Below are 72,089 nucleotides of genomic sequence, written 5' to 3'. Positions count from 1 at the left end.
CAATTCTGAAGTGTTCAAATAGTGGGTTGTGATGGGCCACATGGAGATAAATCAACAAGCATGCCATATAAAAAAATAATAAAAATGAAAAGTCAAGTTGTCTTCAAGCTGGGCTTGGCTCCCGGTGACTTAAAGGTAAAGATAAATACTCCCCCTGTCTAGTCACATCCAATTCTAGGGGGTGGTGCTCATCTCTGTTTCCTAGCTGAAGGAGCCAGCATTGTCCAAAGACACCTCCATGGTTAGGTGCACAGAACATTGTAAATTTCCCACCAGTAGTGGGAATCAAATTTTTTTACTACCGGTTCTGTGGGCATGGCTTGGTGGGCATGGCATGGCTTGGTGGCGTGGCAGGGGAAGGATATTGCAAAATCTCCATTCCCTCCCCACCCCACTAACCTGCTTTCCAGCTCTGTTCTCCTGTGCAGGGCAACAAAAAAAGACCCAGCCGATCAGGTGGGACTCAGGAGGCAGAGAATAGATGGGGGCAGAGCCAGTCAGAGGTGGTATTTGCCAGTTCTCTGAACTACTCAAAATTTCCACTATCAGTTCTCCAGAACTGGTCAGAACCTGCTGAATACCACCTCTGCTTCCCACCAAAGTGGTACCTATTTATCTACTTGCATCGGCATGCCTTCAAATTGTTAGGTGGACAGGACTTGGAGCAAGTAATGGAAGCTCACCCCATCATGCGGTGCTTGGCTCTCGAACCCAAGCTGTCAGCTTTCTAGTTGATAAGCTCAGTGTCTTTAACCATAGAGCCATCATGCCCTCCCCCTTCCTGGTGACTTACATCCATGCATTCATGCAGTTGCTTTGCATAATAGGGAAGTTGTTTGTTGTCACCTTCTAATAGGATGTTTTCAACTGAGATTTCCAGGTGAATCCCCTTACAAATATTTACCAGGGTTGACCCTGATTAACTTCCTAAATTACCCAAGGGCAGCTAGGTGCTGCAATCTGGGGAGGCAAATATAAATACATTTGTTTTTTTTAAAAAAAAAGCTTATAGCAAAACCAGACTATTTGTTTCTGTAAACTTCAATGCATATGGACAGAATTAAACAATAAAGAAGAATCTATCCAGGAATACTCCATTCATTTCCTAGAGGTGCCTTAAAAGGCCCATTCACCTACTTTCTCTGTTTCTCTAGACCTGGAAGGAAGATCGAGACGCTTCCTAGCAATGGCCTTACTAAGTCCCAAGCATGGTAAAAGAAATTATTTACACGGTGCTTGGAGAACTCATGAAGTTAAAGCATCTGTCTTTGTCTTTTGAGAAGACCAAGCTGGATTTATACTTCCTTTAAAAAAAATCAATATCCTTTGCTGTTTGCTGACAGCGGTTTTCACTTGTTTTTATGAGATGCAGCTGTTGTCTGCTCTTCAGGTGCTAGTCCTTTCCCTTTTTCCTAGCCAGTTCCAATCCCAGTTTGTGTTCTCTCACCTTTTGGAGAATAAATGATAAGCAAGAGGCCGATTTCTGTGGCTTCAGCAGATGGGGACAACAACCCCTTTCTTCCGTTCCCCTCCCTACCTTGCAGCTGAAAACCAAGCTGCATTTCTTTTTCGGGTGACAAAGGGAGCAGTTTCAAATGAAAAAGTGAGATGAGGAGGAGGATGAAGAGGACAATTTCCCCACTCTATGGTCCTGTTCACACAACACACTGAAATGGGTTGGGGGAGGAAATGGGAAACACAGGACTGTAAGTACATCTTACATTTCTAAAAAGGGCAAACTAATTAACCCAGAATTAAATAGACTTAGTCCAAACAGCCACGAGCTTGTTTGTGAATTAAATTAATTCCTCCTGTGCTGTGCAAATGACTTGTTGACAAATAAATAGTCTCTTTCAAGGTCCAGGAGCGAGATGAAATCCTAGAGCGGCCACACATACGTCTTTGTGGGCAGTAAAAAAAACAACAGTGGGGCAGAAAAGGGCAGTCAGTTTAGGCTACTGATTATTATGATGGGCTAGAAAGCAGGAATCTGAGAGTTTTTCCCCTTAGGAGAGAACTAGCAGGCTGGGCAATTTGGGGCCAGTCACTTTCTTTCAGCCCAACCCACCTCAGGGCTTGTTGGTAGGGAGGAAAATAGGAGGCAGGAAGATTTGTCATGTACGGACCCTGGAACTGACCAAAAATAGAAGTGGGGTGATAATGTAATCAATATGGATATGTATTCTGTCCCACCCATCATGCCTGTAGCTGTAGCTTTCTTCTCAGATTACTATAGATCAGGGATCTTCAAACTTGACAGCTTTAAGACTTGTGGACTTCAACTCCCAGAATTCCTCCTCCAATCATATTAGCTCAGGAATTCTAGGAGTTGAAGTTGACAAGTCTTAAACTTGCCAAGTTTGAAGACCCTTGCTATATATTGTTTACATCCCCCCGTCCCCCGGTAGGTGGGAGGATATAGGAAACTGGGATGTGGGAGAGAATAGGATGCTGGGGAAAAATTATAGTCTCCCAGCCTCCTTTCTAACAGCTGGGAAGACTATTAACCTCTATGGATGATCTTATCACCTGGAGTGATCGATTGATACAATATAAGTGAATTAATTGTCTAAGAGATGGGATGGTTGGCCTGAACAAAGTCAAGTCTGTTGGCACAATAAATATAACCTAGTTACAGAATTTTCTGGTTCCATGCTAGGTCTAACAATAAACTAACAGGCTGGATCCATCCTTTATGTTAAAATACACACTAGCCAAGATTAGAGCAAACCAAATTGAGTATGTTGTGTCTTGGAAGATAAAAGCCTTTGTGTTTTTGTACGTGACTGACTAACTGAACAATGTCACGTTGAGATTTTAATCAGTGTAACTGGCCAGGCCTACATATCTTGTAAGCATAATTTACCTATTATAGGTATATCTTCCTTCTAACAACCTAATGGGGAAGTTACCGCACAGATTTTTTTTACACATAAGTTCCCTCTAGGATAAATATTTGTTTTTCTCTTAAATGGTATCATGTTTTTATCTCTGTGTGCCACCCAGAATTCCACTGGTTAGATGGGTGGCTATATAAATTGTTAAATGGATAAATCAAATTATTATTTTTATGGCTTAGTGCAAAGTCAAACTTGCTTTTTCTTCAGTCTTAATATATCATGCTAATCACTTCATCACATTGGAGCCTGTGACCCATGAAGATCAACTCAGCAGCCCACACAGTTACATACAATGTATTTCCTGGTATTATAGTCAAAAGGAGGAGAGTTGTTGTTTGGCAAGCTGTGAATCACAGCCCCGTGTTTTCCTGGATCACACCAATTATAATGCAACCACTGTGTCAAGTTGTTGACATTTGCACTGACTACCAATCCATTTCTGGATTCAGTCCCATGAATTGACTTTAAAGTCTAAAGCCCAGTGTGATCTGAAGGTGACCCAAAGATGCGCTTATTCCCATTTTTACCTTCCTGAAACTTAAAACCCTTATTTTATATATCTCTCTCTCTTCTTTTGGGGGGTAAGTGTCAAATGTGGTGAAGACAACTTTTTTTCCATTGTACAACTCTTGCTCAACATCTACATCCTGACTCTTTCAGCACCAAGATTATGATTTTTTTTAAAAAAAAAACCTGTTTAGAATGCTTTCATATTTTTGCACTGCTTTATTTTTGTAGTAGGTTTTGTGTTTTTTATGTCCCTTGGTGTTTTCACTGCATGATGCCAGTGTTTTCTAATGTGTTCTTGGATATTCATTGTTTATTTTGACCTTTTCAGTTACTAATTTAACTCTATGCTACACGGCTATTGGTTGATTCAAAAAGGGAGAAGTATTTATTAATTTATTTATTAAATTTAAACTCCTCCCAGGTCACCTTTTACATATTTGAATGCATTAAAATAGAATGAGTGATTTCCCTTCCCCTTTTATTTGTTATTTATTAAATTTATATGGTGCCCATGTCACTATCAAGAAACTGTGGACACCATATGGCAGTTCTAATCAAATGGAAAAATATCCAAAGTTTACCAGCAGAATGGGACTGGTTTATAAACGACTGGAGAGACTCTTCCAGATTGTCTTGACTTGAAAGCTGGATTCAGATGCAGGAGTGTTCATATTTAACTCCTGTCTGAAAACAGCCACCTATCATTTGCCTAGTCCTTAGATATACTGCATGCATTTTCAGAGAGGAGACAAAGTCAATAGTAAAGGCCACTTGTTTTGCATTGAGACAGCCCTAGGCTCTACCTTTAGGTTTGACTTCTATCTAAAGCACTGGAGACCAGTGGAAAATTGGTTGGGGAACCCATAAACTGGAGATCTAAGCACCAGATCTACAAAGATGCCGGATAAAAGAGAAATTTGCAGGATCTCTCTGTTACTTCTCCATCTCTTTCAAATTCATTTGCTGTCTCCTAGGCATTCAGATAACAGAAAAGAGATAGTAGATAATTAGAGTTGGAAGGGAGTTTGTAGGTCATCTAGTCCACCACCACCCCACCCAAGCAAGAGACCCTACACCATTTCTGATAAATGGCAGTCCAATCTTTTCTTGAAAGTCTCAAGCGATGGCACTCCCACAACTTCTGAGGGCAAGCTGTTCCATTGGTTGATTGCTCTCACTGTCAGAAAACTTCTCCTTATTTCCAGGTTAAATCTCTTCTTGTTCAATTTCCATCCATTATTATTACTTATCTGGTCTACAGGTGCTTTAGAAAATAGCTTGACCCCTTTCTCTCTGTGGAAGCCCCACAACCATTCAAATCAGTCAGAACACTAAACTTCTATACTAGGTCAAGAAGAAAACATACTTCCTTCCAACCTAGCAATAAGTAATAAGTAGCCAGCAAAATTAGAACAGAGGAAGAATATTTGGTGAATGATGGCTTTGGCACTTGGTGCGGGCCACGTTGGAGAACCCAAAGTGATACAGAGAGCCAGCAAATTATATGCGTGATATATGCATGATATACAGACAATATTTGGCTGCGTAGTACTGGGCTGACAAATGATTTGTTGTGGAATAAAGCAACTTAGATATACACAGTTTAATTTTACCCATGATTTTACTCTAAGAAACTTTCCCTGGCAAAGAGGAAAGTGATAAGCAGATCTTACACGGATATTGTGGCCATATTTTTCCATCTTCTGTTCCAAGGTGATGGATTTCAAAGGGTGGCCTGCAGACACTGGTCTCAGTCTTCCCATGTTCACAGGCCTTAGATCATTCCCTCCTCAACTCCACCACCCTTGCACCCTAAAAGCTAATTCATAGCGGTAACTCAAAATTGTTTCACTGAAGCACACTAACGATAATGCAGGTAGCAATGGGGAAAATAAATTCAAAAGACTGGTCACAGTGAACTGGCTCAAGTGCAAGTAATTAATAGGAAGACTACATGTGCTGTGCTAAGTAGCACCGGGATCTTGCTCAAGCAACTCCAAATGAAATGAGTGAATAAAAAATACAATGACAAGTACCTAAGAAACATTTTTTTAAAAAAAATTAGGCTGAAGGACTACTTGCCCTTGATATTCAAGAGATTTCTACTGGCAAACATCTCGATCATCAGGTTTGTGCTAAGAGAGCTTGTTCTTATAGCATGGGGCATATAAAATGATTGAAGTGGTAAATAAGCACTTAATTTGGGATTTAAAATTTTTGTACAAAAATTAGTTTTAAAAGGCCTTTTCAAAATCGAGGGGAGAGGAAGCCATACACAGATGCAACCCTAGTCATTATCTTATTTGCCAAAAAATGTGAACTCACATGCATTTATTTAAAGATAGAAACTTAGGGAGGGGAGCATTTGTTTGAAACTGGATGGTCCTTACTTTATTTTATTTATTTATTTTTATTTGTTAATTGCTTACAAGATAGTAGGTATAAGTAAAAACATAGTTATGAATACATGGATACATATAGGAAAAATAAATATATATATATATATATATATAAAAGAAACAATAGGATAATAGGGATGGTAGGCACGTTGGTGCGCTTATGCACGCCTCCTAACATTTTTCCAATTGTTTATTTAGTGATTCATGATTGCAGAAACTTAGAGAAACATGCTTCTAAAAGGGTAGAGGAACAGTGATAGGAGAAAATAAGAAACAAAATCATAACCCAATTGTTTGTTTGTTTTGAATTGTCATTGAGGTTATCTACTTTTTATTATAACAATGCATTTGATCTTAGGGAATGTCAGCACTCTTGGCCAACTACCTGAGAAATTAATTCATTGACCAAAGTCCTTCACCAGTAGTCAGTATTTCCTGAGGGACCCTTGAGTAGCACAGACAATGTTGCTGTCATCACCGTTTGCTGTACTTGCTTAGATCCATAGCAGAATGCGAGGAGGAGGAGGAGGAGGAGGAAGAGATTGTGTGAGGCAGGATGTGAACTGATTTCCAGCTACAGCAGATGTGAATCCGGATGCCCCCTAGCCCTGACCATGATGATTGCAACAAACACAGACAAAAGTCCTAGTCATGCTGCTTTATTGAAAAGGGAACCCTTGTATCATGCAACACATTCTTGCTTTGTTCCAGGCATTTGGGGGAGGGGGGGGAATACATTAGCACAATAAAATATAATGCTTCCCCCCCATCAAGCGTTAATAGGTTTAATGGATACAATAGAGACTTTTAAAATTATGTCCAAATTCTGAATATTTGGAAGATAATGTGTGTCTGTGTAAGGATTAAGTTATCTAATTCATGGATTTGTTTTTCCTCACATATTTAAGGAGGGTTTTAAAATCTCTTACGATCTGAAGATATTTTCCCACCCCAAAATAAATGAAGGTTATGTTAATCATTGCTGCAGATTCCATTCACACACAAAATCCTGGGTTTGAAGTTCGAGACAAATAGAAACTTCCAACATTTGATTTATGCCAGATAAAATCTAGGAATGAATGTAGAGAGCTGCAGCTCCTATCAAGACATGGCAGGAATAAGCGGGATGTTGTTGGAGGCCCATGCCCTTCAGTATATCTCAGGTACGCAGCCCTCCACACACTGGCAGGCAAAGTGGGAAACCATTGCAATCCTATCAGCTCCACATGCAATTCTGATCCTTACAGATCAAGATTCTAAGAGGTTTTTATACTGGATGGCTGGGAGAACAAGGAAACCTCTTTTCTCTCACACAGTTCCAATCTTCTGCTCAGACTAGCTGGTGCATCTATAGTATATGGTCTATTAGAGTTTGTATAATGCTATATGGGACGTGGTGGCTCAGTGGCTAAGACACTGAAGTTGTCGATCAGGAAGGTTGGCAGTTCGGCAGTCCGAATCCCTAGCGCTGGGTAAGAGTGAGCTCCCGTTATTTGTCCCAGCTTCTGCCAACCTAGCAGTTCGAAAGCATGTAAAAAATCCAAGTAGAAAAATAGGGATCACTTTGGTGGGAAGGTAACAGCGTTCCATGTGCCTTCGGCATTTAGTCATGCTGGCCACATGATCATGGAGATGTCTTTGGACAGCACTGGCTCTTCAGCTTTGCAACAGAGATGAGCACCTCCCCCTAGAGCCGGAAACAACTAGCATGTATTTGTGAGGGGAATATTTAACATAGGTTTTAAGCAGGGGTAGGATTCAATTTTTTAACAACCAGTTCTGTGGGCGTGGCTTAGGTGGTGGGAATGGCTTGATGGTCATGTGACTGGGTGGATATAGCTTGGTGGTCATATTATTGGCTGGGTGTGGCCAACTCAATATCACTCACATCGAGGCATGCATCTCCTTGCCTGGCCTCTCATGACTGTGGGGATGCTACAACAGTCGTAAGTGTGAAAAATGGTCATAAGTCACTTTTTTCAGTGCCATTGTAACTTTAAATGGTTACTCCACACAAGCAAAGTACCAGCAAAGGAGGGGGGGAAAACTCCAGAGAAGTTCCTGAGACAGGAAGTCTAGTCCTGCCAAGAATGTAATAAGGGTTAATGGAGAGGCAGTTTCTGTAAGCCACACCAGAATGTTTCCTTCCTGCCTTCCTTACAGGATTAGGCCAGTAATTTCTTGTAACAACCGGTTCTCTGAACTGCTTAGAATGTTAACAACCAGTTCTAGTGAATAGGTGCGAACTGGTAGAATCCCACCCCTGGTTTTAAGGCCTTCTAGGCCAGACTACCTTTCCAACTGAGAGCCAGTTTGGTGCAATGGTAAAGCATTAGGTTAAAAATCAGGAAGCTTGTGAATTCTAGTCCTACCTTAGGCACAAAGCCAACTGGTTGACCTTGAACTACAGTAGTGACCTTGGGCCATCCACTCATTCTCAGTCCTGAAAACCTTGCTTTAAAAAACCTGCAGGGACTTGTTCAACCATCCCTTTCCATTGCACCAGTGTCATTCAGAACTGTATTTGAGAATTTCAATTCCTCCATCAGCTCTAATACGCTGCTATTGGCAGAATTATCACCTCCCCACATTATAGACATTTTTTGTCTAAAAACCTGGAGGCAGCACTGAAGAGCATTCATTGCCAACAGTGTGTGTGTGTGTGTGTGTGTGTGTGTGTGTGTGTGTGTTCTTAAGTTTTCATGCGTATTTATATGTATGGTATTCAGCTTTGTTTGGGTATTTGCCCACATCATTATAGTTGTGCTTTTAAAGTTGTAGCAACGTTTCGGCAGAATTTCATCTGCCATCATCAGGCTTGTGTATTGTGTTCGTCTGTTCCATTATAGCTTCTAGTCAAACCAGATTGACAGGTTTTCAGAGTGCTTCCAGCTTTAAATTGAAAGATCCATATTCACTTTCTCCACCAACCCCGCTCCCCCCAAAATGGAAAATGCTCATTCCGGTGGGACAGTTGCAGGATGTAATGCTCATATCAGAGCTGAGGATGCTTCCTATAAATCATTGTCAGAATACAGGATTAGATTAGATTAGATTATTAGATATGAGAGAGAGAGAGAGAGAGAGAGAGAGAGAGAGAGATGATAGCTGGAGGGAGAGAGGGAGATGTTGTGTTCTTTATTTCTTGAAAATAGTGGTTACTTTTACCTGGTTCCCTTTAAAGATGATTATGTCTTTTAATGCATCTCATTTTGAACGTATTGATTGACTCAGTGCATTCAATGCAATCCTTTCATTGGCCTCTTTGGTAAACAAGGCAGATGGCCAGTTTCTAAAACATCTTAGTCAGTTTTGTATTCATGCAGCATCTATCCAGCCCCCATGCCAGCAGCATTAACCCTCCCAGGTATTGTATGTGATACTTAGGAGGGGGTCACATTGTGTATGCTTCGTGATATTTTGGCTGGTGATTGTTGTTAAGAAAAATCCTTCCTAGTACGAATGATGAGAGGAAATACATTTAAAGTAGTTGAAAAACTAGACTACATTTTAATGAACTGGAGACTATGGCAGAATCCAGCAATGGCCAATTCCCACCATTTCTGCCTTTAGGCCTTTCTAACATGGGTGTTTTCTGATGTTGGGAAGAAATAAGGGAGGCTGCAGGGGATTTTAAATGCATAATGTCAGATTTCTCCCAGAAGGAAGATAGGATTGGATTTCAATTTCTGAGGTTGGTACTTTGTCTTTGACCTTGAAAAGTGAGATCTTAGGACCACACTGACTGAAAACAAATAAACAAATGCCAATCTGTTTGAATTTGGTTAGCCAATAAAATCTTATTTGTTTTCTCCTATCATCATCTCATTTCATTCTCACTTGTTGGCATTGTCTCCTGATATTTCAGAAGAGGGATATGTAAGTTTTTAAGAAACATCATCCTTGCTCTTTTTTTTTTTTAAAAAAGGCATGATTAGTCTTTCTTAGGTGTGTAAAATTTTATTTAGCATAGTTTTTTTTTAAGTTATTGTTTCTTTACTTCTACTTATAAAGGTATCCTTGTAACACACACACACACACACACACACACACACACACACACCTCTTTCAGAAAAAGTCAATTCTTATCCTTGAGTCACCTATCTTTCTTCATGGCCCTTGATATGTCTGATGTAACAAGAAACCAGAATACACATCAATTCAAACTTTCTGGAAAATAAATTCAGTGTCTCTTCATCTGAATTCACAAAACTAAAACTTTTATTTGCTACCCTACAAAAAGGTTACAAACCCTGAACTCCAGTTATGTATTCAGAAGCAACAATAAGGAACAAAGTCTATAGAGACCCATCCACCTTGATGGATCATGTAATGCACACAGAACACTAAATTCAGTCCTATATTCCAGAGAGCAAGTATCTGTCCTCAGTGAGTGGTGAAGAAAAATAAATGGTGAAACTTGTTCCCCAGTTTCCAACTAGAAATAGATCAGGACAAAAGTTCTTCGCCAAAAAGTCCAGCTTTCACTTCTGTATTTCTTAAGTCTGTAGATCAAGGGTGTCAAACCAAGGCCCGCAGGCTGGATTTGGCCCAAAGGGTACTTAGATCCGGCCGGCAGGGCCACCCTGGAAACAGTGAAGGACTAGCCCACAGTGCCTCTGCCAGCAAAAACGGAGCTCAGGAGGGCCACTTGCAGTCTTCCCACGCTCCATTTTCGCTGGTAGAGCACTCGGGCCACCATAGGCAAACCGACACGAGTGAGGTCAAGCTGGCCACACCCACTCAGCCCCCAAGGTCAAACACAACCCTGATGCACTCAATGAAATTGAGTTTGATATCCCTGCTGTAGATTAACTGAGGCATATGCATTGGTGCATAGGATTTACTGTACATCTAGTCACCTGTATAAGCAGAAGCATTTGCTCTTAAAGTAAGATCAACCTGAAATAAAAATGTAAAACCTTTTTTTAATGGGTTTCTTGGTTATTAATTCTACAAGGTACTTTTTGGTGAAAATAAATATTTAAATGTTTTAAAATTAGAACAACTTCACTCTTGAAACTAATAGTGGATATTTTAAAAATTCAGTTTAAAAAGCTTGAAACACTGACTGTGGCTTTCTGAGATGCCAAAAAAGCTTTTGATATGGAACAGCTTCAATTTGAGGATCATGTTATGAAAAAAATACAACTTTTTATTTCTTGGACCAAAATTGATTGTATTGGTGCATCTGTTTGAGTTCTGACAAATGGAATCTCCTCCCCAATTGAAATATAGGATGGGGCTCCCATCAAGAAAGTTCTTTTATTTCCAGTCGGTAAGAAGGTTTTCCTGAAAATGTGTCAATATAATGGCGTTAATGACTTCCTAACAGTGCAATCCTACACATTCAGAAGTAAATTCTAATGAATTCAAAAGGCCTTTCTCCAAATGAGAATCACCAGCAACTTCATAAGTTCCAACAATACAAAAGGCTGTGTCATATGCCAAAAGAAGAGTATGAGTCTTCTTTGGAAGAAAAAAAAACCCAATATGTCCTCCAGAACATTAGGAAAATCCTGAATTCCTGGCCCCTTCATTTTGAGGGACCTAATATTGCAAAAAGATATTGGACTACACATTTTTCACTTTTGTTATATTTCTACTATAGCTTTAAAAAGAAGGAGATTGAGACCAGATTGAACTCGCCACACTTTGACAATACCCTGCCTGAGGTGAAAAAATCCTGGGTTCTGAATCTTCTTCAAAACCATCCCATCCCATCTTTTGGCTTCTGGAAGTGTAGCCTGGTTGATAGAGGTAAGAATCCAACACATGCAGAGGTATTAAGCCAATGAAGGACATAGCAATTTATCCTGGAAATTACCCCTGCATGCAGAACACGGGCAGATTTGATACTGATTGGCAAATACTCCAACCAAAATTGATAAAGGCACATAGATTCATGGATGCCATTCCGAAATTTCAGAACTCCCCTCTCCTCTAAGCTGCCATATGATTCTACAGATGTAGTGGGATTCCTAACATCCATCTTTGCCACTAAATATGTTCAGTTGAAAAAGACCATGGGAAATGAAGACAAGCATCTGGGAAGCTACCTATTTCCAATGTCTGCTTTAAAAAAACACAGGCTTCATCTAAGGCAGATCAAAAAGTATTATTAACCACAGAGCGATGGCCAATTTGCCATTCAGTATTCGCCGGCAGCACATGCAGATGGCTAAGGTCTCAGAGAGTGAGGACTCGGATGAGTGGCCTGCGTGTGATGCAGGGATGGGGCCAGGACTATCAGAGAGTGGAGTGCTGCCTTTGGAGCTTGTGGAGGCTGGCAGCAGCAATGAAGAGGTCCCCGAGGAGCCTATGCCAAGTGCGTGTGCACGCAGGGCTGCTCGAAGAAAAGAGCAGCTGCAGCAGCACGGGCGGACTCGGGAGTTTGGCTGCAAGGTGATGGCCCCTCCCATAAGGGATAAAAGTCAGCGCTCAGAGGTGGGATTCTTTGCAGGAAGCAAAGAAGTTCTTGCACTTCAAGTCTTGTGGAAGTTCAGACTATCCTGGTTTGTGTTTGGAGACTTTTAGTTTTGATTCTTTCCATGCAATTTAATCTAGTGTTCTTGGCAGCCTTGCACAATCTTGGCAAGGCTTGTTCTTATCTGGGACAATTAGTTTTTAATAGCGTTTTACTGTGAATGAACGGAATTCAAAGAGAAGTATTAACAAGCTTTTGCTTTTATCTCTGTTTGGTGTATGTTTGCTTTGAACGAGGCTTGGGTCAGAACACTCAGCATCAAAACCAGGTTGACAGTAGGATCAGCCAATGCAGGAGGCAGCTACACCTTCTCTGCCTCAAGGAATGATTTAAAAATGCTTATCTTTCTTCTGAGAAAAGCATCAGCATTAGATTTCTGTTGATAAAGTAGACCAAGATCTTCTTGGTCATTTGGCAAGTAAGATGGGTAAGAAAAGTATAAGATAGACCCAGAGCTCTGTTTATTCAGAAGTCCTTTTCCTTGGTGTGAAAAAAAGAAATAACTCTTGCCCATCAGGCCTGTTGGAAGACATATCCTCTGGGTTCCTTTCCAAGCAGGGGTGGGATTCAAAAGTCCCAGCAACTGGTTTGCTGCCCAGTTGCTGGGTAGGCATGGCCGTGGTGGGCGTGGCCTACCGGAAATTCCTGTTTCTCGTTTCCAGTGGGTCTCCAGAACTTGGGGGAGCCCATTTTCACCCTCCCAAGGGTCCGGAGGCCTCCCCCGGCCTCTGGAAGGGCGAAAACACCTTCCCCTGGGCTCAGGAGGCCCTCCAGAAGCTGGAAACAGGCCGGTTTCTGGACTTCCAGAAGGCCCATTTTCCCCCTCCCAGAGCCTCCACGTGGACCCTGCACTTACCTCTATCGAAAATGGGCTGTGTGAAGACTCCTGGGAGTGGGGTGGGTGGGGCGGGGCCAGCCAGTCAGTGGAAATACTGGTTTGGTGAACCAGATGTAAATTTAACATCTGGTTCGCCTGAACCGGTCTGAACCAATAGAATCCCACCCCTGGTTCCAAGTGGAGAAAAATACATTGGATTCACGGAAGTTGCTTGGAAAGAAGGTTTATTGATGAACAGGATCACATGACTTGGAGCTCTTGGGCGAAGAAAAGGGAAGAGATGCTGAGAGCACCCGAGTTTTATGCCCTCTCTGGGCTCTGAACTTCCTGGGGCACAGAAAGAACATCCAGATTGGTTGCTGTCAGAGGTCATAGCTAGCTTCGTAGGTTGTCCGTGTGCTAAGTTTGGTTGAAACTTGGTGGGTGGTACAATGAAGGGCAATTAAATGGCTCTGCCTGAAGGAGGTAGATCTTTGTTATGTAGAATAGATGGGCCTAGGCCTTAATGGCCCATTAACAAAGGTGGGGGTGGGTGAGTTTCTGCCTCTCTAAGTTTCTACTTCTCTTTTAGGGGAAATATTCTGCCTTTTTAATATATCCTAAAATATTTCATTTTTCTAGGGGAAGGGTGTGTTTTAACTTCCAACAGGCCACCAATGCTTGGAATATGAACTGTCTTCCTGGATTTAGCTAGGAGGGACTCAGAAGCAAAACTCTTTGTGATGAGGAGATACTTATCAAATGCCCATCAGTGGTGGAAAGTGCCCAGGGAACAAGACAAGGTGTTGTACATGTGGGATGGGCATGTACCCACCATGGAGGATCAGTAAACTCATCTTCAGAAGCAACACAGTTGCTTCCATGTTCTTTTCTCCCGCTTGGAACTGCAACATTGCATAGGCTTGCATCCGTTGAGTTTCTGCCTGTCGCATGGCATTTCAAGACAGAGCCTCTATCAGAGAAAACAGTGCCACACCTCATGAATCATCAAAGGGGCTAGTATTCCATTAGTTTCTGGAGATTTGCCAGAATCCACATAGAGAAAGAAACTGACCGCTATTTGGGCAACTCGCTCTCCTCCATGCCCCCCCCCTCCCCAATTGCTTCATTAATTTTTGAGGGCTATAATCACATATAAGTGGGGGAGAGAATTTGAGGCAATCCTCAAGCAGCAAGTTTAAAAAGGATTTCAGTACAGTCAAGTTAGCAGAAAAGTATTAAAATACATTTTGCAGAGAGGCTCAAGGACTTATCATAGATTAGGGTGCATTCTAGTGGCAGAAATAAGGTAATGCAGGCACAGGTCTGTCCAGGCTGCAAGAGAGCTGGCATCTTATCCAGCTTGAAGGAGGAAGAGTGGAGAAATCTGCTTGTGATCTCAAACAAACAAAAATCAATCTCAATCACACAGATGCCCATTAAAAGATTCATGTCCCTCTTCCAGAATTTAGGCAAAAGGCAAAACTACAGCAGGGTTGGGCTATACTGCATGTGGTTAAGAGAGGAAAAGGTTGAAAAGAAAGAAAGGGGACTGTAGTTTTTTTTTTTTTCCTAAAGTGTTACTGAATTTTAGGGTCCTGGGAAGGTAATTAATACTCCTCGTCCTGTCTGTGAGTAAGAAGAGAGCAGAGTATTGTTCTGTCATAGCTCAAGCGATCATCTGATCATTTAGAATCAAAAACTTTTCCAAGTTGTGGGATGCTTTGGAATGGTTTTGCGAGGAGAAAGGTGGAAGAAGAAAAAACCGTTTGTAGCATGTGCCTTACCAGTCAACCCTCCCCCCCACCCCCCTTGTTATATACTGTAACCTATTCCCCTCCCCACAGGGTTCACTTCCATGGATTCTTCTTCCCCCACTCCTCTCTGTCCCCAGTTCCTGCTTTCAATTTAAGTCTGTTGTGGTGAAGGGGGAGGAGGCTATCATGTATCTATCTCCGTCTATCTCATACATCCAAACACAGAATGGCAACAAAAGCCTCAGGGGCTCAGCCTTAGAGGACAGATTGCCCATTAAGTGAAATCCACCACACAGGCCTTAGTCTTGCAAGACCATATCATGCCATATATAGCCACGCCCATCACCTGAAAACCCATGAAGTCAGAGTTGATTCCAAGATGAGGTGTAAACTTCATCCTGCAAGGAACCCCCCTTAGTTTACAGCCTAGCTGCAATGCATCCCTGCCTGACAGCAAGAGTCTGCACAATGTTGCCCTTGGGCATGTGTTTTTTGGGCATGGAGCATGTAGTGATGGCAAGGTAATGGTAACTGGATCAAAGTTACACTTTCATAGTAAACATTGCTAGCTAACTACATGCAATTATGATTGGTTTGCTTCTATGCTTTCAGAAACACGGCTGATACAGCTTTTCACAGCATAGAGATAAGCACTATCAAACTCCTGCACATTATGGCTATTATAGAAATAAATTTGTCCTCAACCAAAAAGAAAAAAGAAAAAGTTGGCTATCTGATATGTTCCTCCATTCCCGCATAAACCTACTCGGAATAAAATCCCAACGAGTTGAATGAAATTTGCTCCAAAGTGTACCCACACGTGTTTACAATTTGGGGCACTGAGAATAAACATGACACCAGTTGAGCCTGAACTTCTGAACGTTTTGAGAAAAAGAAAGAAAAAAAAAATTCCCTGCAGTTTAAAGAGGGGAAAACACACACACACACACACACACACACACACACACACACACACACACACACTGGTTTTGTTTTTTTTCTTGCACAGTGTAAAGGTAGCAATTGGATGCCTTTGGGTGGTGTGCGTTAGAAGCCTAGAAGTCAAAAGCTGCACAGTCACCCCACCCCACTCCCTCCCCTCCACACACACACACACACACACACACACACAAACACGCACACACTTGGAGTGTGCACTGAGCTTGCCCTGGTTCCTGGCACCAATTCAGGCTGAGGTGTCATTGGGATCTCAGATTGCAGCAAGGGTCTGGCAGGCAGCCAGGGGCAGTCTATTTAAAAGACATGCCTGCTCGGCACTATTCAGTCTCTTTAGAAACTTCTCCAGGGGGAAAGTGTTGGGAGATCTACAAAGTGGAATTCTTTTCTTTTTCCTCTTCCTCCTTTGCTCTCTTTGTCAAAGAGACTTTGTAAAAAAAAAAAAAACCTTCAACAGAAAACCTCTTTGTTGTTTTTAACCCAATCTAGGAAAAGGAGGGGTCTTTTTTTTTTTTTAACCAAAAAAAAAATATCAGCCAGTCCCAAATCTCTTCTTTGACAAAGCTCAGCTTTACCTGCTTTAGTGCAACTCCAGACATTTTTTTTTTAAAAAAAATTGCTGCAGATCATATCAGGACAGTCGAAAAGAAGCTTGTTCAATTCTTTGCTTCCTCCCCAGCCTCTTGCAGACTTTGCTTTTTAGTGGGGCGTGTGGATTATTTTATACTTCTTTGTGCAGCCGCGCCAAAGCTACTCTTGCTCTTTAAATTTTTTTTAACCCCTTTTCTGGTGACTTTTTTTTTCTTTTTTGAAATTACCAACCTGTTGCATCTGTAGTTCTTTGCAACTGTCAGCTGCAGACAAACCTGTGATAGCCTTTCTTTTATAGCAGTCTAGGTGTTCTTTTTCCAACATTCTGATTAAGCCTCTCTTGGATTCTTAAAGGAGAAGAGGCTTTTTATTTTTATTTTTTTTGGTCTCCAAAAAAAAAGAACTTTGTTTTTCTTTTCACAACTCCTGCGCCTGACAAGAGAGCCTTGAAGATGTTCCTGATGCAGGGGCTGCTCGTGTCTCTGTGCCTGGGGCTTTCGCAGGGTTTGGGTTCCTTTGTGCACTGTGAACCTTGTGACGAGAAAGCCCTCTCCATGTGCCCTCCCAGTCCTGTGGGCTGCGAGTTGGTGAAGGAGCCCGGTTGTGGATGCTGCATGACATGCGCCCTGGCTGAAGGGCAGTCCTGTGGGGTGTACACAGAGCGATGCGCCCAAGGCTTGCGCTGCCTGCCACGTCAAGGCGAGGAGAAGCCCTTGCATGCCCTACTCCATGGCCGAGGGGTCTGCCTCAATGAGAAGAGTTACCGAGAACAAGCTAAGAATGGTGAGTACCTGCCCTGGGCCCTGGGCTCAGCTTCCTTTCTTTCCTTTCTTCTGCTGGCAGGGGTGAGGGGGTGGGAGAGAGGGCTCCCCTGTCTGTTTGTTGCCTGTTACCATTCACTGAGCATCCTCTGGACATCTTTACTTCCTTCAAGCCAGCTTAGGCATCATCGCGTCATTTTGCTTAATCTGATTAAATGCTCAGATCTGGTGCCTCTCTGGCATTCTCCTCCCTTCCCACTTGTCTTCGGCAGTGCTCCTTCTCTTTCTCCGGACCTATCTTCCCCTTCCTTCCCCAGCGGAGTCTTCCCAGTGCTTTCTCATCTTGCATAACTTCTGTTACCCCTGACTAGACCCTGGTTTCTCTCTCTGATGAATTTCCCTCCCTGCATTTGACATTCAGACATCACATCTCCTTCAATCTTTGCTTATGTTCCTCTCTGCAGCCCAAGCCAAACACCTTCTTCACCCCATCTGTTGGGATTGACAGGAGCTTTGGGGCAGATAATTTGGGGCACCCGGGGAAAATGAACAAAACATCCCTTAAAAAAAGGAGAGGGTGCCAGCTTCCCCCATGTTGAAGTCAATGCATAGTCCCATCTGAAAGAAGGAGGGGGTTTAGATGAAGATTATGTCCCCAAATTCTACAAATGACCACCTTTGGTACTTACCCCTGGATCTCCATCACCATGACCCTTCCCCCAACAGGGCAAGGCTTAGCAGCAGTCTATCTTCTCAAGCCTTTGTGAATCAATATGTAGCACCCTTTGCATCAATGCGGCAACACCAATAGCCAGGTGAGTCCCATTTGACTTGACTTTCCGTACCTCTTATCTGTAGCCCCTTCCCATCCTCAGACTTGAGTTTCCCTCTGACTCCATCTGTGGGTTGTTGCAGGGGAAGGCAGGGTGGCATCAAAATGAAACAGGTGCAACAAAATAATGAAAAAGAGTTGGGAGGGAAGGGAGAGAGTTTCGAAAAGAAACCTGGGTCAGCATTCTTGCCCAGGAAGAAACCCTCAAGTCCAATCCCGACACTACTTTTTCGTGGCTTATTAGCAGCCCCCTTCCTCTTCTTCCTCTCTCCATACCAACATTCAGAGAGCTTCTTTCTTTTCTTCTCTGTCCCCCCCTCCGCCCCCCCCTCCACCCAAAAAACAAAAGCTGCTCTTTTATCAGATGTTCCCTTCTGCAAAATCCAGCGTCCAGGGAATGCTTGTTGCGCCTAACCAATGAAGAACAGCAGCTATAAGCCTCTTTCTAACCCTCCATAAATCTTGTTCCATTCATTGTATTTCCCACCCACCCTCCCACCTCCTCACACGCACCCACCCTGCATCTCTTCTTTTAAAGCATTGGTTCAGTTTGGTTGTCATTTCATTTGGCAGAGCAAAAGTTTCTTTAAAAAAAAAAAAATCAACACATTTGCCAAACTTCAATTGCTTTTGGGGGGTGGGGCGGGGTGGAGAAGTTAAAGCCAGAGATTTTGGTCAAACTACTATAGTCTTATGGAGGGGTGGGAGGAAGAGAGGAGAAGGTTTTAATTTTGATTTTTCTGCTGTGGAAACTCAGGAAACTATGCAAAGAACTATTGGCGCTAACACTAAGTAAAATATCCTCCTTGCACTCATTTGCGCTTCTTTAGATTGTGAGTACATATGTGCATGTGTGTGCAAGAATTCTGGCCAGGAACATAAGTAAAATCATTACCTTTAGGGAAAGCAACAGCAATGTTGAGCAATTCACTCTCCTCTCTTTAGAGTTACAACAGTGCCCCTTACAGACTGCTGAAACCTGCAGCAATTTTGAGCTTGGATTTAATCTGAATACACCCTTGCATTTTTGTCTATCTGCCCTTTTCTTGCCCTCTGTTCTGCACACACATACACACAACTCTCCCCCCCTCCTCCGCACACACATTTTCTGGTCCCAGCTGAGCAGCAGGTGCTCCAAAGCGGTGTGTGTCAGCCCAGTGGCCACAAGCTGATGCATGTCTTGTGAAGACCGAAGAGTGATTAAGCAAAACATGGCACTTCCCTCGCTTGCCTGTGGCTGTTTGAAAGAGCTTTTTATGCTGTTTCCTGAAGGGGGAGGCAAAATCATTGTCATCCTTGACCAAAATGAGTCCAGAGGTTTATATATTATAGTACACCATTTAATTCAGGGGGTGGTGGGGCTTAAATGTATTGTTCACAGCCAACCAGGGGAGTTGTGAACTAGGATTATGGCTTACTGTCTTCTACTGATCCAGCCCACTGTAGCTTATTTATTAATTGACAAACCATGGCATAGCACATATGGCTTCGGCCAATGCATCCGAATCACTTGTTTTTCTTTCTGTCTTTTCCACATAAATGAAATATCTGAATTTGTCTATCAGTTGCGTTTTGGTTTAAGAAATTACTGACAAATAGAACAAATATGGCACAAGTGATGGCTCCATTAACCTCTGCTGAGTGACAGTGAACCTTGGATGGAACGGCAGGAGGTTTGCCAGTTGCTAGGCTGCTGATCTGTGGTACACAATTGTTTCTGATGCCTTCTATATCAGGAGGCATCAGAAACAATTGGGAAACAATCAGAAACAATCAAGAGTCAGATCCTCACCAACCAGATTGTCCTTGGTAGAATGCATTATTAAAATGAAGGGAAACAACTGGGATAGACCAATTCATATTCTTTGCCTCTCAGGTTGGATATTTAGATACCTATCAATATCTTCTTGAGATACCTGACAGATTAGATTAGATTAGATTAGATTAGATTAGATTAGATTAGATTAGATTAGATTAACAGAGTTGGAAGGGACCTTGTAGCTCATCTAGTCCACCTCCTGCCCAAGTAGGAGACCCTACACCATTTCTGACAGGTGGCAGTCCAGTCTCTTCTTGAAAGCCTCCAGTGATGAAGCTCCCACAACTTCCGAAGGCAAGCTGTTCCATTGGTTCATTGTTCTCACTGTCAGAAAGTTTCTCCTTATTTCTAGGTTGAATCTCTCCTTGATCAGTTTCCATCCATTATTCCTTGTCTGGCTTTCAGGTGTCTTGAAAAATAGCTTGACCCCTTCCTCTCTGTGGCAGCCCCTCAAATATTGGAAGACTGCTATCATGTCTCCCCTGGTACTTCTCCTCACTAGATTAAACATGCCCAGTTCTTGTACCCATTCATCATATGTTTTAGTCTCCAGTCCCCTAGTCATCCTGGTTGCTCTTCTCTGCACTCTTTCTAGAGTCTCAACAAAGGTTTTGAAATATTTTAAGGGAGCTGCTAATTTCTAAATAGCTCTTCCCTTAAAAATACTCTGCTGTTCCATCAGCTTGCCAGTCACCTTGTTCTCTATTCCCAAATCTTGTAAATTAATTTCAAAATACCTTGTTTTGCTTCTCAGTTCAACTTTAATCCAATAATGTTAAAGGTGGACCACCAAGGACTTCTTTACCCAAATACAGAAGCTTGATGGGAATGGATGGTTCATATGTAATCAGATATTTAAGTCTGCTCTCTCTCTTTCTCTCTCTCTCTCTGTGTGTGTGTGTGTGTGTGTGTTTTAAAAAAGCAGGATTCTTTTGAGGGCAAGAGTTGGGAGAGAACCTCTTAGCCTCAGAACAGCAAAATGTGAGAACTGTGAAGTATATTTTTGAAGGCATGTTTCTAAGCAACGGGTGAAGGGGAAAAAATAAAAGTTTGACTTGAACTCAAAAACTTGTGCCAAGGTTGGAGAAGACTTCAAGGAGTGAGTCCTGGCTGGGGTTATTCATCAGAATTGGCCCTGTCCTGGATAACAATGAAAAGAGTAAAAGTCAAGGCTCTGTCTAAATGGGAATCAAGCACTTTTAAAAATAACAAGGAGAGCCTGTTTTTGCTTTGTTCCCACCTATGATTTCCATTTGGACGGACTATAAAATATGTGAGGAGATCATTAAAAACTTCACTGACTTTAGATCCGTGGGATGAAGCAACACAGAAGAACATCCACTCCAGGAAAACAAATAGCAATAAGCCTCCGATATCTAAATATCTAAAGCAGAGGTCTCCAAACTGGGCAACTTTAATTGCCAAGAATTCTGGGAGTTGAAGTCCACAAGTCTTAAAGTTGCCCAGTTTGGGGACTCCTGATCCAAAGAGTTTCTCACAGAGAAGTGGACTTATGCCCTATTGCCCCAGGGGACAGGATTAGAACCAGGGTTCAAGCTATGAAGCTGGTGAAATAGATTGCCACACGGTGTAATGAGTTTGCTTTTGTTGGAGGTCTTCAAACCAACCCTGGGTGATAATGTATGAAAAAAATCCTCTATGGATTCTGCATTGAGCTAGGGGTAGGACTAGATCATTTCTACGTCTTAACTTCTCCGGTATAGTTGCTGGTTAATCTCGCCCCAACCATATATGGCGTCTGTTCTATTCATTTCTTCATGCTCTTTTAACTGCAAACACAACCCACATGGGTTTTTATTCCCAGCATATTGTATGCAGTATGTGGGTGCGCTCCACATACTTCTCCTCCGTGGTGGGTTTTTATATTTTTCCTGCATATAGAAAAATAGGTAAAAAGGAAGGTGGTATGATTAAAAATCTGTTCCTCTAGTTCTCATACCCTGGGAGGTTTTGGGTGGGGACTTTTGATGCCTTTGAAAGGATTCCCCACAAAGTTCTTTAAATGTTTAGCTCTTGTTCAAAATCATCCACACCTGAGAGAGAAAGGCTTTGTCCACACTTGCAAGTGGTTACAGAAGCCAGCCCTGGTGGCCACATGCTGCAATTGCAGCTCAGTGGAAGAAATAAAACACAGCATGCTCCAGGTTGTGCAGGTAGTCCTCGATTTACGACCACAATTCAGCCCCAAATTCCCATTGCTAAGCAAAGCAGTTGTTAAGCAAGCTTTGCTTCATTTTACGACCTTTTTTGCCACCGTTGTTAAATGAATCACTGCACTCGTTATGCTAGAAACATGGTTGTTAAAGTGAATCTGGCTTCCTCCATTGATTTTGCTCCTGAGAAAGTTGCAAAAGTTGCAAAAGGTGATCACATGACCCCAGGACAATGCAATTGTCATAAACACATGCCAGTTGCTGAGCATCCGAATTTTGATCATGTGACTGTGGGGGGGGGGGAGGGATGCTGCAACAGTCGTATGTGTGAAAAAAACAGTCATAAGTCATTTTTGCAATATCATTATAACTTTGAACGGTCACTAAACAAATAGTTGTAAGCTGGGGACTACCTGCAATTGCTGTCCGGGATTTTCTTTTTTTCCTACCACTTGCTTAAGTTAGAGAACACTAACTGTTCTCTAACATAACTTTTGAGGAGGCAGTTAGTAGTCCAAGCCTAAAGCAAGAGCAACGGTGAGTTATTATCATACCCTGCATTTTTAACTTGCTCAGTAAAAAGTGGGAGGGAGAGAAGTTTGCAGCAGAAGAGATTATTTCACTGTACATTGTTAGGGCATGTAATTTGTGAGGATGGCTGAGTGCAGAAGAAACTGAGGTTTTTGCCCCTTCCATATTGCAAACAGGAGGGAATTCCAAGATATGTCAGTTACATTACAGTGGCTGAAATGTCCTCCTTTAGCCTTCTATTAAAAGCAAAAGAGCCTGCTCTATTTTGTCAGATCTCCGAAATGAAAAGTCCCCTGCTCTGCATCCATTGCTACTTCCTTACCAAGAGAAGCTACCATTCTCTAGGGCAGGGGTCTCCAACCTTGGCAACTTTAAGACTTGTGGACTTCAACTCCCAGAAATCTTTAAGACCTGTGGACTTCAAAGCTGGCTGAGGAACTCTGGGAGTTGAAGTCCACAGGTCTTAAAGTTGCCAAGGTTGGAGACCCCTGCTCTAGGGCAGTTTTCTTGGTTCAAATAGCTCACATTTGGATCAAACCAAACGTACTTGTAATAATCATGATTTGTTAAACAAGTCACGGGAAACCATAAATGCTACTTTGCCAACCACAATTACTGGATGGCCTGTCTAGGTGAGGAGCCTAGTGATTAATGATCCCTGCCACCTATTTATATCTTTAGCTACATACATTTGTTGCCTGTGTGGTACGATGCTCATTTAGACTGGCACAACTTGGTGCAGTTTATAGAACACTGCAGAAAAATAGAGGGCTGCTTATTTCAGGGATTGTCAGACTGGGGGCTCAAGGGGTGGATGCATCATGCATCATGCACAGGCCACAGCCACCCCACAAAGGGCGGGGGGAGTCGCAATACGTCACATGATGGTGACATGATGCAGCAAGTTTAACACCCATGGCTTCTTTGGATCCCCAACACTATCTACTGGGGAGGTGTCTCAAAACCCCAAATTTTCTGTTCCATGTTTACTTCCCCTCCTCCTGCACATTTATTTTTTATTTTTGCTTCTGAAGAAGCCAACAGACTCTTGAGTAGACTCCTGATTCGTGAGATTGAGAGTGAAGCCAAGCGGTTGTTTGGAAGAAGGTTGCCTTATAACATATCTTTTCAAATGCCCCCGTTTTTTGGGGGGTTCGTATTTGCAAAAGAAGCTGGAAGGTTGTCCTGCTAGGCTGTATACCTCCTATTTTCTTCGGCCTCAGACAGTGTGTGTCCTCTTGCAGCCTCTGTTCAAATGCTCACAGTCAGAACAGCAGCAAAGGAGCATCTGTGACTGATATGCAGGGCAGGTGCAGAGTCAGAATGGGGGGAAGGAAAGTTGGGGGGGGGGGTGACCTGAGAGGTGGCAGGGTGAGAGTTGGGGCAAAGGTCATGGGAGCAAGTAAATGGCATGCCTTCTGCAAGGTTGAAGATGTGCTATCTGGGATGCAACCACTCGATTCTAGCTGGGCGCTTTTCTTTCTTACTACACACAAGCTTCAGATCCATGTATGGTAATAACCAAGGCTGGTAGGAACAGGCCCATGGCTCCCCCAAGAAACTGGAAAAACTCCATTCTTTTTTCCCCTTTGTTTAATCTGCTATGATATATACGAGGGGGTGGGGGGAATTGAGAAGTTTAATCCATCAGGTCTGAGCAGGAAAGTTGAATTTCTTGACCTTTGTGGAGAAATGGAGAGGGGGAAAAAGCATCACCTGGATTTCTAATACGGGAACAGGTTTCTGCAAATAACATAAAACCACTGCAGCGGATGATTTCATGTCATTTGATTATTTCACAGCAACACAGGGATAACCAAAGAGCTGGGAAACGTGACTGTGTCTCCTTGGGTGAGAGAATGGTGGCCCCACCCTTCCATTAGTTCAATGGGGGATGAGGGGAGAGTTCTCGTCAAACATTCAAATTCCAAAAAGACCTGTTCGTTGATGAAGAAAAAAACCCTAGCACTTGCACTGAGCAACAAATCAATCCGCTCTCCACTTTACACTGACAACAGGGGCCTTTCCAGGAGTTTTGCAGAAGGAATCTTTCTGAATTTTTCCTGGAAGATGCTAGGAAATGTTTGGACTGACTTCACTGGTCGGCGGTATGTCAGCAGCTGATTTACACCATTGCTCCAGGTGGCTATTATCAGCTGCATAAATATACCTTTAGTACCTGCCCAACATCCTGACATGGTAGAAGATAAAGGTCTATGAGTCACACAGTGGTGCAGGGGTTAGAGTGCAGTACTGCAGGCTATTTCTCCTGGCTGCTGGCTGCTTGCAAATGGGCAGTTCAAATCTCACCAGGCTCAAGGTTGACTCAGCCTTCCATCCTTCTGAGGTGGGTAAAATGAGGACCCAGATTGTTGGGGGCAATACGCTGACTCTGTAAAACTGCTTAGAAAAGGGCTCTAAAGCACTATAAAGCGGTATATAAGTCTAAGTGCTATTGCTATTGCTATAAAGCACTGGGGAGTTGTATATAAGTCTACATGCTATTGCTATTCCTGCTAAAGAGCTGCCAGTTCAGCAGCAGGAGGGGATAGGAAAGGTTGGAGCAAAACGATTTCTTAAGATCCAGGCTACTTTCACTAAAATGAGTTTTCTCTTCTGAGAGCTTTTCCCCATTGCTTAATCCAAGCACGTCCACCTGTTCTTCAATAAAACAATCTATCCAAAAATATACTAAGGTGGTTCCCAGTCCTGTCCTGGCTATAGAAGTAGTCCTCAACTTATGACCACCATTGAGCCCAAACATTTATGTTGCTAAATGAGACATTTGTTAAGTGAGCTTTGCCCCCATTTTACAACTTTTCTCACCGCCTTTGTTAAGTGAATCACTACAGTTCTTAACTTATTAACCCGGTTAAGTGAATCTGGTTTCCCCATTGATTTTGCTTGTCAGAAGGTCACAAAAGGGGATGACATTAATCCATGGGACACTGCAACCATCATAAATGTGAGTCAGCTATCAAGCATCCAAATGTAAATAATGTTGATCATAGGGATGCTACCAGAGTCATTAAATGTGAAAAAAAAAATGATCTTAAGTTGCTTTTTTCAGCGCCCTTATAACTTTGAACGGTCACTAAATGAACTGTAGTAAGTCCAAGATTTCCTATACTGAATTAGTTCCTGTTGCGTTGTCCTGATTTATTAGCATACCTGTCAGTATAGGTAAGGAGATTAACTGTTCCCCTTTAGCTTTGCTGCTCTAAAGTCTTGAACTCTAAAGTTCAATTCAGAACTTTATCAAGGCGTGCTTGAAGACTTGGCCAGGACATCAGAGGAAGAATAAATGCAGAGAAGCAAATCCTCCCGTCTTTGGACATGTACTGTATTGTAGCTGGATCCTAGCATTAATTAATAGCTGCTGGGCATCCTATCTTCTACAGGTATTTTGATTCCTAAATGGCTGAAACTGACCAACAATCATGAGAGAGCCCAATTCAACATTCAGATACTGTTTCAGAATATAATGACACTGAAGTACATTAAGTACACTCTTCTTCTCCCCCAAAGTAAGTCATGTGAGAACACCATTAAAGCTGAATTGCACCGTAATGCCCCTCTTTTTCCTTGTATAAAATAGATGGTGGGGTTTTTGGTTTTTTTGAATAAGCCACCATTCTTTCCACACCTGCATTGTTAGAAGCCTAGAAAGAAGTTGGTTTTTTTTAAAAAAAAAAATAGATAGTGGGAAGGAGATGAAAAGTATGCAAAGAAAAGTAGAAAAAGTCCAGTGCTAATGGAGAGGGCAGAAATAGCTGTGATAGATTCCTGCTGATGACCCAAGGGGAGAAAATGTCCATCCTTCCCTCCAGCCTCTTCTGCCAAAGTACATCTCAGGTCATATCTAGCACAGAACATCTAAGCTTGCTTCCAAGAATACGAGAGACTAAATATCACAGATTTTATACACTTTTAATCTTGTGCTGGGATAGTCTGGCCTTAGTATTTATTTACTCATATCTTTGTTCAGTTATTCCGCTTATGCACTGCCTGACACCAGACTGACTCTGGGCAAACTCACAATGAAACCAAGGAGGCAGAAAGTACAAGGTAAATAGGATTTTAAAGAATAATTAAATATAGAATAAGACGGTGAGGGGGAGGGCTGCACATATAAATGTATCTTAAGGCTGTTTCATTTGTGAGCAAGAGAGAAAATGTAGGAGCATGATGTTCCCATGGTAGACTTTAAGCAGGACAGATTCTGAGTGATATACTGGAGACAAATCTCTACATCCACAAATGCCTGCAAATCATATTATTGTAAAAGACACCTAAACAGCTCCAGTTCTAAAAATTTTGTGGTACTCTTGTGGGTTCAGGAACTGGGTTTGTAGACTGTCCTAAAGCAAAAAGTGATTTGCCTGCTTGAAGTTGAGCATGTTGTGCAAATCAAATCATAATAAGTTATTCAACAAACCAGTGTAACCTGGTAATCAGCAGACAGGTCTATGGTTGTGCCTATTCTCATCCAATACCCTATGATGCCAAAGTGCTCATTCTTTCAAAAATATGGCATGCAGACATAGTTAGCTAATCAACTGTATGCTAACTATGATTACATTTGGATGCTAAGCCAGGGAAGGGTTCTTTTTAATTGGGAGGAAAAACTACCTAGATGGAAATTTTACTGGAGATATCTCAAGACCATAGCATTTTCCTGAATTTCCTGAGATGATGGGTCTGCCTGAAGTCACTTTGCTTCCATTTAACTTGAGCATTGTCTTCCTAGTTTGCATTTCCAACAAGAATGGCTATTATTCTGGCTCTTCAACTTCCCACCTCACCATTCTCTTTTTATAAAAGCCTATTATGTTGTTACGATGTCTGATGAGACTAAGACACTATTCCTCTACTTTTTTGCACTGTAGCATTGCACAGTCTGACACAATCTATAATGGATGTTACTGAAAAGTGGACTTCAAAACAATATGGTGTCCTCTTTATTAAGTGTTCAGCAATGTTAATCTTCTCTGCCTGTATTTCATCACACTTATCAAGGAGCAAGTCCCAAAAGGATGAGAATTTTATATCTTAAATAACTGCTTCCGTTCCAGTCTGAAGATTCTGGAAGCGATTTACTCAGAATAAAGCCAACTGTGGCCTGCCCTATACAGCCATTAGAATTAGGATAGGGAATCTGTGTGTCCCCAAATTTGTGGGAAGTTCAATTTCAATTAACCTCATCCATTAGCAAATCAAAGAGTTCTTTGCAGCTTGCTTCTGTCTGTGATAATTTTCAACTGGCTGGCCTTAAAAAAAATTGTAGAGGAAACTTCAAAACATCCTTTTTCGCTCCCTGTAGTTTGCAAAAGTAAAACTCAGTTCTATTGTGTCAGACTCCTCTGCTAGCTTGCTGCTTAACAGTTAGTAAACCTGAACACAACAGGACTTAATTCTAACAATTGAGTGAATTATATCCCAATCTTTTGCAGCTTTACTTAACACAGGAACAACTTTTTTTTCTGCTGCATCCCCACAAAATTGCCTTCAGATCATCCTCAGCCCATGAGTGAGACAAGCTTAAGCCATCCTAGGCTGTATCAGTGTTAAAGGAGAATTTTCTTCATTCCAACACCATCTGAGAGCAGCTGCAAAATAAATTAACATCTGTTGGGTTTCGGCATCCATTGTTAGAGAGGATAGATGATTGGCATTGACCAGGAATGGAGGCAGTATTGGCAAAGTTCGATATATGGGTGATCCATAGTAGACATATTCTTAGCATCTGTACATCCCTACCAATTCTTGTATTTCTTCACCTGGGAGCTGAGCTAAAGAATAGTGAGAGATTTAGATCTGTAGTGCATAAAATTTCCACAAAGAACATCTATTAAAACTACCACACGCAGGTATTGTATTCATACAGATAACATTTATTCTGGTTAAGAAAACTTTAAAACTATTGTAGAATGGCAATCAACTCAACTAAAGCTGTCTCTTTCAACACCATTATTTTCATCACTGAAAAGTGACAAAGCTTGCCTCTTCCCTATATATAACTTCCAACCCTATCTGTATGATAGATCTTTGCCTTGGCCAAAGTTCTCTCTTGGGACCAAGCAGTTCTAGAATTCGTAGTATTCTGAATAATCTTTGGCTATATTTGTTACTTTTCCAATCAAATTTACTGGTTTAGAGATGACCACAGGTTTCTAGATTAGTACCAGTTATATTATTTTCATGACCTGGTCCTAGTCCATCTATCCTGAGAAAAAAGAAGAAACTAAGTAGACTAGAACAGGGGTCTCCAACCTTGGCCACTTTAAGACTTGTGGACTTCAACTCCCAGAATTCCTCAGCCAGCTTTGCTTTGCTTTGCTGGCTGAGGAATTCTGGGAGTTGAAGACCATAAGTGTTGAAGTGGCCAAGGTTGGAGAGCCCAGGACTAGAGATTCTCTAACATAAACAGACCAACTAGGTCAGGGGTGTCAAACTCGCATCATCATGGTGGCATCATGTGATGTATTGGGACTTTTTTTCCCTTTCGCTAAACTGAGTGGGGGTGGGGCCAGCATGTGACGCATCTGTGGCACAGTGGTTAGAATGCAGTACTGCAAGCTACTTCTGCCGCAGCCAGCTGCCTACAATTTGGCAGTTCAAATCCCACCAGGCTCAAGGTTGACTCGGTCTTCCATCCTTCAGATGTGGGTAAAATGAGGACCCAAATTGTTGGGGGCAAGATGGTGACTCTGTAAACCACTTAGAGAGGCTGTAAAGCACTATAAAGTGGTATATAAGTCTAAGTGCTAGTGCTAGTGCTATCTGGCCTGTGGGCCACAAATTTGACAACCCTGAACTAGGTGAAGTTAGCTAAAACCAGCTTCTTCAGCAGACTGCAGTTCTGTAGTACTCCCAGCTAGATGAATAGGGTGTTAAAGAGTACAAAGACAAAGAATGATCAGCTCTGCAACAGGAGACTGCAGTTGTGGTCACACAACCAGCTAACCTGTGATTTACTTGAGTGTAGTTTATGGAATAGATCTCAATCAGCTGAGCTTTCACCATAGGGTAAGCCCAACTCAAACAAATCATTTTACAACTGAACATAAGATGTAAACTTACACTTACACTTGTCTGTTTAACAACAGTCTTATCTACAGCAATTAACACTTGATAATATATAGCTACATACTTTGAAAAGTTTCAGCTGCTGACTTTTGCATACCAAACTACTGTTAAAGAGGCAGCCAGGCTCATTCTTCTCCCTCCATTTTATCCCTTGGGCAACCAATGCCTTTACTGTAGGTGATGTGGGAAACTTAAGGAGAAGATAGCATGTAACAGATGGCAGCTGGAATAAACAGGCAGTGCCCTGCCATCCTAGGAAAGGTAAAGTTACCCTTGGTCTCAGGGGAAAGGATTACCCCCTTATAAGATGCAAATTAATGAAAACAGAACCAAGCATTCAAGCTAAGAACATTCTGCAGAGTAGAGTTGCCCTTATCATGAGGTTAAAACTTGAGACAGCCACTTGAACCATCAGTAGCTGAAAGAGGAAGCACAAATGGGAATAATATGTTAGAGACTACTGTGGCATGTGAAGTGCTAAATAACAAAGTAGACCATCCCTTCTGAGTCTAATTTAGTAATCCTACAATCCCAAAACTACATGTGCTACTCAAGTCCCCATTTTTTGAGCCTCACGCCCACTCCCTCCGATTGTGTCTAAAAACCGATGGGCAGGTTCTGAGCTGGAAAAAGGTCTAAAATCCACTTTTAAGATAAAGAAAGCTCATAACCGCCACCCACATCTATGGTAGGTCCACATCTACTTTGCAGCCTTCTGTCATGACATGTGTACTGTTGCTCTTGACCACTCCTGGCCAAGAGTCTTGCACAAAGCTCAACCTTAATTTTGAGTTTATGGTTCAGTGGGTTGACTGAATAAGGGATGGTTCAATTAACCATGAGTAAATTGATCTAGGTGTGCATGTCCAAGACTTGCTAAGTTACCTGGCTGCCCTCAGATCTAGTGGAGAATACTTCGGTGACTAATTTTAAATGACATCAGATTTCCACTTCAATTGATTTATCTTTGGGCAGCAAAATTCCTTGGTCAAATCCTCTCTGGCAGCTTATGAGCCATGGTGACACAGAGTTAGAATGCAGTATGGCAGGCTACTTCTTCTGACTGCCAGCTGACTGCAATTTGGGCGTTTGAATCTCACCAGGTTCAAGGTTGACTCCCCCTTCCATCTTTCCGAGGTCGGTAAAATGAGCCAAATTGTTGGGGGCAATATGCTGACTCTGTAAACTGCCTAGAGGGGGCTGTAAAGCACTGTGAAGCAGTATATAAGTCTAAGTGCTATTGCTATTATAAATGAACAGAGAAAGAATCAAAACCAGAGTATTTATGCCATGTGGTCTTGGCCTAGGCTAAATGCTGTCCTTGTAGAAATACTACTTTTCCTATAGTTACCATCACTAAACAACAAACAGATCTACAAGGCTTGTCTATACTGAATAGCCCTTCTCTAAAATATCCTCTACTGTGAAAAGAGAGCCAGCTGCTGAATAAAGCAGGGTTATTGGAAAGCAAAAGAAATAAATGAGCATAAAGTCACTTCTGTTTTTAAACATTCAGTTACGGCTTTTTCTTTGCTCGGTCTCTACCTGCTGTACCATTAGTAGGAAGAGAGGAGAGAAAGATATGGAAAAGTGTGCAGATGGATTGTAAGTAGGAATTAGTAACATTATTAACAGGAATACCAATAGAAGGTGTGATAAATGAAGAGGCTTTAAAGCTGAGTAACTCATACCGTATTAGAAATTGAAATTTGATTGGCACCATAAAGCGAAATGTACTGCAGGGACCGCCCAAGTATGCTTTCCAACTCATTGTGGCCTGTCTTTACTGGCAGAGCAGTTTGCATTCACCAACAGGTAGAGGCCTTGACTTTCTAAAGCAGAGGTGTCAAACTCAAGGCCAGATATCACCCCTCGCCAAAAAATAAGATGAGCCATATTCTGGTTCTGTTTACTTGGCCAATGTTGAACAGCATATCCTTCCATTTGCAAGTCTTTGCACATGATAGAGGCCAGTAATAAAAGTATACATAGAATGTTTCTGCCCTCACCCACCAAGATCAGTGGCATTTAGTGAATGAATCTGAAAGTAGCAAAGAGAACCAGGAACTACACTGTTATCTAAAAGAAATAGTCATTCATTAGCAGTACAAATGACCGTTACGTGTCATGTACATGTACACAACATGCCCAAGTGGTACATTCTTGCCACACACCTCCAGGGATTGGAGGAGTTCACTGGCAAAATGATCAGGTGGCTCTGGAACTCCAGCCAATATTTGAAATGAAAAGGGACTGGATTGGTGATAGGTTTGATTATGCTGGTTAATCAAGAAATACTATTAGGTTTGGCAATTCCTGGCATTGAGGGCTTATACATTTGGCTAGCTCTCGTGGAATCAGACCCCGTCCCCATCAAAACAATCCTTTGGCTGGACCAAAATGTAAGAAAATAATGATGCTTCTTTTGAGACCAAACCCTGCTTTTTAAGGAGCTTACTGTTTCAAGGACCCACCTATCTATCACTCAACTCCTCCACCCTGCAGTCCTTGCCTTTCAGGAATCTTGTTGAAATCCTTCTTTCAGCCAAAACACCGGGACAGAAAGACACTGTATAAACAAACAGGATAAATACATTGTAAATGGGTTTCCCAAAGTCACCAGGTGTATGTCCTCCAAGCAGCTGCCCCGGGGGTCCATCCTGATGAATGCTGAGAAGCCACTTCAGAAAAAGAGTTGAAGGAGCTCAGGAATAGGGTGTGATTGAGACTTTGTTTTGTTGAGATCCCACCTGTCTGTCTGTGTCATTTGTTTGAGCTGCATGGTTGCTGGTGGAGACAGTCGGTCTGCCTTTTCAACAGAAGGGAGAAAAAGAGGTTGGGTTATCAATGAAACAGCTGAATTAGGAGCTGCCTTAACAAGCAGAGTATTTTAGAGAAACAACCAAAATGGTTACCATATTTAAGACCCCAGCAACTTTCCCTTTAAAATAATGTACTTTGGGCGCAGTTGTAGTGGGAGTCTAAAATATATTGGCCAGTTGGGTGGCAGGAGCAAGATGATCTGGAATAGAAAAACATAAGCAGAGTCACATCTCTGGTTGAGAATTCACCAGGAAATGGCAGAACTTATACCCCAGAAGTCCATGACAAGCCACTTCTTGACTGTTGGTGTGAAAGGGATCTGCTCATAAAATCACTAGGATTTGAACTCAGCCTGATGAGGTGGGAGTGGGTTTCACTATGTTGGAAGAAAAATCTGGTCCAGTTCCAAGCCAGGAAAAAAGATACTGGAAATAAAATGGATGCTGGCTGCAGGAAAGAAGGTCTCTGTTTATTTGGATGCCAGACACTTCAGTGTCAACAGCATGTTTCTGGGGTGGCTGGCAAAATGGGGTAGGTATAGGTGGGCTTTTATATATTATTTGGTGATGGAGGTGCCTGTTCCTGTGTAAGAATGTGTCCTTTTAATATTTTAATGGCTGTTGCCAGATTCCTATCGGGTCATGTAGGGGTCAAGGCTGGCTCTACAGGCAAAAGGGGAAATACAAATCCTAGGTGTTAGTCTGACCTAATCTTGTCAGCTCTGATTTGACTATTGTGTTGCTTATTTGGAGTCTTATGAATAGATTGGCCCAGTCTTTCTGAATGGATACAAAATCTCTATTCCTGAAGACCAGCCTCTTCAAGCTTCTACTTGAGGCTGTTTTCTTATGGCAGGAAGACTGAAGCTGCTTTCTGCCTTTGTTGAGATTTTTCTCCATTTCTTCTTTGTAGGAAATACTCTATCCTGCCTCTTTTTAATATTAATAATAAAGAATATTATTCAAGAGTTAGGGTCGACCAAGGAGCAGGAAAACCCATTTGCCTTGCCTTCTCCTTCTCAGAAAGGATGCCAAAGAATCACCTTGTTCTGTTCTGCAATACATTTGGAATTCTTTGCAATGAAAACATTAACAGTTCCCTAGCGTCAGTTAAAAATAGTCTGTGAAAACCAAAATAAACCCTCCTCAAAAGAGGCACAATACTAATAATTCCCCTCCAAAGCAAACAGCATGGAGAAAGAGAAGCTCCAGTTCCAGAATTTCTGTCTGTCACACACCTGTTGTCACTTCAGAAGCCCTGCCAATTTTTTTTTAAAGTTGGCAACTGCCATGCAGGAGTGACCCAGCATCATCCAAGCAGACTATTGGAAACAAAAATGGGCTCCTTCAAAATGTCAGAAACACACTCAGGACAGCTCGACCCAGTCTGTGAACTGTATAGTGGGGTCTCTTTGGCTGCGTTTCAGTTCTCGCAAGTGAGTCACCGCTGAAAACCTTACCATCACCACACCATCAATGGTTGCATCTTTTCCCGGGGGGAGTCCGTCCCGAGGCAGGAAGCTCTGTACCTGTTGAAGGTTAACCCTTCATGCAAATGGCATGAGGTTAACCTCTCATGCAAATGGGAAATGGCATGCATTATCCAGAGTGAATTAGCAGAACTCCAGCGTAATTTAGATCAATGTGCTTTAAGAGAGGTGTACCATTTTATTATGACATTTATTGCATAAGCTGGCAGGCTGCTCAGTTCATTATCAATTCTAGACTGCTTACAATCATGACAATAAAATGCAAATCTAAAACATTACCTTAACCCTAGAGAATAACCCTTAATTGGCAGTTGTTTCCAGTCAATTCCTGCACTGGGAGGTTTTTGGTTGAAAACTGTTTTTAATGTTCTTTCGGAAAAATAAGAGGGAGGAGGGGGCCGTTATGACCTCATAGCAATAGCACTTAGACTTATATACCTCTTCACAGTGCTTCACAGCCCTCTCTAAGTGATTTACGGAGTCAGCCTTTTGCCCCTAACAATCTGGGTCCTCATTTTACTGACCTCAGAAGGATGGAAGGCTGAGTCAACCTTGAACCAGTGAGAACTGAACTGCCGAACTGTTGGCAGCTGGCAGTCTGCAGAAGTAGCCTGCAATACTGCATTCTAACCACTGTGCCACCACAGCTCATCAAACAATTCCAGTGCCTAGAACTGATAACTCAGAGAACCTGACAAAATCTTGAGGGGGGCCTGGAGCATGACCTCCAGATAGCATGATACTGGACAGGTGAAATCTACCTGAGTAGACAGCCCCCGAGTCCAAGCCATATTGTTAAAATATCAGACAGAGGCAGAGATGAACAGTCCTGGCAATCTTAGCCAAAATGGTCAATGATCAAGATGTTGGGAGCTGCATATTAGCCACCTCTAGGGTGTCACAAATTTCTTAACCCCTTTGCAGCTGAAAGGCTGATCCAGAGGCAAAAACCAGCAATCTGTATCCCCAAAAATAGGTTACTTTCTTGCTCAGATTAAAGGGAGTTAGGTGGGCTGGGTCATTGTTTTTCAATGCCATCTTTACTTTTGTATTTGAAAAATATGATTTGTCAAAATTGGAAAGAATCAAGGGGTAAAGCATGTGTACTTCATTAAGAAAGCTCAGAGCACAAAGGTAAATAAATGGATTAATGAATGTTACGATATCAGTGTTTATTCTTAAAGACTGCCTTGTCAATAAAGCAGCAGGCATGAAGGGTTGAGACCTATAAGTTCCCTCAATCTTATTCTGAGGCTTGTGCATAGTTATTATTATATTTTCTTTGGGTCTAAAGAAAAAAGTTCTGCTTTTAATTATGATAATTTGAAAACAAGAAAAAGATTTGGATAAGCATTCAGATATATTTCTTAACTTTAAGAACTAGTTTGTGGTGGAATAAACTACCCAACAGTTTATTATGAGTTCGACATTGTCAAGAAATGGTTGGCAAGATATCAGTAAAGGAAGCTTTAAGTATCTTTCCTGTTAGGCTGATGTTCCAATGGGACATTTCATTACAAGTATTCCAGAAACTTTGCCTCATGGGCATTCTCTGGAAAGGGATACTATAACTCTCCCCACTTTAGATTCTGGTTACAGACGTTGCAAAAGGAAACGTCCACTTACGAAAAGTAGTTATGTGAGTGCCTTCTTTTGTGTTAGTGTCATCTTCTCTTAATTCCTATGGGTTAATTCATTCTTCAAATGATATCAGATATACGGCTTAGTTAAGATCTATCCACCTTTGGCAAAGGTCCTGGAAGAACCTTATACAATATAAGCTTGCATGTATGCACACATACACACATGCACTGAAAAGAGTCAAGGTATGGTATATTTTATTAGGAAGGGAGGAAGAGGGAGGGAGAGGGAGAGCGGGAAAGAGAGAGAGGGAGGGAGAGAAATGCAAAATTTCATTTAGTCCCTAACAGTACAGAATCCAAAATGCTGAATGCTTTGCAGACTAGCGAAGTCTGTGTGACTTCAATCCATGACGGAGATTTTGTATGTGTGTGAATTGCACAAATTCAACCCTTGGATCAGTTTCAAATTTTTTATACTTAGCAGAAGGCTATAGGTTCCCTAACTGTTGCATCATAGACAAGGTATGCATTTCTCCCTTTTCAGCCCTTAATTCATATTCTAAAAAGTAGCTACAAAATAGTCACAGAGGGAAAAGATTTCCAGCCTACCTCTCACTTTCTAAAGATTTCTGCCTTATTTGATTAGGTCAAGATAATGTACCCTTTCAGCCGAGTTCAATACCCAATGATTTCATGGGAAACTCCATTGATGTTTTTCTTGAGGACAACAGAAGAGTGGTTTGTCAAGATCTTTTTTCAGAGGCAATCGATTGATTGATCCACTATACAACTCCAAAATTCCCAAGCAGACCCCAACTATTATCCAAACCTGGTGTTGCTTAAGTCAGTACAAGGGTTCCCTCCCCGTTACTCAAGGCTGTGGGACCCACAATGGCTGCTTTGAATCCATAGCATGCCCATGGCAAAACACAAGCAGAAATCCAGGTATTTTACCTTCGATCCCTTCTGTTTGACCTGGCAAGACAATTTTCTAAAGATAGCATCTCTGCCTTGGTACCCTGGACCTTGCAGTCTGTGGCCTTTCTGGCAAGAAAGGAACCTAAAATGCATTAGCAAAGGATACGGTTTCTTGCAGAGATACTTTATCTCTAGAAACTGAACTGTGATTAATCCTTCCCACCAGCACCACCTCCCACTTCCCCCATCCCCTTTAATAGCTGGGCACCAACAGCTGTCACCTGATAACAGCTTTCACTCACCACTCACATGGCTAGAAGCCCAAATGGGAATCTTAGAAGCAAAAAGGATCCCTCTCTTGTTACCATAACTCGGAGCAGATTCGGAACGAATATGTCTTACCTACCTTTCATCTCTGGAGTCATCGATAGTGAGGAGAGAGACATTTCTAGTGGGGATCCTTTACTCTGGCATATCTGTTTCAAGCCTGGAAAAATGTTAGGAGAATCTATACGCACTGGCGGGGGGGCGGGGAAGCAAAGGGATAGGCTTCTGTTTTGGTTTTGCAATCCTGGTGGGGTTGAAGCAGCCTGCTGGGGCAGTGGGGCTTGGTGTCCTTCCTGATGCAATCTCCACGAGCAGCTGCTCCCAATCTGGTGACAAATGTAAAATTTATTTGCACATTGCTGAGTTAGTGATTGTTATCGGAGCTGCACAGTGTGAGATTACAGAGGTCAGCAAGCCTGAGTGTATCACAAGCAATTGTTTTATTTTGGCAGAAATTATCTAGAGTTACAGCTGGGGGGGGGGAATGAGGGGAACACACAAACATACCCAGTGGGAACCAGGGCTGGGATTCAAATTTTTTAACAACCGGTTCTGTGGGCGTGGCTTAGGTGGTGGGCGTGGCTTGATGGTCATATGACTGGGTGGGACATGGTTTGGTGGTCATGTTATTGGCTGGGCATGGCCAACTCAATATCACTCACATTGAGGCATGCATCTTCTTGCCTGGCCTCTCATGACTGTGGGGATGCTGCAATAGTCGTAAGTGTGAAAAATGTTTTTTTCAGTGCCATTGTAACTTTGGATGGTCACTCCACACAAGCAAAGTACCAGCAAAGGAGGGGGAAAAACCTCCAGAGACGTTCCTGAGGCAGGAAGTTTAGTCCTGCCAAGAATGTAATAAGGACTAACAGAGGCAATTTCTGTAGGCAACACCAGAATGTTTCCTTCCTACCTTCCTTACAGGATTAAGCCAGTAATTTCTTCTAACAACCGGTTCTCCGAACTGCTTAAAATGTTAACAACCAGTTCTAGCGAATAGGTGCAAACCTGTAGAATCCCATCCCTGATGATAAAGTATCCCTCATTACATAAAAGGAAAAAGGCTTTATGCTCACTTTGCTGTCTAAGTCTGATTCACTCACCACCTTGTCTCCCAGGTTGTAGGATCTTGAATTTCTAGGGCTGAAGGCTGTATTTTCAAAGTTTGTCAGGAATGTATCAAACAAAAAAAGTAGAAGGGGCTGCAAGTTTACCACCAAGACATGAAATTCATGAATAATTAAATTGCTGGACCACACAAATCTTCAAATCCACTCTTTCTATTAAGCATCAGATGGAAAATGCTACCTAGAAATAACATACGAGCAAGACAGCTGACTTGATAAAAAGTATTTCAGGAAAGCGTGAACCAAAAAAATATACTCCTTGCTTAAAGTATGATCATTTATGTGGTAACATGCTTACTACCAGTCACTGACTTGCATTGATTTTAAGGTTATAACTTTAAAAAAAAAAATTAATCCCAGCGGTAGAAGATGAAAAGGATTATCATTCTTAACCCAGTATCTGTCATCCCCTCAAAATAATTGCCATCTTTATCAAACTATTATCAGCATTTTGAGGTAAGTCAGATCAGGAAATAGAATCATAAGAAATACGAAAACTCAGCTTTATTGATATAAACTATAATAAAATAATTTTGAAAGCCTTATTGTGTTTCCTTTTCCTTCCCTCTTATACCAAAGAGACTCAAGGCAAGCCAGCCTTGAGTTTCTTTCTCATGCATTCCTGTTATCCCAGGCTAAGCTTACATTCTACTAATGGGCGCAGCTTATTTTCTCCAAGATCATCTTTGTACTTCTCTACACTGGCTCACTTGATTAGAAAAGGAAAATATTTTGTTACTATGTTTCTTTTTTTCTCTTCTGTTTGCCAAATACATTTTCTAGAATTTTTGTTCCAAATTCCTGATCCTGAAAAACATTTTGAATTAGATATTCTTCTCCAGATGTCTTGGACTATAGCAGTTGTTATTCCCAACCAACTATAGTCTTTGGCCATCCGCTTGGAAAGCTGATTTTTAAAAATGGTGAAAATGCTGACTTCATAAGCGAAAGTATTTGCCCTTTGAAAGTAAAAGATGAAACAAAGCTTACAATTACATCCAACTGGTAAATAATGCTATTTGTAGGTTGGCCACAGACCATGAGAAATAGGCAGTACATTTAGCTATGCTTTTTCTATCTCATAGTTATTGGCTCAACTATAGCTACTAGAGGATTAGTCTTTTAAGAAGAATCAAAGGCATCTTAAATTAGTACATCATTTTCACTGAAGAAGGGTGATCAAAGCCAAAACCCAAACTATTTTGGTAGAAAAGACACCTGAATATGTAATCCAAATGTTTATATTATCTCTTTTACTTCTCATTTCTATTCTAAAACTCTGTCAAGCATCCATGAATAATCCCAGCTAAGATTTGAATCCAATAAAGAATATTAATAGTCTATACATTTTAAAATCCCCATTCAGTTTCCATGTTTGTTTTGAGACAAAAGAACAGTAATATTTTACTATGGCCTCTGGTTTTATAATTCTCTGAAGCTTGCAAAAACTTCATCTTCTAGCATGATCAGTTAACTTGCACCTGGCATGATAACTTTAAAACATTTTAACATGCTTTTGAAAATGCAAATTCACTGACTTCTCAAGAGTATTCATTCCAAATAGTGAATCCTAAGATATAAGAAATGATGGGTTGTCATGTTCCATTTTATCTGTATTCAACTTCCCAGAGCTACACATGTGGTTGGTTTGCACAAGACCTGTGACAACAAGGGTCCTTGATTCATCTTCTGCTATCATTAATCGGGATGTTTCCAGACTTTTAAGAAGGAGGACTATTGTTGGGAGGCATTTCTTTGGTGTCTCCTGGGTCTCTTCCTTTGAGATCTAGTGGGACAAATTCCTTACTCCTTCTCTAAATATTTTCAGAATGAAAGTGTCAGACATCCCTCACTGTCATGTTCTTGTAGTAGAGGACACTTAAAATTGTTAGGTGCATTCATGTGCGTTTGACTTGGGTACAGAATTCTAATTGTATCAAGAAAGTTCAACTCATGTTAAGTATCAAGAATATCAGACCTGCCATGCAAAACTCCAGATAGCCATTAGGGGAGCAGCAAAGACATACAGAAAAGTCTCACTGCAATTTTTACAGTCCAGCTACAATAGCAGGTGAGGATACAAGGTAGAATCAATAACACCTCCATTTGTTTCAGCTGATGAAGCCAGCTCCTCTTCATTCTAGCCAGAGGACACATGATCCTTGGACAAACCCAAGTTTTTTGGCATGGGGAGGAAAGCAAAAGAGACCCCTGCCCTTCAGAATTTCAGCTAACATTCCACCCTGTCAGTTCCAGGGACCCTTAATGCCTGGGAGCTTTTCAACCCCTTCCTCTTGTTCTCACTGGAACAAGCAGAAAGGCATTCTAAAGATGAAGAGACCACCAAGCATTACTTTCTGGCTGCAGTTCAACCAGTCTAACCAGTTTGCTGCTAAGGCTGCCACCTGGCCAGATTTTTGTTTGTTTGTTTTCCTTTCAAACCAAAGCTTGACTAGAGTTATTCAGAGAGATCAACCCAAAATATAGCCTCTTTGAGTGATTGCCTTTCTTGGTCTCCCTCTCGCATCCCCTAACAAGTGAGGCACAGCGTTCCCAAAGAAAGATCAGAGCTGAAATTTGATTTTTGGGATTACTAACACACAGTCATGGATATGCACCTGCCCAGTAATAAAACTAAAAATGTAAGATGACTTCCAATCTAATGTTGCAGGGTAAGATCCTGGCTACCCTATTTCAAGTGGTGTTTGCAATAATTTCAGAATCTATCAAACACACTTTATTTAACAGGGACTGCTTCCATCCTCTCTCTTCCCATTTCTAAATGGAAACCTAACCCCTGCTTTAATAAAGTAAGTGAACCAGACTGTTACTTGATGCCCCAATATGGTTTGTTTGTTTGTTTGGGCACTGCATGTGATGTGAACAAAGCATTGGTGAATTACTAACCCAGATTTAGCATATTGTGTGACCCTCACCTAAGTATTCCTTCAGTTTCCTCTTTAATAATATTATGCTACATCTCTTCCACATACTATTTCTTCCCCATTTTTGTCACTGGCCTGCCCTTCTTATCTTTCCCACATCATTATATATCTTTATGTGTGATTATTATATAATGAGAACTAGTCTGGGGTAGTGATTAAGGTACCAGGCTAGAAACCATGATACTATGAGCTCTGGTCATGTCTTAGGCACAACTGGGTGACCTTGGGCCAGTCACTTTCTCTCAGCCCTAGAAAGCAGACAATGGCAAAACACTTTCAAAATCTTGCCAAGAAACTGCAAGGACTTGCCCAAGAGTCAGAGACTGACTTGAAGGCAGGAAAAAAAAAAAACTCCACCCTATAGATAGTAGGTTAATCAGTGGCATATTTCTGAATATCGTCACTGGAAACAAAGATGGTCATTTCCCTTACAGCTTGTTTTTTAATTATCCATTAATGTCTTCTTAATAAGTAGTCATGTCTGTTAATATAGTGCACTGTTTGAAATGGACTTGCATGCTCATAAGACCTTTCTCTCTGGTATAAAAATGAAGCCGAGGAATTTTTCCGTAGCCTAATGTATGAGCAGTTGGCAATTGGCCATTAACAGTAATGGGCTAAGCCAGCAAACAAATCACTAGGTTATTTTTCTCTCTACACTTTCATTTGTAGTTATAAATCAGCACAGACAAATGTTATGCAAATTAATTTTGTGTGTTTCTCTTTTTGGAGTTATGATTAAATTGATTTGTTCCCTCACCTCACAAAATAGTGCTTTGGACTAAACTGTTAAGGTTTAGGTTTGATCTTGTTCTTGTCATTACACCTCAACTTAATGCGGAGTTCTCATCTCCAGTCTTCTCCAAAACCGACTTTCTTTATAACAAGAATGCTGGAACTCCTGTTAAATGATACTATTTTGTCCGTCCACACAAAAAAAATGGAACGTCCCCTTAGTCAATTTCTGGATTAATTCTATGTTCATCTCAGCAAAATAAATACTGTAGCCATGCAATCTCTTAAACCTACTGGTTTATTTCACAGCCACTTTGGCTACAATGAAACTATGTAATGCTTAAATTGATATAAAACTCCTTAGAACTTCCCAGAGTTCAACCTCGGGAAGGCCATAAGAATGTTTCTTTCTTCAAACTACTTGCAGTGATGGAGAGTAAGCAGAACCATCTTTTACGCACCTTAAGCAAACCTCCTTACTACTATGTCTTTTTTTTTTTTAACTTACACAGTTTTGTGAAGGACACTATTGTACAGAGAAGTTTTAAAATAACCAGTTTGGACACCGTGCAAGTTACACTCGTACAAATTACACTTGGATATACTCGTGTATATCCAGTCTGCTGTCTAAGTAGCTTAAAGATAGGAAAGAAGGAAAGTGGGTACTTTATTTCAAGATCCTACCCACCCCAAAAAACAAGAATTTTGAACCAGTTGGGAGAGGGACTAGGCAGGAGTGGGCTGCTACTGGTTTGGACCAGTTCGGGCGAACCCTTAGTTCTGGCGATCAGTTGGCCCCACCTACGCGCTCCTGCCCTAGTCTGTCCTATATTTCTGCGTTTTGCAGCCCAGCTGTTTTACTCACTGGGGCTGCTGTAGAAGGTATGTGTTAGAGCTGAAAATGGGAGATTTTCAAACACTGCTCACCAAACCAGTTCTTACACCGGTTGAATCCCACCAATGGGACTAGGTCAGATCTACTTATACTGCGGAATAAGATAGAAAAAGGCCAAGAGAGCACAAATATACAGAAACTAACAAAGCTCAAACCACCATTACTCCTCAAACTGCTTTCACAGAAGATGTGGCTGCAGTATCCTGCATGACTTTCCCTGATGGCTACGTGTGTCGGTGATAAAAACCATACTGGCTAAATGGAAAATCCACATGCAAAGGCAATGTATCTTTTTAGAAGCAGAGGCTGAGGTCTAATTGGAGCAAAAGCAATTGCTTTCATCGACTGCTAATCAGCTTTCAAGAAGCATTTATATATTTATGCAAAAGGCATGCCCAGGAAGACTTTCCTTGTTTCCAACATGCTGGAGCACACATTCTCTCCCCACACACACCCCTCCTTTCTTGTGGCTTCTGAAATCTTCCAGGTTTTAAAGCCAGAATCTCTGCCAAGGATCTTATGAACTAACCTTAAAGAAGTAAAGCTAAAACCCAGCAAATGAATTAGAGACCCTTCAGAGCATTACCATCCTTATATCATGCCTCCCAAAGTAGACCTTGGGTTTTTTGTTCGTTTGTTTTTTGCTTTTTTTTTTTTTTCCTGGAAGCTGCTGGTATTTCCATGCCGGGGCCCAAAAGGAATTAGAAGTTGGCCAATGCTTCCCCACTGTGACTTGCCAACAGATTCCAGGTTTAAGCTGTTTATATTTTCAGTAATTTATAACCCAGTTTATTTTTCAGTAATTTATAACCTAGTTTATTTATAACCAGATTGTATTTCTCAGGCATGTTATGCATGCCTCTGGTGCCCTCTTCAGGATACAGGGTAATGATCTACGGTATCCGTGGGAAAGAAATTTTGCATAAAAATACCACTTCTCTGTTTCTCATTGTACTGTCATGCCATAACAAGAGGGAAGGAGGGGGAGGGGGAGGGGAGAGGGGAGAGGGAGGGAGGGAGGGAGGAAAGAGAGAGAGAGAGATTCCGTGAAGCATTTGATTTATCTAAGAAAATGGTGGCTGAGCCTAAAAAGATACACTAATTTTAAGCAAGCAAAGAAACTGTTGAGGCATGATCATAATTGATTAAACTTGAATTGGGTTTCAGTTCTGTCTCTAAAATAAAATCTGGACAAGTTTGGGTATATTTGGAGCATGAAGCTGTGGTGGAACTTAAGGAGCCCAACAAATTTTAGGTGGTTAAGGTACCAGACTAAAAACTAGGAGATGGTGAGTTCTAGTCTCAATTTAGGCATGAAGCCAGCTGGACAGCATTGAGCTAGTCACTTTCTTTCTCAACCCTAGAAAGCAGGCCCTTCTGAAAGCTTGCCAAGAAAAATGCAGGGTCTAGTCTCGGCAGTTGCCAGGAAGCACCACTGACTACGAACATTTCTTCTCCATAAATATTTTCAAGTTCCACATCTTGGAATACTTCCAGGGTTATACATTTGAGATAAACTGGGATTGCAAATCCCAATATTCTCTATCTGAAGGGAAATTCAGATTAGCCAATTGCCTCAGAATTAAAGGGGTTGTACTTGCACCCTCTCATATCTGGAAGGTACCAGCCTGAGGAAGGTTGATCCAAAGATCAAATGCCCATGTGGGCATGGAAAGAAAGTTCTTTTGGAAATGAGCAACAAGCTTAGTGCCAACTGGGAAGTAGAAAGTGTTCAGAAATCTCTTTTGGTTATATAGGAGCCATGGTGGCGCAGTGGTTAGAGTACAGTACTGCAGGCTACTTCTGCCTTCACTTTGGCAGTTCAAATCCCACCAGGCTCAAGGTTGACTCACCTTCCATCCTTCCGATGTCGGTAACATGAGGACCCAGATTATTGGGGGCAATATGCTGACTCTGTAAACCGCTTAGAGAGGGCTGCAAAGCATTGTGAAGCAGTATATAAGTCCAAGCGCTATAGTGCTACTGCTATAGTGCTATATGTGATACAGAAAGCCATGTTTCTACTCTTCTTCCCTGTTACCAGCCCTTGCCCCTCTCCCCTGTTCTAGTAATAGACATGGTCAGTGCAGGATTCCATAAACTCTGGGAGTTAAGATTCATTTAAATTGAGAACCAAAAATAACCCTCTTTTGCTTTAAGAGCCATATTAAAGGTCATAAGTTAGCTAAGTATAGCTGTCACCAAGTTGCTCCTATATATAAACCACCCTGGAGCTCTGAAAACGACCATCTATTAAAGAGATCGTATTGGCAGGGATCAGGTACAAAACTTAAGAGGTAGGATGCATTTTTTCCTCTGGAATTTGCTGCCACAGAAGCATGGGGGAAACAACCAATGTTGTAGTAGAATTGCTTTCCAGGGAAAAATATAATAAAACAAATGCCTGGACAAGAAACAGCTGCCAGCTGGACTGTGAAACTCAGAAAAGTAAAATTCCTTTTAAGTGGTAATGGATTTTTAGTGATCAAATACTGGGAATTAACAAGAGGCTGGTATCAGCAATTTGTCTGCTTTGAAACCTCTTGGCCAGCCAGTAAACCAAAGTCAGAATAGGGGCAGGTAATTCTGTCAAGTTAATTTGTTACAATTTTATTACTTAACTTTCTCTCCCTTCCTCACTCCCTCCTTCTTCCCTCTCCCTCTCTCTTTCCCCCTCCCTCCCTCCCTCCCTCTCTCTCTTTCTCACACACACACACATAAATTAATGCAGTTTTCCATAGATTTTTCCTAACATAACTTTCATGCATGCATTTGGCTTTAATTGCATATATTTTTCCAATATTAGAATGCTTCTCTTTTTTTGCATACTTTTATCTAATACACAATTGAGAGAGCTCTTTTTTTCAGATGCGATCCATGTTAAACGTTTGCTATTTGCGTGCATTTCAGGCTTATTTTGGGAGATCTAAATAATAAATATTGACCAAAAAATTTCTGATGGTCCAAATGTTTTAATCCCTTTTGTCTGAATATACACTTCTAGGCAATGTTGATAAAAATGATCATTACTCCTGCTAACAGTAAATTCAGCTGGGAAATATCCATTGGAGCCAAAATATGATGGGAACTCCAGAGCTGACCTCTGGATGCGTGACTCTATCCTGAAGGGAATCTATCCATGATCTAGGGGTGTCTTCCAAGGTCACAGCTACTGCTGGATGGGATCCTTTGCCAACTTCAGTTAGATCACCAGGTGTAAGCCTTCCTGAACCAGGAGGACCATGAAGTAGTAATTCCCTCTCTCATTGCCATTTGTTTCGGCTATTGCAGTACATTTTAACATGGTGCTGCCTTTAATGACAACTCAGAAATTATACTTGGTGCAAAATGCAGTAAGTCCCACATGTTAGTTGCCATTTGATGCCATAAGGCACAGTTTGCTTGTCCAATGGGCAAGGACCGTCTCCTTCAACCGAAAGCAAGCCATCCAAAATAGATAAGGTCAATGCCTGGATCTTTGCTGATAAACATCTCCAGGGCCTCCACACAGCAGGCTACTATATGTACTGGATTTGCATAATGCGATTCTTCTCTGAAACACCCCTTCTCCCCAATAATTGGCCTTTAAAATGGAAGAATTCTCATTACAAATTTAGCAAGGAAGTTCTGGTTTAACTTCATCTTAAAATTATTTAAGTTCATCTTCCCCTTCCCTCCCCCCCGCCTTTTTTTAGGGCTAAAATGGGCAAGATTAGAAATAAAGAGTTGATGATCAAAATGGGTCCATCACAGTAACAATGCACAGATATCAATTATGGAAATGAATGAATTTCAGTGTATTACATTATATGGATAGGAGGAAAAGACCTATAGCTAAGATTGGTATGCTGTATATATGTCCTGAGTCTTACAGTTGTCTTTAATTTAAATAGTATACAATAGTCTAAACTATATTTATTGTCTAAAATATTTGTCTAAACCAGAGGTCTTCAAACTTGGCAACTTTAGGACTTGTGGACTTCAACTCCTAGAATTCAGACTTCCTAAGTCTTAAAGTAGCCAAGTTTGGGGATCCCTGGTCTAAACTATATCTCCCAAAAATTCTGTAATCAAAACTGAGTGCATAATTCTCTGTCTGTGAGGCTTCATCTGTGGGTTTGAATGAGTTCCAGTGGTCACATAGCCACTATTTGAAGTTACAGCAGCATTGAAAAAAATTATTTATGGACCGATCCTCACACTTACAATTATTATAGCATTGCCACATTCACATGATCAAAATTAGATTGCTCAGCAGTCTGAATATTTATGACAATTGCAGTATTTCAAAATCATGTAATCACCATTTGGAATCCAATACACTGATACAGTAAACATGGTGAAAAGCCCAAACACAACTTGAAAATGTTCTTTCTCTTTTTTTTCCCATCTAGAAAGGGAATCCCGGGAGCATGAAGAACCAACCACTTCTGAGATGGCTGAGGAGACCTATTCATCCAAAATATACAGAAACAAGGGGCTTGGGCGCTACTCTGAGCTAAAGGCAGAAGCAGTGAAGAAAGACCGCAAGAAGAAATTGTCCTTATCTAAGATTGTGGGTGGGGCAGAAAATACTGCACACCCTCGAGTTGCTGCTCCGGAACTAAGACCAGAATTCGAATTGGTAAGAGCCATCCTTCCTAAGACTTCTAAGTCTTCCTTTCTCTATATCTTTCTGTCTTGCTTTTCTCCCTCTCATATTCCTGCCAACTTTACTCTGAGTGGAGGCCATTACCCAGAAGAGCTTGGAATACTATGAGGCAGACATAGAGTTTGTGGACATTCAGCGGGACAGCATTAAAAGCTCAACATGGAGTGGGAAAACAATAATCAGAACTGTTTGGGGGGCAGTATTGTTCAACATTTTTATTAATTACATGGATAAGAGCCAATTTGGTCTAGTGGTTCCAGGCTTGAAACTAAGAAAAGTTTCTCCTGGGAGGTCTATGAGTTCTAGTGTGGCCTTCAGTATAAAAGCCAAGTGGGTGACTTTGGGCCAGTCATTCTCTCTCAGCCCAAGAAGAGGAATGGGTATTATTTCTAAAAAATAATAAAGGATAAATAAATAAATAAATAAATAAATAAATAAATAAATTAATAATAGGATTGGTGAGCTGCTTAACAAATATTTGGAGGAGAACATTGGAAGTAACTTTATGGCCAATACTCGGATGTCAGAACAAGATTTCAGTGTAATTTGGTTAAGTGAGAAAACTGGGCTGGGAAGAACATGAAGTCTGTTAACAAGGTCAAATGTAAGTTATTATACTTAGAGAGAGAAAATACAGTATGCATTTACAAGATAGGAGACTCATAGCTTGGAAACATTACATGTGAGAAGGACATGGTTGTGGCAGTTGACAACAAGCTATTGAATCAGAAGTACATGGTTCTATTGTCTCCTGGTATTTTCACAAAAAGATAGGGATTTATTTTGTTTGTTTGTTTCATTTTTGTCAATTTGCTTGCATTGTTTCAATTGGCTTAAGTTGGGGAACAAACCAGGATTCTAACAAACACCATACATCTATTTTCCTATCAAACCTACCAAATTTCAGATAAAAATCCCCATTTTACAGACCCATGTCAATCTGAGAGCTTTCTTTTTCTCTTGCTTTTTCCAGTAGCCTTTCTATGATCTGGACAGGCACTATCAGAAAGTTTCTGCAATTTTGTTCCTATTAAAAATCTCGAAATGTGAATTCGGTTTGGATTTTCATTCAGAGAAATTTGTTTGGATCTTCAGGTTTTCATAACTTAAACCAGTAGGCTTTCTGGATCACGTTTATAGTAGTCATGTAAGAGGGAGTCTCGTTCTGCTTTCATGTGCCAAAGGAACAATCATCATTTTTCAAGAAATGTGGAGAAGGTAAAAGAGCAATTGGTGTGTTGTGGTTAGGAGGGCCTTTGCACAGTTCATCTTGTGCACCAGCTGTGCCTTTTATTTGATCAGGAGACCTTTCAGACTGTTACTCATGCCTTGGTCACTTCACATTGGATTAATGCAATGTGCTTAACATGGGGCTGCCTTTGAAGATCACTTGGAAGTTACAGCTGGTTCAAACTGCAGTGGCGTTTTAAGCATTAATGTGCTCAATGTGCTCCTGTGTCACTGCTGCCATGGGAGCTGCACCAGCTGCCAGTTAGTTTCCAAGTGTAATTCAAGGTGCTGGTTATTACCTATAGATAGAGCTTGGATACCTGAGAGATAGCTTATCTCCAATTGTTTCTGCCCACCAAGTATGTTCCAGCAGAGTGAGGGCACTCCAGGTCCCCTCCGCTAATTATTGCCATGTTATGGGACCTAGGAAGCCTCTCTTCTCTATTGCAGCCCCCAAACAGAATCCCTCCCCCCCCCAGATAAAGATGGCACCCTCTTTCCAAGGGGTTCTGGAAAGCTTTAAAAACCTGGTTTTGGTCCCAAGCCTGACATTTATTATTTGTTCAATGCCCTCTCTTTTGTTTTATTCATCTTGCTGTTTATCAGATCATTTCAGTCTGTCTGATTTTATGTTTTTAGCTGATTTGTTTGTTTTTCAGTTTTGTAAAAAGTGGCCCAGAGTCCACTGACATTGGGTGGCCAATATGTTTACATAAATAAACACTCAGGTAATAGCAATAGCACTTAGACTTATATACTGCTTTATTGTGCTTTATAGCCCTCTCTAAGCGGTTTACAGAGTCAGCATATTGCCCCCAACAATCTGGGTCCTCATTTTACCCACCTTGGAAAGATGAAAGGCTGAGTCAACCTTGAGCCTGGTGAGATTTGAACTGCCAAATTGTAGGCAGCTGGCTGCAGAAGTAGCTTGCAGTACTGCACTCTAACCACTGCGCCACAGAGGCTCCTGAGCCATTGTCAAGATTGGTGTCCCTATGAATACACTCTGGTTAATCTGACCCTAAATCAGAAGCTCTGTGTTCATCCACTTTGGGCTTGAGTTTCTTGGTATTTCTTAACCAACCTTTCTGTGGTTGCGTCTCTTTCTTCAGGGCCCTTGCCGTCGGCAAATGGAGGCATCGTTACAGGAGCTCAAATCTAGTCAGCGAATGATCCCTCGAGCTGTTCATCTTCCCAACTGTGACAGGAAAGGTTTCTACAAAAGGAAACAGGTATTATTTCCAGCTGGATTCCAAATAAACATGTAAGCTTTGCAGATAAGGAGCAGGGACAAATTTGCACTCATTTTTCATTGTCAGTTCAGACACCAGATCTGAGTTTCCACCAATGGAAAACCTCTTGTCCTACCACCATTTTGGAGTTTTGAATTACAAGCCATAGCTGAGAGAGAAGTTAAATTTGTTCAGTTGAAGGAAGGCTATAGAAGCCCCACAAAATGATAGGGAGAAGGCTACATTTTAGATCCAGAATCACTACAAATATTGTATATGCATGGTTCCAGATAGGATATCCTTTCCCCTGTGTTAGAGGAGTGCACTTCATAGCCTTCTCAGGAGTGCACTCCATTTCAGGAGTGCACTGCATAGCCTTCTCCTGCACCCCAAATAAATCAATGTCTGGCCTTGGGGTAATATTCTATAAAATCAGTCCTGCTGAGCAAAGTAAAGAGCTGGATTTATATTTCTGTCCTCCTCTCCCGATAGCTTGATGATAAGTTCAGGTTAGTTCCATGCAAGATGAATCAGGTGTTAGAAATGGCAGCCCGGCTATCCTCCTGCTCACTATTGATCCTTTTCCTTCCCCTCTTTAGTGCAAACCATCTCGGGGCCGAAAACGTGGCCTGTGCTGGTGTGTGGACAAGTATGGATTGAAGCTGCCAGGAACTGATTATGTAGCTGGAGACCTGCAGTGTCACAACTTTGACAGCGGAAACACAGAATGAAGATCCCCGGCTGCCTCTCTCTGCCAGAGCCTTTCCCCACCCATCACCCACCCACACCTCACGATGCCCCCAAAGACTGATTCCTTTCATCTCATTTAAGAAACTGTGGACCTCGGAATCTACAGTGTATGTCATCAGCTTCTCTCAGTGGCAATGACAGGGACTGAAGGAGAAATGGCAACCCATTAAGGCGGAAGGGAAGGGAAGGGAAGGGAAGGGAAGGGAAGGGAAGGGAAGGGAAGGGAAGGAAGGAAGGAAGGAAGGAAGGAAGGAAGGAAGGAAGGAAGGAAGGAAGGAAGGAAGGGAGATGACCATGATGACCACCTCCATGGGACAGGGCCATCAAGAAGCTCATAGGCCACCATGATTGCCCTTGACTCTAGCCCGCCACCCAGAGAAGCACTGACCAGGAAGCTGTCAGAGGCACTTGAATAATGATTTCTTTTCTCCTTTCTTTGAGATTACAATTTAAAGCTTTTCCAGTTTAAAAAAAAGTACTTAGTTTAAACAAACAACCCTTAGGACAAGCAGGCCTCTTGTTATCTATTATCTATTTGGGCATGTTTTCCTTTCTTTCTTCTTTTTTAAAAAATATGTTCATTTCTGGAACCTCTTCTCTCTTTTCCCTAACAAGGACTAAAAGCCTGTCAGTGCCCTTGCCCTCTATGACTTCCCTTTTATTAAAAAAGCAAAAGGTCAGATGACAGCAGAATCCTACAGTGGGATGAAGCAAAATTAAGAATTAAAAACTTACTGTTCTCAGTGGGTTTCTTTCCCAGGACAGCAAAAGGGTTCAACCTGATTATTTAAAATGTCTTGTACAGTCTTTTCCTATGTAAATACAGATGTGCACACAGATGTTTACTCTTCGTTCTCGATTGAACAATTTCCCATTTCCTTACATGCAAAGCCCTTTGATTTTAATTGTGCACGAAGGCCAGGCAACTTGTTCAGGGCTACTTGCATAAGTCAAAGGTCTTCAGAGTTGTGTATTTGCAGGAAAAGTGTCCAAGTTGAAACATGGCTTGTCAGAGATCTTGCAGGCACTTAAAGCCTGAAATGTTTGTTGCTTCTATAAATACACCTGTGGATTTCCACATTCTGACAGGCTAAAATAGTAAGATCCCTTTGATTTTTTTGATTTTTTTTTACTCTGGAAGGACACCTGATTCTTCACTATGATATCCCAAATGTCCTTTACAATGAAAATTCCAAGAGGCTGGTTGATGATTCATAAAATTACACATACTAGAAATATAAACATGATCTGTAATAAGGTAAATGTTTTACCATTTCCCCATATCTACAACATTTAGAGAAATCTCTGTAGGCAGAGGCCTCTACTATTTCAAAGCCTACTTGAGTGACTGGCTGAAAAGAAGTTATCCTTTTTCCCCTCTGTCTCTCTCTCTCCTGACAGAATTCGGCATCTCTAACAGCTGCTTAGAAAGCAGAAATTCAACAGTGATGATTTGATCTACTATACTAATGTGTTATTTGTCCTGGGGAGAGGCTGTATCTATTTAATTTTTGACAGTGCCCCACTTTGAAAAACCTAGGGACCCTGTCAGGAAAGGGAGAGAAACCAAACCCATACAACCACTTGCAGAGACCATTGATTCAACAGCTTTGGCATTCAGGCTTGGGCAGACCACTAAAGCCGTTTAATTTTTTTGTAACTATAATTGTTGCTTTAATCCTTTGTTATGTTTTCATGGACACTGCCAATAACAAGGTTGTTGTTTTTTTCCCAATGCCCATAATAATGAATGAAAGGCAAGGCAACAACAAGAAAGAACAGCTCCCATTCTGATTGTGGGATGAATCCTTGAAATAGCAGCCAGCAAGAAATATTGGCCTGCCATGATCTGATTAGCCAATATAAAACAGTCCTGAATATATTTCCCTTCCAAGAGAGGACTCTAAAGGACTTGGGGATCTTGCTGGAGCTGACTGCAAGCACTTCCAAGCCAAGTACTGATCAGAAGCATGGAGAAAAAAAAGCTGGCTTCCTGGGAGCAGGAACAGCAAGCCCATGACTGTCCAGCATCCAGAAAGGATGCTACTGATGGAAGAACCAGAAGGACACCCGTGATGCACAAAACTCACAGCTAACACAGATGAAAGGAAATAAGAAATCCTCCTGACAGGATTGGCTATTGCATCCAAGTGACTGTGGTGGGTTTTGCTCTTCGGCTCCTCTCTTTTCATTACTAATATTCAAGTAGGTTCCAAAACTACATTGGAAAGCTAATGAATATCTGGCATTAGCAGGGATATGGGAATTGGCCAAAAAAAAAAAAAATGGGATATTTGGCCTCACTATGAAAGCAGAAGGTAGATGGGCAAAATCCTCTCCTTATAAGGACGGATGCAAACATTTTATTCCTTCAGTAGGTATACATGTTTGAAGTCTGATTATTTTTTGGTTACTATCAATCATGAAAGAAAAATTCAGCTCTATCCATTTGTCCTACGTCTTGATATCTGATCCAATTATTCGTTATTTCCAGAAATTGTCACCTCTAAGTGCTCCATCTGTCATCTTCCCTGGGCTTTGGCAGCAGTGATTTCATAGCTATTCTTCTAAGAGTTGAGGCTCAGCCTACCATGAGCTTTCATCCAAACAAATGGTTTAACTGTACTTTTGATTGAAATATTTGCTACTGTGACAGCTGGATCCAAGTACTTTTCCCCTTCCCATCCTGCTTTAGGAAGAGAGTAATATACCTAAGTTTACTATCTGCATTGGGCTGGTAGCTGGTTGAATTGTTTATGTCCTCTTCTGTTCTAAGAAAGCCCTGAAGTATTCTGCTGGCTCTATAATTAGTCAAAAGCCTAAACCTTCCTTTCAAATTCTATGATAGATAAGATGCTAGAGACCACTAATGCTATTTAATGACAGTGTAGTTCCTTCATAAATTCTGTGCCAGCTTCTCCAACTTGACAATTCTTAAAAGTGTTGGGACAGCGATCCTCAAAATCCCCAGGGAAAAGTTCTTCTGTTAGGATGGTGTCAATGGCATCAAGTAGGAGAAGCTTGGTCTACATAATAAATCCAGAAATTGTATGAATGGACTTCTCCATCCTAAGTATATGATCCATGAAAATAGTACATATCAATGTGATGGTGAAAGGAGGAAGAAGCTGTGCTGTTGGCAACTCAACACACTTTTTTAGCCAGCCTCTGTGGTAACTTATGCCCGAGCAAGAGATTTGTGTGTGATTTACATTTTTTTTTGTCAAATCTTCTATGAATAGGAGCTGGGAAGAGTTAGATCGAACCCCCATCAATCACTGCTAAACCACAGACTTCTCAAGCCCTGAGGATGAAATTTCTTCTCCAACAATAGTCAAATGGCAGCCATGGGTCTCTTTGGAAAAATGGCCAGCTTTCCCAGCTGGGGTGGCCTAATATTGTGAAAAAATAATTTGTCTTAGAATTCCTTCAAATGACCAATCCCTGCCATGATTATTGCTATCTTTACTCTGGGCCTGACATTTCCAGGACAAGTTCATTTAGAAAACTCCTTTGTCTTCCATCCATTATGACTAGACTAGACAAGATAAGAGGAACAGAATGGTTCTTCTCATGTATCTGCTAACTTCTGATGTTTGATGGTGGAGGCTGAGATTGGTCCCCTTTCAAATGAAACTGACCCTGCCTAAGGATGGGTTGGAGCCTCTTTATTTTCTATAGGGCAGGGACTTTTCTAACAAAAGCATTTGTCTCATGATTGTTTTAAGAGAGAGAAAGCCTGAGGATTCCAAAATCAACACCCCTTTCTGTAAAGCTAGCATTAAAGAAGAGAAGGTGAGGTACATATACATGCTATCTGCCTAGTACATAAAGTGGAAGGAGATGTACTAGGCACATAAGAAAAGTAAGTGAGGCAAAGTTACAGATCATGCTGAGTTTCTATTACTGTAATTATTTTTTTCTTAGCTCTTTCCAAAGTATCTTGACAGCATTAGCTTTCTAAGAGTGTCCAGAATTCTACTATATGACTAAATTTCCTAAGGTTCCTAGAAAGAAAAATAATCATTGTTAGAAAGAAAAATTATTGCTAAGTGTCCGTCTGAGATACAATTCATCCTAAATTACCTAAGACGAAAGAATGTATCTGAAACTCTTCTTCCTTCACTCCCTGGACTAGTTTTAACTCAAACCATGTTATTTCCTCCTCCCCAACAATATGTATCTGTTGTTTCCTGACACTTGAAAACATTACCCTGCATAGAAAATGCTAGCCTTTCTTCCTCAGTAAACAGGCTTGAGGAAGGTCACTGGTCTTCCTATCTGTGAAACACATAAGACAAACTTTACAGTCAAGGGAGGTGACTTGAAGGAATAATTGCCCCATATAGCTGTTCCTTTGTCAGTCCCAATGCAATATTTCTGCCACGACTGTCTCAGAAAGTCATTGACTGCCTCCAAGGATAATCCCTTCATCTTATTATTTGGCTGACAGAGACAACAAAGAGAAACCAAGTCAAGTACATTAGCTATAGTAGAACCTCTCTTACATTTGTATTGTTTAATCTTGACTTAAATAGCCCAGAGGATAGGTAAACATTGTAGACTTCAACCCGTAGAAGTTACTCTTTCTCCACTATTCATCTTCTTTACCTTCAAGTCCAGCCAGTTGGAAAAAGATGAAATTGCTTCGGGCAGTTGGTTCTGGATAAAGGCCATCTTTCTTTCTTTCCTTCAAAGAAGAGGTCTTTCTAGGTTTCCTACCCAAGTCCAAAATAGTTTGTTCAACCCTGCCCTAAGCAGAGGAAAAGGGAAGCAAGTCACTTTGGCCAACAACCCCTGCTGCTTTGAATCCCATCTTTATTCTTGACCAAAGGGAGAAAGCTCCCCTGATTACTTTTCCCCCAGTAAATGACCCTCCTCCCATCAGAGGAGCGAATCACAGTGAGAGGAGGTAAGAAAAATGATTTAAAAAAGACAAAGCAGTGGGGGAAACTCCCTTCAGAAGTATAAAGAATGGAAGTGCAAAGGAGGCTTCGGAGGCACCAAAGCTAGTAAATTCTGAACTCCAAGAGCATCATCAGCCAGTTGGGATTAGGAGCACAGCTAGACCGCTAATGAGCCTTCTCCAACCTGAAGAATCTCCAGGTGTGTCTTAACACTCTCCAAATCCTAAGCCACCGCAGCCAGACATTAGGGTTTCAATGCATCTGGAAAGTACCAGGTCAAAAGAAGACTTCTCTAGAGAGTCACACTGCAGCTGATAATATTCTAAGACAGGCAGCTTCTAGAATAGCCCAAACCTATTTGCAGCCAGAGATCCTTTGTCAGTGCTATGGTGGACAGTTGTATTTTGAAACCACTAGTTCAAAGAGGAGGACTGCACTATTTCTCCACTTCATCCCTCTCTCCTTCCTTCTTTCACTTTTAACAGAGCCTAGATAACTTACGCAGCTAGCCAGTCATCCCAATTCCCAGTCCCCCACTTCTTGTTAGGAGCTGCTTGGTTAATGCCCCAAAACTTGAGTCCTTCCATTTCCAACCTTGCCCCACTTTAAGCCCTTCCAATGCAATGATTACACCCCACGATAGCACAGTGAACAGACAAGATTCCGAGATTCCTGCCTGGTTTTGGTTTTGTTTTTCATTACACCATTTATTCACTACACATTTTACAGTAGTTTTTTATAGCTTTACATACATACATACATACCTTAGTTCTGTGGCTGTTTTGTTTTTGTTTTCCTTTTTGCAGTAAACAAGAATATTCATACTCTTACCAGTGGGGGGAAAATGCAGTTTGTGAAAAAATAAAATCTGACAATGGATGAGGAGTGTAATGCTCTGTTTAGCATTTTGTACTTAAAAAAAAAAAGAATCTCACATTTTATTAAAAGGTGAAGATTGCTGTATACTATTTATTCAAGTTATAATTTATGTTACTCTTTGATCTTTGTCTTTTCTTATGACAAAGCATTTATTTAATAAAGTTATGCATTCAGTTAAGTCTGTGTGCATGGCCTAAAACAAGTCTCTGTGTTCAGTATACGCTGGATTAAAACTGGCCAGCCTGCTATTAAGCGAGCCAATGGAGAATCTTTTGACTTTCTTTGAAACTACCAAAGTATTAAATGAACATGGACAAAAGACTTACATTGACATGGAGATGGATCAAAGACCTATTATTACACAAGCCTTGGAGAATATAGGGCACTTCATGGAATAGCTGGGCATCTGTATTATCCTTAATTCATCAGGGTTCCCCACTGTTTACATCAATTTTCTGCTAAGAGTCAATAGCTTTCACTTTTTCATGGGAGAGAAGATAAGAGTTTGGAGTATCATTAGGTCAAAGTCAAATCTACACGATAATGACACCAGACATTGTGAATCAAAATTATTCCTACCTAGATCACGAAAACATTTGTTCTATTCTATCGTCCTCTTTGGCGTAGTCACATTTTTCAAGATGGAATATTAATTAGTTTTCTACCATGCAAATATACCACTTCAGAGCCAGCCTGATGTAGTGATTCAGGCATCAGGCTAGAAACCAGGAGACCAGGAGTTCTATTCTATCTTAGACAAAAATCCAGCTGGGTGACCTTGGGCCTTTCAGCCCTAGGAAGGAGGCAAGGCCAAACAGTTTCTGAAACCTTGCCAAAAGAAACTGCAAGGACTGGTCACGTGGGAAATTGCCAAGTGGAAAATTGATTCAACATACACACACGCATGTATGCACATGCATGTGTGTGCTTCTGCTTTCTGCCTCATGACAAAAAAATTGCCTTGTTTTTCTTACTTGGGTATTGTACTGTTGATTCCCAATAAATTGCATTGTCCTATTAGTATTGGAATAGTGGAGATTCAAGGACATCCATCAAGCTGCCACTCTTGTCAATGTAGCTCAGGTGTAATTCTTGGACTATTTCTGATGTGCATGGTGGGGAAGATAAAAATCCACAATATATTACCCAGCTAAGAGTTGTAGTTTCATCTCTTCCTCCTCTTCTTCCCATGAATACAATTGCTTTCGAATACATCCCCTGTACTCCACTATTATGATTAGTTTACTTAATTTTGTACAACTCAACTCAAAATGGCATACATAATGTCCCCGTCTCCTATATTCCCCACAGCAGTAATCCTACAATGCAGGGGTGGGATTCAACCGGAATTACTACCAGTTCGATATTTGCATTTTGTGCGCACATGCGTGCTTCGTGTGCACACGCACCAGACGTGGGCTGTGCGTGCATGTATTACACTATTAGCTGAGCCACCAGGACAGCTGCACCCCTGCGCAGCATTTCAAAAAGCACTTATTTGCTGCTTTTTCAACCTCAGCTGTGCCGCACAAAGCAGCTGAGGTTGAAAAAGCAGGAAATAAAGTACAGGTAAGAGCCCGAGTGGGTGGGTGGGCCACACAGCAGCAGACACAGAACTGGTTCTGTGTCTGCTGCTCTTCAGAGATACCTGTTCTACAGAGCCAGGCAGAACCAGTAGCATCCCACTCCTGCTTTGAGGTGGGTTGGGCTGAAATAGAATACTTTTGTGCTTGAAGAAAGAATCCTGGTTTCTAAACCAACTCCTTAACCGCTACACTCAACTGTCTCTTTTATGATAAATATTTTTTTAAAAAAAATCAGTGAAACAGTCTGTCATAACGAAGAGACATGGGGAACCTTAAAGTTTCAAGAATCTGGAAGGCATAAATTTTCCCTGCAAAATAATCTCTATGGTGCCATAAGACACCACTATTTAAAAGGGCCAGGAGGAGCACAGTGACTGCTACTTCAGCTCTGTCCACAAGAGGGAAGCATGGATTAGAAGTTGTGTCCAAGTATCCCACTGGCAATAGAAAGTTACAAGTGAAAAAGGGAATGAATTACAGAGCTACTGCACAGAAAACAGAGTTACTGCACAAATGGTCATAAAAGTCCTATATTATATTTCCAACATAAAGTATAACAACCACAGAGTACACCTATCAGAAAAATGGATAAATGTGACATGGTAATGCACACAATATGCACAAACTCTGGTCCTATCTATTGCTGCAGCTCTTTTCACATCCTGGGGGTGGGGGGGGTGGAATCTACAAGTGTCGCAGGGGTGGGATTCTACCGGTTCAGACCGGTTCTATAGAACCGGTTGTTATGATTCTGCGCAGTTCTGAGAACCGGCAAATCATGCCCCTGGCTGGCCCCCACCCCTCTCCGCCCACCCTTCTCCTCCCCTCCCCACCAATCCATCAGGTGCATGCCTGACATTGCTGGCTGCATTCTCCCCTGCCCAGTTACTCCTTAAGGTATTTCTCTTTTTTTTCCCCCTCCTGACGATCAGCTGTTCTGATGATCAGCTGTGCCAGGATGCCCATCATTGTCTTACTGCTTCACCCAGGAGGCTTCCCTGAGGCCCAGGAGGCAAAAAGGGGTGTGGGTATGCTGCGTGCCCCCCCCATGCACTCTGTTTTTTGCCTTCCTGGGCCCCAGAGAAGCTTCCTGGGAACAAAACTCCCCCCCAGGAGGCTTCTCTGAGGCCCAGGAGGCCCAAAAGTGGAGTATAGAAGGGTGCTGCATGCCCCCCTCATGCTCCGTTTTTGCCTTCCTGGGCTCCAGGGAATCCTTCTGGGAGCAAAAACGCCCCCTACCAGGAGGCTTCCCTGAGGCAAAAAAAATGGGGAGGTTTTTGCTGCAAAAAAGAAGAAGCCACGCCCACCCAGTCACATGGCCATGCCCACTTAGCCACACCCACCTAGCCATGCCCACAGAATCAGTTCTTAAAAAATTTGAATCCCACTCCTCAGATGTCCACATAAGCATTTCAAGAGTTTGCAAGAATCATTAGCAAGGGGTTGTTTTTAAAATACATACCTATCAGGTACATCTATCTAACCCTGGCTGATTTGAATTACTTGAATAAACAGTAAGAGAATTGCAGAGGGGGAGAAACATACCTATCAATGTGTCTTATAGATTTGCTAAGAACCCAACACACAAAGCTCCTGGACCAACATTTGCACAACATCTATTTCTCTGAAGTTTTTAGTCTATGCCAAGATTCATTGTGTTTGCAACTTTCGCCATCTTTTATACTTTTTTTAAGGGGCTGGGAGTACAGCCACCTAGAGATGGTTTGGTAGCACATCCTATACCAGCATCTCCTAAGCTTAATTTATTTCTGATCATTAAAACAACAGCAATTAAAAGCCACAGAAGATGCTATTATTGATTCAGCTCAACCAAGTAGACCTCAGTAAGCCACCAAGCTATCAAAATTGCACCAAAAGTGGGGAGGAATTATTCCCATCCTTGAGATAAAATTAAAAAATGATAATAAATGTTGGTGGGATCTCTGCCCACAAAAATCTCTTTCTGTTCCTATGACTTTTTTCTTACTGCCCTGGATTTGTAGACATGGTTACTCATCCCAAATGCTGAGATAGGTTCAGGGCAAAACTTGTCTTCCATTAATGATATGGTATGGTACTTTTTCAAGCATGCAGCAGATTGAAATATTTTCACTGGTCCTTGTTTCAATATTTATTGAATATTTATTTATAATGCCTGTTTTTGATGTCAAGAATGTGCCCCATTATCACACTCTGTTCCTTTGGTTAAATGCTAATACCAAGAGAAGAACATGTTCTTCTTATAGTCAGACAGAAAGCAGCTTGCTTTCTCAGCACCCTCAACACCACCAAACATGGGATATAATACTAACAGGGAAAGTTGTTCTCCAAAGCTATTCAGATTCCCCTAAGGCAGGGGTCCTCAAGCTCAGCAACTTTAAGACTTGTGGACTTAGCTAGCTATGCTGGCTAAGGAATTCTGGGAATTGAAGTCCACAAGTCTTAATGTTGCCAAGTTTGGAGACCACTGCCATAAGGCTACAGAAGGACCTCTGAGAGCTTCTGATTTCATTAATCTTGATCTCAAGGAATAATTATTAAGGAGGAAGAGTGGTCAGGAATCTAGATTGATTTATGGGAGAAGAGAAAATAAAGAGAAATATTCAATCCTGGACAGGATAGAGATGGGATTGTATAACTGAGACTTTTTATAGTAATCCCATTATTCAAGTGTTTCAGCACTGGATTAACAAATGGAAGCTACAAAAGAGCTAAGTTAGCATGTCCATTCTTTAAAAAAATATATAGAATAGCAACATGGGTGGAGAAATATGCTAAAAATGACTGCTGGCCAATTATGTCATTGTGCCTTTTACCAACTCTGCTGATTGACTTGCTAAAGAAAACGTCTCTTTTTGAATGTAGTTTTCCTGAATATATCCATGTAGAGTTTTTATGGGGATGTGATCCAGCTGACTGCCATTGCTGCCTCCTGGAATTTTGTCCCCACTTACCGGTATAACCTATAAGCAAGGACTACCTGCGAGTCTCCCATTGAAATACTAAGCCCATCCCTACTTGGTTTTTCTAAGCTAGGTGCTTCTTTCTTCACAAAGTGTGTTTATTATTCATTATAAATCACAGTTCTCATCCTGGCTTCAAATGGTGAGCAGCAGAATGAGCTAAGTATAGACTACATATTTTGCCTCCTTTCTGCTGGTCCTAGAAATATTATTGTACTGCATGCTGCAGAAGGAATTGCAATTAACTTTCTACCCTGTTGGGAGACGGGGCGCCAAGGCCTTGACTACAGAGCTAGGCAAACTCAGTCCCAACCGTAATGTAGCCTCTGAAGCCCTTTCTATTTGCAAAGGAGAAAACTTTTGTAAACCTCCAGACAGGCTGAATGTAATTTGAAAAAAAGAAGAAGCAATTCTCCACCAAATTTAGAGGGAATCAAAAATTATATTTGCGTTATGTGACCCACTCACGTTGCATATAACCCACCCACTTTCCCCGTTAAGGTGCTTTTCAAATGGCACCTGGACTTTCGTAGTTTTTTTCTTCTTTGAAAACATTTCACTTCTCATCCAAGAAGCTTCTTCATTTCTGGAGAAACTGAAAAAGCTTCTTGGATGAAAGCAAAGTGTTTTCAAGGAAAAACATCAGGAAAGTCAAGTTGCCTTTTGAAGATCACCATGACCTGGAGGATTGAGAATCTGTATAGGTAAAGGTAAAGGTTCCCTTCCCACATACGTGCTAGTCGTTTCCAGCTCTAGGGGGCAGTGCTCATCTCCTTTACAAAGCTGAAGAGCCAGTGCTGTCTGAAGACGTCTCCATGGTCATGTGGCCAGCATGACTAAATGCCAAAGGCGCATGGAACGCTGTTACCTTCCCACCAAAGTGGTCCCTATTTTTCTACTTGCATTTTTAACATGGTTTGAACTGCTAGGTTGGCAGAATCTGGGACAGGAGCTCACACCACGGTGCTAGGTATTCGAACTGCTGAACTGCTGACTTTTCTGATTGACAAGCTCAGCGTCTTAGCCACTGAGCCACCACGTCCCCGAGAATCTCTATAGACACCCATTAACTGTGCTTTTGACATTTCAGTCTATTTACCAGGAATGAATGTAACATTTGTAAGAGGCACCTTATGCTATAGCATTTTATTATTCAGCATTCAAAGTTGTTGAATGCTCAAATATCTGGGTTGCAGAGAGAGAATATGAAAGCTATGACCATGGCTGCTCATTCAAGTTGCTGCTTAAAAAGATTCCTCAAAATTCTCAGTACTTTTTTCATGTATCTTTCTTGGCGCTTCCATTATATAAGTGATGCAGGCACATTCTTCTGATTTGGGGAAGGCATTGGGTGGATGGGACATAGACATTTTCAATAAAGAAATAGTCTGGTTCCCTGAATGGGCCAGGTTAGGCCCACAGCACTTCAGGGCAGAGGAAGGAACACGGTGACCTTTAAAAAGTACATCTTCTGCTTTGATGGAAATGGATTGCATTGAAATTGCCAGTTCTTTGTCTTTTCTTTTTCTAAATACAAATGGTACTTCAAGATCCAAGAAGCAATAGAAGATGAAATATTCCTTGGTAAACTAGGCCCTACATACTCAAAAAAGATGAATGGAAATTCCCTTGAAAAACATTTTCAGTTGATAAATTCCATTTCTCTATGTCTGCCAAGTCTTGAACCGGGGAAAATGTTTCCCATAACTCTGAAATCTTGGGATTCAAGAAAATAATTACTTGGAGTGAGCTCAGTAAATTTTCCACAACCCTGGGCAGGACAGGGGAAAGATCATGAAAAAAAAACTTGAGATTGTAGCTTTATTCTTTTTTCATTACTTAGTTTAAAGATAGCAGGAGGTTAGTATATGTATACACCTGTCTCAGAAGGCAGGTAATGTGAAGTCCAAACATTTACGATCAGTTGACGCAAAAAGAGCTTTCAAACAACCAGTCTTTCAGTCTCTAATCACTTCTGATTCCAATTTTTCCAATTATTATTGCTCCAGACTATTCTGCCATTTTTTGGAAATTTGAGACACTATGAGGATTGGCATGCCTATATGCAGGAAACCTCCAGTATTGCTTCCTTTGAACTAACAGAAAAGAGCAAAGAATTGCCAACCAATAAGTATTCAAATATAAACCAAATTTGTGGCCAGACATCTTTCCACTCTTCAAAAAAGTAAAAGGCAGATCATCTCTTCAACACTTAGAAAAGTTAAATCAAACTCTTCAGCTATATCCCAAAGGTGCTTTTTCAGGAGGCAACTGATTTCTTATTTTATTTTTCTTTTGAAGATGTTTCGCTTCTCATCCAAGAAGCTTCTTCAGCTCTGACAGGATAGTGGGAAATGGAAGGATTTCTATTCCTTGCAGACAGCTGATAATCTTCATCCTTTTAGAGCAGAGGTTCCAAACTTGGCAACTTTAAGACTTATGGACTTCAACTCCCAGAATTCTCTAGCTAATCATGCTGGCTGGGGAATTCTGGGAGTTGAAGTCCACAAGTCTTAAAGTTGCCAACTTTGGGGACCCCTGTTTTAGAGTGTCGTTGAAGCACTTGGAGGTTTGTCTGTGTCCTCAGGGTCACCTGAGTAGTCCTCCTGGTTCCCGTGGTCTTTAAAAGAAAAAAACAAGGAAGTCCAGTTGCCTCCTGAAAAAACACCTTTTTCAGGTTGTTTGGGACAACCATGACTTGGATGACTGAGAATCTCTACAGATATTCAGACAATAGCATTCATTGCAGCATAATTCCTATTTTCCAGTGAGTGGGAAGCCCGGGTAAAATTGGAATTTGTAACTTTTGCAAACTTTCTTCTACATTATCATATGATCTGCTAGAGGAACTGTTCAGAAACAGGGACAGAATAAGCATATCAGTTTCTTATTATACCTTCATCCTAGTCTAAAAGTGATCTAGGGGATGGAGTATGCTAAATTCTATGGGATTATATTAGAAATAATTTCCATGAAATCAAATCATTTCCCATCATAAAATATTGAAGAAGGGTGCAAATGAATTTATCTGGACTAAGAAGTAATGTCAATCCTGATTAGTATTTGCAGGGGTGGGTGCTCCAGAGAATACCAGAGCTGTAGTCATAAAAACATCACTCACACTCCCAAATAGAATAGGGTCATCTGCCATCATGGCTTCATGACTTTACAAAAGGCTTATGAGGGCAGGGACAACTTCAGAGAGACGTATCTATGGGAGATAGACAGTACTGCAAATAATCTTGCTGTGTCATTTTAGTGCTTTATAGATGATAATTAGCACCTTGAATTGCACTTGAAAGTCTGCTAGAAGCCAGTGCAGGTTGCAGTGTAGTTATATGGGCGTATTGTAATGCACCCATTACTACACCCACTGCTATACTCTGGACCAATTGCAGCTTCTGAAAGGTCTTCAAGGACATCCTCATTTCATCACAGAAAACCAAGAAGAGACAACTTCCACTTGAGTGATAATGACCAGCAACTCCCAATCCAGAAATGGGTGAAACTGGTACCCAAAATGGAGCTATGCAAAGATGGTCCTGACCACAGTTGCCACCTGCTCCTCAAGCAGGAATCTGGGAGAACCTCACAGCATCCTGGTTCTTTGACTGGCATGCAGTGGTCTGGTCTTAATAGGGTCACTGAGTGAGATATTGCCAATCACTACAAACATCTGTAGAAAAATGATCCTCAGAGCTACTGCTGAGTTACATATATTTGTTTAGGACTTACAAAGTAGTATTGTTCTATCTCTTTTCCAGCAAATAAAATATATGAGCTTTGTTTCCATATACAAAGTTTTGCCCTGGTACACCTAAAATATTATTTATCTAGATCAGGGGTGTCAAACTCACTTCATCACGTGATGTATCAGGACATTTTTCCCCTTTGCTAAACCAGGCATGGGTGTGGCCCACATGTGACACATCCAACCCATGGGATGGGAGTTTGACAGCCCTGATCTAGATCTCATGATTTAATCAAATACCTGGTGACATTAAGAAAAATGAAATAAAATGAATGTAGAGAAATCCTTTTTTTTTTTTTACTCTGTGTAACTGTCAGTTACTCAGCTAAAATAAGAAATAACAGTTGACTTATTTCCTTCTCCGTTGCCATACTGTTTTTTAGATTTTGTAATGGAGTACCGCCTGACTCTGGGTTTAGTTAGGAAAATACCAGGTAGGAACTAATTATTCATTTGTATTAAGTAGTAACTCAGCAAAATTGCTGAAAGGTATAACTGAAAGAAGAAAAGAGAGGGTAAAAGCAACAATATTTACATCCATTTAATTTCTTGGGCATATGTCCATATGTTACCTTGTCCTTACTACAATTCCAAATAAACTAAACCATGCTTCAGATTTGGAAAGGAAAGGAAAGGAAAAGAAAAGGTAAACGTTTCCCTCGCACATACAGGCTAGTCATTTCCGGCTCTAGAGGATGGTGCTCATCTCCATTACAAAGCCGAAGAGCCAGCACTGTCAGAAGACGTCTCCATGGTCATGTGGCCTGCATGATTAAATGCCAAAGGCACACAGAATGCTGTTACTTTCCCACCAAAGTGGTTCTTATTTTTCTACTTGCACTTTTTTTACATGCTTTCGAACTGCTAGGTTGGCAGTTTGAGTATAAGTAATGGGAGCTCACTCCATTACGGGGTGCTAGGGATTTGAACTGCCGAATTGCTGACTTTTCTGATCGACAAGCTCAGTATCTTAGCCACTGAGCCACCATGTCCCCATTCAGATTTGTACTGACTGATAATTACCAGTAACAAAAGTTGGTTTATTTTCCTTCCCATTAATTTAGACAAATATTTAGGTAAGATTTGTACTGTTGATCTAAATACTACCACAGCTCTATCTGTGGTGAACAGCTTTTAGGTATTCAACTGTTTGTGACCAAGATATTGCATGTAATTGAGGGTTTGCTCTCCATATACAAGCCACATATTCTAATCATTGCAAACTAATAAAAAGCTATGCAAGAAAACAAGGTAACCATAAGAATCTTTATCCAAAAAAATTTCACCTTTGGGTTCGGATATCATCCTAGGCCATATTTTGATTTAATGTTGTTGTTGTTTAATGTGTTGTAGTAGCTTGTAAGAAATTTTACTTCATTATAAGAAATAAACATTCTTACAAACAAAAAGGGTTTGGATAATAATACATAACCCTAAACCTTGCTTTACTTTCATTAGAGTTTAATAAACAAGCCATAAGGGTCTAGACCAGCACTCACCAACCAGTGGGCCTCGAGAAAATTTTGGATTTCTTTGGCTGCAAAGAAATCTCACCCCAGAGCATCCCTCCAAAGCAATTAATCCAGGCTGTGCAGAAACACAAGACTGCGCCACCCATATGGCCTGCGGGAACCCTCCCCACCCACTCATACCTTACCCAGCAAGCTTGCCTGCTAAATTGCTATTTTTCCTTTTTCCAACCATCAATTGTTCTGCTGTGCTGAGAGATTTAGATTAGCTAGGAAGCAGGAAATGGTTGGGTTTCTTGCTTTCTAGCTTTAGATCTTCTTTAGATCTTTCTAGTCTTTAGATCTTCGGCTCTGCTTTTAAGCACAGCCGAACCTCCCTTCCCTTAGGACTGAAGGTTCTATTATTCAGTGCAGACTCACCGCAAGCAAATTTTATGTGACAGACTGAGCTAGCTGATGGCAGATAGATAGATAGATCACTGAATGGATCTGTAAGCAACTCAATCTGCCTGCCTGCTTTGCCTGCTTTGGGGTAAAAGTTGCCCTTTTTTTAATAAAAAATTCAATATTTACATACGTGGTGTGTTGTGAGTTAATTTTATGTGACAGACTGAGCTAGCCGATTGCAGATAAATAGATCTCTAAGTGATCCTGTGATTCTGTAAGCAACTCAATCTGCCTGCCTGCCTGCTTTGCCTGACTTTGGGTAAAAGTTGCTCTTTTTTAATAAAAAAATCAATATTTGTATAAATATTTATATTTACATACAAGTCATGTCCAGCCAGTCACATGACCACCAAGCCACACCCACAAATTAGGCCATGCCCAGAGAACTGGTTAGTGGTCCCTGGAATTTAAAATTATGAGTTTGGTGGTCCCTGAGGTCCAAAAGGTTGGCGATCCCTGTTGTGCCACAAGCCATGGTTTTCAAACCACAGTGGCAAGGTTCATGCACCAATCCAAATCAAAAGCCAAAAACCATAGTATCTTAGTACAATATGTAAATCCAGATTGAGAAAAGGCCAAAATGTTTAAGCACAGGATTAATTAAGCTATCTGGTATTGACTAGCATTAACCAGAAGAAAATGGAAGGCAAGGTCATCTTAACAGGTTAAATGTTTTCTGACAAGTAATCAAAGAGAACTTTAAGCATTCAGAAAACAGCCATTAATGAAAACTGAGAGTATCCCAAAAATCTCTCCCCCAGAACATGATGATCATTCAAAATGTTAAAACATCACGTTCTTAAGGACATAGTCTGGAAGTAAGAATTTTTCAGTCATTTTTGGCTTGTCAACTATTTCCAACCATCTAAATCAGTGTTTTATAACCAGAATTTTGGCAAGAATTTTCCAAGAATTCTACTTTCTTCCTGTTTGGGTCTCACTCAATCTCTTCTTGTATTATTAAATAGATTAGTTGTTACTAGGATCTAAAGAGAAAAATTATTGGGAAAGGGGGAAAAAATGGGGCCTGGCGCGGGTCAAAATATTTCAGCATGATATGCATTAGAAAGCTGAAAGTGATGATCAGAATAACATCTTTCATTAATATGGTATTCATTTAACAATTAGTGGTTTTCAGGTTAAAATCATTAATACTTTTCCCAATGGATTAAAACTTTATCCGGGTTTTTTTTATATGACAACTGGGTCCAGAGTTCAAACCACACTCATATTTTAAGCCCAGATTTATCACAACAACATTTGAAAAGCATTCCTTCTATTCTTCATCCATTAATCATAAAAGTGAAAACCAGAGAAGCCAGCACTCAACTGGATACCAACTGTTTCATGAAGAACCTTTGACGAGCAAATTTTCAGCCTGCTACATATCCACCTACCAGCAATTGTCATGCCATCTAGCCCATGTTTAACTAACTCACTAGTGAAAGCATGTCATGGGGTATTGATCTGTGCTTCTCTGCCTAAATAATACTTAACCGTGGCAGCATTATTTTTCTACCATGTCTCCATATACTGCCTTCATTTTATGATAAAGCAGGCATAAACCACCCTTGGCTGCCCCCGGGTTAAGGCTGTTCTTTTCCCCTCATTCCAGACATCAGTGTTGCTGCCAATCACCTTGAGGGAAAACCAAGTGTCCTGAGGGACTAGGAGCAAAGGCCACAGAGATGGAGAACAGGACAGCAATTTTCTCACACTGCTGACTCAAAGATAGCAGTAGTTTAGGATTTTAAGACAGCATAACTCATTAGATATAAAGGACATCCATTCCTGGTGCCAGCTTGACCACAAGGGCATCAATGTGACATTTGCTCACCCTTTTGTTTTTTATGGTTCCCCCTCCCCAGCTTTCCAAAGATAAGATACCTGAGCAGGTCTTCTTCTACCCTTTGTCAATCTGATACCTTTCCCAGGTAGTCAGATTTCAAGCCTCATCACTCCTGGGCTCCACACTGGTGGGAATCAATGGTAGCAATCATGTACCTCATTCAAGGTACTCAGTAAAGCATTATTCATTTTCTTCTTTCATTTGGAGTTTCCCAGAGAAATGGCAAAAACTTGAGAACAGTTTCTCTGGGAATATCTATTTTGCAAGTGAAAACTCTTCTCTTTTTCTCTGTCTCTTTTTGTTTGCACAAATGACCCAACATTTACTTTAGTATTCAAAGGGATGAAAAGCCTTTTAGAGGCTGGAAAGTCTGTTAAGGAAAATAGCCCATAAGGAAAGAGCTAAGTGCTTTTTTCTCCATTCCCATCCAGTTACTTTAGGCTTTGATTAAAACAAAAAACAAAAAACAAAAAAATTCGGAGGCAAAATATGCAAAAGATTGTCAAGTATTGTTTGCCTCTTGACCCCATGCTGGATGAAAGGGAAGACCAAGTTGACTAACAATAGGGATTTTAGAAATATCAAGGGACCATTAACCAAAAGGCAAGCTTAGCACCTGACCCCCATCATTAAAACAGCACAATATCCCTTTCCATATATTTGGAGAATTGCCCCCTGCCCCTCCCTGCCCCAACTGTTTTAAGATTGAGTGGTGAAGAGACCAGTCAGTGTTCATAATAATAACATTACACAGGGAAAATAGCATTTTAAATCCTCTGTACAGCTTGGATTAATTAAGTAATAGAAATCAAATTATTGTCCATAAATATTTAATTGATGGAGCCCATAAAAAGGTGGCTAGTGAATTCCAGGTTCTAAGCACAATGTTCTAGCCTTCCTGCATATTGGCAGAAAAAGCCAGAGAGACACAAAGGAGAAAGAAGTTGGCTCGGTGAGACCCACCTAGCCTGAAAGATAAATAAATGGCTTTGCAATATTACACAAGAAAAACACAAACTAGCTCCGCTACATCAAAAAAAGGGGGGAATGGTTCATCATTTCTGTTTTGAATGGCAGAAGTTATTACAAACTAACAGTCAAACGTTATTATACCTCAGCATCCCAAACTTAAGAATTTTTTGAGTGGAATCAGATAATAGAACTCAGGCTGCCCAAAGTCCAGAAAAGCTGGACAATTGGTTTCATTTAGAAGTCTCTCTCACCCCCAGCAGCTCTGGGGATTTAAAAATCCTGGAGTGACTTGGAGTTTCTTGGGTATCAGTAGGTAGGTCTATATTTCATTTTGCCAACATTCCCATGTTCGGAGGAGAATGTCAACTAAATATGCTTAAAAGCAGAGTTTTGAAACAGCCTACAAGGTGGATGACACCGTTTTATCTCAAGAAGATATGTAGCATGGGCTAGCAAGATATGTAACATAGGCTAACCCATGAGTAGATAATTGCAAAAAGCATTTTGCAATTGCTGTTTTCGGTAATGGAAAGTCAAAGAGGTTTAGAAGTCACAAATGGGATTGAGGAGATATAATTATTAGATATCACTAATTGACCTGGGTTGATTTTGTAGAAAAGCCTAATAGATCAGTCTTAATAATACTTGGATGGATTCTGGGGAAAATTCAGGATAGGGGTGGGGAGACCATTCCAGGAAGAAAGAATTGGCAAAGCACCTGCATTACATTACTTGGAAGTAAACATAAGTTACTGAATATCCATATCTCATTATCAAGGAGTTGATATTAATGTGAGGAAGTCTTTACCTTTCTTATTGTTACCATATTCTTACTGGGGCAAATATTACTGAGATCTAAAATAAATCACAAAGGGGTAGCCATTCGTAGCACATTCAATACAATTGTCCCAAACCAATAACATTTTTAAATATTTATTTTATTTATTTATTTGATTTGTCAATCGCTTACAAGATAATAGGTATAAGTATAAACATAGTTATGAATACATGAAATGGATACATATAAGAAAAAAGAAAAGAAAAATAGGACAGGGACGGTAGGCACGTTGGTGCGCTTATGCACGCCCCCTTTGTATATATGTATGTTTCACACATGGTTTCCAGATTATGCTGGGAATTAGTTTCATTCCGTCAATAAATGTATTAAGGAATATATCCTCTTTGGTTTTTAATAGCATCTGAAGCTCTAGAATTAAACTGGTCCAGATTAAGTGATTTGAAAGGTGATCTGATTTAACTTGATTCTAGATCCCAGGAAGGAATCAGAAAATGGATCTCTGTACTCTGCACTCCTAGAGGAGAAAAAACACAGGCAGATATCCATGTTTTTGTTTCTTTAGCAAAATCTGATATAGTTCACAGACCGGCTTTAGATTTATAAGGGGAAAATATTTCAAATTTCATAAAATTTATTGCAGGTATTTTTCAAGATACACTTAAAAGTTTCTGAACAGTAAATTTCATTTGTGCGAACATTGTGGTGAAATTTGCAACAGTAATAAACCTTTTTGTTGGGGCCCTTTCAAAATTTCAGAGAAAATGGGATGAGAGATTTTGTACAAAGGAATGGGACACTCATTGCCATTAATAAATCTCTGGGTGACCTTGGAATTACTAACTCTTACTTCAAACGACCTCTTAGATCTTTTATAGAATAATAAGTGGAAACATCTCCACCATCTCACTCCACCCTGCAATGCTGCCTTGAGGCCCCAAAAGCTGTAAATGCAGTCACTTGTACTTCATGAGGGATCCCTAAAAGGAATATTTGTTCACTGGGAGAATATGATTCACAACCGTTTAGACTAAACACATATAAATGGTGAAATAGAGTTTTAATAGCAGATGGAAAAACTCTTGAAAAAGAAGGCTTAAAACATGTTTTATGTGGAATTTAAAGAATTTATTAAATGAATTTTTACCAAGTTTCTAAAACAAACAAACACTACCAACCCTAATACTTTTAAATTTTGAAGAAGAACAAAACCAGGCCCATTCCACAGTTAAACTCACTCAAAGAAAACATACTATAACACAAAAACCATGTTTGTAAAAAAGATAAAACCAACCGACCAATTTAAAAAAAAAAACCTAGGAGATATTTTTCCTTCATTTGGCAAATTGAACACTCACAAACAAGATTTACATGCCACAGTCATTCTTAGAGAAGACCCATTGTCCTTTGTCTATAACAAGCAGTCAGAAAATTTCAGTAGATGGAAAAAAAAGCCCACTTTAAAAATAACGTATGATCTGTGCCATAGATGAGAGTTTCAAATGTTTCCCAGATGATTTGGAAGAAATACTTTAGACATCCCATGGGCAAAACAACCTCTCTTCTTTTCGTATAAACAGTCTGCCTTCCCACTACAAGAGAGCATCTGCAGCCCTAGATTGTACTGCAGAGTTCTTGGTGCTCTCTGAGCTTGGTGATTTGCTTGCAGAGTGCAGACATTTGTCATGCCCCTGGGGGAGACTAACTCTGAGGAAGAGGAGGAACAGCCAACAGTGGGTGGGAGTGTGGCTCCAGAGGTGGTGGAGGAGGCTGGGGAAGGGCAGAGGCCCACTGAGCAGTCAGAGGAGGACCCAGGCTCATCCCCTACCCATCCTAGGGCACGCAGGGAGGAGAGGATCAGGGAAAAACATGGTCTACTCGGGAGGAGAGGGCCATGATCCTCTTCATGGGTTGCAGGTGTGAGATCTGCATAAGAGTTTGGACCTGTGTGCTAACAAATGCTGGAGACAAATTAGTGTTTTATTCCTGGATGAGGTTTATTGTGGTTGGCGTTCTTCCAACGGACTGTACCTGGCTATCTTCCTGAAGTTTGTAATTATTGATCCTGATCTGTCGTGGAACTTTCTTCAATACGGTTTGTTTTTGGTTTTTGCTTCGTTATCTCTTCTTTGAATTTGAAC

General features: G+C 41.1%; 1 protein-coding gene and 1 long non-coding RNA gene across 2 annotated transcripts; one reads left to right on the top strand and one right to left on the bottom strand.

Moving 5' to 3' along the window:
* Positions 1-16,116: 16,116 nt before the first annotated feature.
* On the top strand, positions 16,117-56,314 carry IGFBP5 (insulin like growth factor binding protein 5). Its single transcript, XM_026708119.2, has 4 exons — positions 16,117-17,201; positions 46,861-47,090; positions 49,460-49,579; positions 50,179-56,314. The coding sequence occupies exons 1-4, from the start codon at positions 16,871-16,873 to the stop codon at positions 50,308-50,310; spliced, it is 813 nt and encodes a 270-aa protein (XP_026563904.1). The 5' UTR covers positions 16,117-16,870; the 3' UTR covers positions 50,311-56,314.
* On the bottom strand, positions 31,755-37,043 carry LOC148128023 (uncharacterized). The gene is made up of 3 exons (XR_015740819.1): positions 36,844-37,043; positions 32,540-32,646; positions 31,755-32,433 (listed from the first exon to the last, which is right to left on the bottom strand). It is a non-coding gene; the product is annotated as an uncharacterized LOC148128023 (long non-coding RNA).
* Positions 56,315-72,089: the final 15,775 nt, after the last annotated feature.

The sequence above is a fragment of the Pseudonaja textilis genome, chromosome 1 (genome assembly GCF_049901715.1).
Source record: "Pseudonaja textilis isolate UNSWEBS1 chromosome 1, rPseTex1.2, whole genome shotgun sequence".
NCBI lineage: Eukaryota > Metazoa > Chordata > Lepidosauria > Squamata > Elapidae > Pseudonaja > Pseudonaja textilis.
The sequence above is the reverse complement of the archived record's forward strand: the minus strand, read 5'-3'. Positions and strand labels throughout refer to the sequence as shown.

Coding starts and splice junctions, on each gene's coding strand:
- IGFBP5 (XM_026708119.2), top strand. CDS start 16,871: ATGTTCCTGATGCAGGGGCTGCTCGTGTCTCTGTGCCTGGGGCTTTCG. Junction 47,091..49,459: donor TAAGACCAGAATTCGAATTG/GTAAGAGCCATC, acceptor CTCTTTCTTCAG/GGCCCTTGCCGTCGGCAAAT. Junction 49,580..50,178: donor GTTTCTACAAAAGGAAACAG/GTATTATTTCCA, acceptor TCCCCTCTTTAG/TGCAAACCATCTCGGGGCCG.